The 72,089-nt window shown below is 36.1% G+C and overlaps 1 protein-coding gene across 1 annotated transcript; it reads left to right on the forward strand.

Moving 5' to 3' along the window:
* Nucleotides 1-20,776: 20,776 nt before the first annotated feature.
* Nucleotides 20,777-44,739, forward strand: LOC145557655 (uncharacterized). Its single transcript, XM_081618832.1, has 11 exons — nucleotides 20,777-21,151; nucleotides 22,087-22,356; nucleotides 22,450-22,593; nucleotides 22,690-22,866; nucleotides 29,927-30,004; nucleotides 36,260-36,313; nucleotides 36,509-36,586; nucleotides 42,442-42,500; nucleotides 42,543-42,724; nucleotides 42,791-43,090; nucleotides 43,202-44,739. Exons 1-11 carry the CDS (start codon nucleotides 20,777-20,779, stop codon nucleotides 44,737-44,739), a joined length of 3,255 nt encoding a protein of 1,084 aa, XP_081474958.1.
* The last annotated feature ends 27,350 nt before the right edge of the window (nucleotides 44,740-72,089 follow it).

The raw sequence follows: 72,089 nt of genomic DNA on the forward strand, positions 1-72,089 counted from the left end.
TTAATATTAAATTTTTTACCAAAATTCCCTCCAATTTACAATAATATTTGTGTAAATTTAAATTTTCCATGTAAATTTTGTTTTCCCATGTACTTTTATTACTTTCTCTCTCTACTTTTTTGCATATCTAATGTTAATTTACTTTTTCAATATACTTTTACTATTCTTATCTGTGTTTATTAATTCCCGTGAAAAATGCCCATAAGAGACTATCAATAAGGGACATAGAGAGTATATTTTATCAACTTTTTCTCTTACTTTAAATCTTACTCAAATTATTTTATCAATTCTCTCTATTTTATGGTCTCCACTATATATATATATATATATATATATATATATATATATATATATATATATATATATATATATATATATATATATATATATATATTTTATGGTCTTCATCTTACTTTTACTATAATAATATTTATTCACCAACTCAATTGATTTTGTCACACCTTTTGTGAGAAAGAGCGTAGAAAACTTTGATCTCACATAGTGGTGTGTCAAAATTAATTTTGGTGTACCAAAATCTTTTCCTCATATGGTGTCATGGTATACACTATGGAGTGAAAACATCTAAAGGCAATTAGCTAAAAAAAGTGCTCGGTCAGTCCTTCGTAAGTTCGTAATAAGGTAATATTTGATTAACAAAGGATGTAGAAATTCACATGAATTTAAAATTTGTCAGAATTAAATTGCTTACATTAAATTCATGGGATTTTTCTAAAGTTTTTAGTTTGCCAAGCTAAATTGCTTAAGAATAAACTTGCCAAAAAAATAAGGGTCAATATGATAATAAAATTAAATTAAGAAGCTAATTAAAATATTAAGCCTCATTTAAATCAAATGCTAGTAGCTAAGTATTGAGGCAAAAATTAGCTACAAAAGGGACTACCTTAAAATCTTTTGTAGCATACTTTAGAGTTGCTCAGGTATACTAACTTTATTTTGCATGGATTGGCATACTTTAATAGACACAAAGTTTACCATATGTTTTTAAAGAACAAAAAATTACCTAAAATTTATTTACAACATTTATCATAAATAGATATTATAACTTATTTGCAACAAATGTTTTCTTTCTTTTTTTTATTATTTTTTTAAATCTCTCTCCTTATCACTTTTTTTTTTTTTCTTTGGCCTCCATCTATCACTCACAAGCTAAGCAAATTTTGTAGGAGATTATAGGTACTACCAGGCCCGTATCTAGGGCAGGGCAGGTGGGGCAACCGCCCTGGGCCCAATGTTAAAAAGCCCAAATTTAGTTATACTTAAGGCCCCTAAAAAAACCAAAAAACTATAAGATGTCTGTTATCAAGAGAAGTCAAACGGTTATGGTTTTCTTCCCCCTAATTTTTCGCACCAATTATTCAGTTGCCAAACTATATTTAATTTACACCTCAAAAAAAAAAAAAAAAAAATCATTCAATCGATCCCCTTTTTTGCTAGTTCTGTTTCAAACATTCAATACATCTTCTAGTCTTTCCAAACCTGCATTAAATCCTTTCAAAATAAAATCTTAATTAACTCAAATTACTTAACTAATGATGAAAATTATCATAAACGATCATATATCTCTTCAATTTCAATGAGCCATTTTTTTTTTTTGAAAACGAGCATTTTTCGATTATGTATAATCCTCCTTTTATTTCCATAATTCACCCAAAAAAAAATTCTTCTTATATTTTCATACATATGTTTTCTGAATTTGGATTTGTTTGATTGGTTTCGTTCAATAATCTTGGGTAAAAGTTTTTCAGTTCCTTTGTGTTAGATTGTTAGATAATCCTTAGATTTCAATTGGTTTCATATGAAATTGTAAAGACCGTTTTCAATTGATGGGATGCACTTGTGTGAAGACATACTTTTGTAAAGTTATTAGTTGGTGAAAGAATAGGTAACAAATTAAGAGCATTTTTTTTTTTTAATGCTTCAGCTTTAAGTATATTATACGGAGTAAGCAGTAAGAACATTGGTTGTTTTAGTTAACTATTATTGACTTTACTTCTAAAAATGCTAGTAGAAATTGTTTAGTATGAACATTTAGACTTTTACTTCAATATATGTATATGAAATGTTTTATGTGATTGTTTATTTTATTTATTTATTTATTTTTCTTTTTTTGAGAAATTATGAGATTGTTTGTTAATCATAAGAAAAAGTACCATTTGTAGAGGTTTTTGTTTTTTTGCCCCTTGAAGTTTAATTATTTTAAATAATATGGAGTACTTGTTAGTTAGGGCCTCAATTTATATGTTCGCCCTAGGCCACCAAAATCTCAGAAACGGGCCTGGGTACTACGCAGCGGAAAAACATGAATCATATTCATACACTACCTAATCCCAAGATCTAATGCATAACACATAAAGAACATATAATCGTACCTTTGAAGCGTGATTCCACGTGCGATCGAGCAAGAACAATGGGAAATAAAAAAACCTCAAGTGTGATTCCTCTACTTGGTCCACGGGCACAGATTAAGACCTCCACTAATGCTAGTTAGTTGCAATTGAACCCTTCAATTGACCTTCAACGGAGAAGTGCGAGCAACGAACCACCACACGCGCCACCAAGGGTGGTCGACCGTGAGTCCTAACGGAAAGGAGAGGGAGCTGTGAATTAGAGAGGGAATTAGGGTTTTTGGGATTGGTTGCCTTGATGTCAAAATTCACTGTGTGTGAATTATGACTGCTCTCAAGCAACCCTAGGCATGGATCTTATTTATAGATTTCATCTCTAAATAAGAGCCCATGTCAAAAGCCCAAAACCTAATTCTCATCTAACTATGCTAGTCCAATCCATTTCATGATTAGTTAATTGCTCATGAGGCCCATTAATGGGCCTCTTACTTGCTTAACCCAATACCCTTGTTGTGTGACCTCATATGATCCATTCTAGTAGGCTTTGGACTATTTGACTAGCCCAAAGATCATTGATCATAGTCTAGCAACAGATAATGACGACCCAAAAGAACGAACTTATTATCTCCATAATAGTGATCCTTGATATATCTAGTAATTGCACTTATCGAAGACAGAACTCCTTCAAATTTCACCTAAATTTTGGTGAATGTAATATTATTGCGAATAAATATAAATGAAGCTATAATTATTAATAATTAATCATACAACATGTACAACAATAATACAATAATAATAAACATTTATATATCATAAATTTAGATGAAAAACACATATACTCCCTCCATTTTTTAAAATCTACCTTTACCAAATGCGGTCGTTTTTTTTTTTTTTTTTTTTTTTTTTTTTTTTTTTAAGTGTTACATTTTTATTTTTAGCAAATTTCCCCGGCACATTTTTATATTATATATCTCTCTTTTTATGGTTCTCACTAAAACCCAATACAATTTTTTCTATTACTTTTCTCTCTCTCTCACATCCCTTACCTTTCAATAAATATATATTTACTCTCCACTATCTTTTTTATAATTATAAAGTCAATTAATTCATTTAAAATTATGTACCGGACAAGGTGTAAGCGTGTAACACTTATAAATATAGAGGGGGTAACTTTATGATCAAAACAATACCCCTCCGTTCCTTTATTAGATTCCTATTTCTAGCATTTATTCCTCACATAATAGAGAGAAGTATAGGAATCTAATTAAGGGATGGAGAGAGTAACATTTTTGCAATTTTTGGCATAGCTCAAAATGATTTTTGATGCATTCTAATATTTTAAATTAGAATCTTTCACAATCTACGCTTGTGCTCTAATTATAGAGTTCATCACAAGACCTAAACTCAAATGAATTAAAAGTTCAAACCCCCCTTCCCAAGTATTTGAAACCGTAATCTTATCATATCTATATTATAATTGTAGAGTCGTTTTTCCTAACTTTAAACCACAGCTCTTCAAAACCCCAACCTTGCCCTCTCATTCACTCCCTCCTAAATAACTACTCCCTCCTTTTTATCTAACAACACAATTTTTAAATTTCTTAAAGAAACTACTAAATCAATATACACTTACAGTTTATTCTTCCTCAATCATCATCCCATACTCTCTTAAACTCCTACACTCTCACATCTCCAATAATATGTATTGTACGTTATTTTGCTTGGTAAGATTACTTGCAACATGAAATTATTTTAATCACACTGCAATAGAATTTTATCTCTTCTTTTCAAATTCTTTGTTCAACTATGATTTTGATTTGCTAATGCATTCCTTTTGCACATGATAATTATCTTTCTTATGGTCATAAATTTTAATTCTTTCCATATATACTCTATGCAGCCACCCACTGTTATAATTCGGTACGAAATATTAGGAAAAAAAAATATTTTACTCCATGACAGAGAAAGGGGGCTTGCCCAGTTGATCTTCATGATTAACATATTTTGTTAATCTAGTGCTTACTCATACCAGCCAGCTCATACTTGTGCTTCGTCAGCCGCTTAATCACCAAGAACGCAAGCCTAGATCCTAACTCCGTTTACTAACGGTAACAATAGTAGTGTTCAAGCTGCTTCCTCCATTGAAGCTACAATACCACAATCTTCATCATCTCCAAGCTGCAACTAATAAACCGACCACCGACACCATCAATACCACCATTTCCGGCGGCTTCGCCGCCGAATTAAACGAAAACCCTAAGAAGAAAAGGTGAAATTAAGGGCTTGATTAACCCCAAAGGTTAAAGGTGACCATTTTTCCTTGAAATGACTAACCTAGGGAGCTTTTTCAAGAAGCTCTAGGACATAATTCTTGCCGACGTTGGCGGATGAGAGATCGATTTAAGTACGAACACCACCACCCGTTGCCGGAGTCATAGCTAGTTGTCGCCCAGCACTAATTTCAGTTTCATTGTCACCGCTACACCCTCCATCACCGGAGCTACTACACACCCGCCATTGTTGGGACTTTGAGAGAGAGGAGAGAGAAGGAGGGTGGGGATTTGGGGCTTTGAACTTAGTTGTTAACGTCATTATATTGCATAGCTGGCAATATGAACAAGGCTTCGGCTTGCACATGCTGGAAGCTTAGTCATTCCAAGTTTATCCAATCAGCACAAGGAATTGACAAGAATATCCTCAACTAATGTAGGGGAAATACCATAAATACCCTTAGATTGACAAAAAACGTTAATCATGAAGATAAACTTGGAATTTCCCCAGAGAAAGAGTAACATTGTTTTTTTTTTTCCTAATTTAATTAGTGTTTTCTCGAATTGTAGGCCCAATCAAAAACCCGAAGTCGAATAGAAAGTGATCGGCAAATTTGCCGGCATCTAAAAATTGGTAATGCAATTTTTACGTCTTTGATTATGTTTAATTTGTGGGCACTTGAAATTGAAGAAAGCAAGTTATTTTGAATAATTGGACTTTGTATAATAAAGTTAGTGAATAATTGGTATGTTATTTTGAGTACATATACTGTTTTTCCAATTTTACACTCAATTTACAAAAACAATAATTACATTGAATTTTTTTTTATTTAAAATTAGTGGGTTTGTAGTGTTTCCGTGAGAAGTATGATGGGGTTTTCTCTACTAAATTTTCTTATGTTTAAAATTAGTGAGTTTGTATAGTAGTATTTTTGTGAGAAGTATATATGGTGGTTTTGTTCTCTTTCATGAGATATTGGATGTGAAAGTTTAAGAGACACATGAGTTACAATACTACGAGTACTACGTAGGGTTGTATCTACAATTTTAGTCTTGCTATATTACATATAAATCGGTATATTAGGGGAAGATTGAGGATTGTACAAAAAGCATATTGAGAATTTTGAGATTACATAATCATTATAAACATGTGACATCTGTTGTTTTGGATCTATAATTTAGTGTTAAATGTTTGTTGGTCATTTTAATCAAATGCTTTTTTTTCTTCGATTTTATTCCGTTTAGAGTATAGCAAGAAAGCAAGGTATTAGACTATTAGTATGCACATGCTAATTAAGCATGCAATACACGTATGTGCTTTATCAAACAATACTTTTGTTAATCATATATTCATATGATGTTATACTTTGGATACGAAGTATGTCGTAGTGTATATGTAATTGAATTTTGTTAATTTGTACTCTATTAGTTTGTGATTGATTTTGTTTTAGCTATCACTGGGAGGGAAGCATGACAACTACAAAAGGCATGTCAGCAACATAAGCTTAAGAAGTATAGAGGAGGATTTGAAGATTTAATCATCGTGGTCAAACCAACTAACAATTGAATTTTTTTTTTTTTGGGGGGGGGGGGGGTCATTATTATTGTATGATAGATTTATTTATAGTCGATACTTATTCATGTAAATGTAATAATTATGGCTTCCTACATTCTTATTAGTAATTTAAAAAGTAAAATTCATATTTAAAGTGGCTGATTTGTTATGTGTTTAGGATGCTAATTGTCCTTTTGTTTTATTCATTTTAACTAAGATTGTGTTTATATTTGTCAAAAAAAGTAATCTTGCACTTAGATCAACAGAGTAGGAAATACTGTTTGTCCATCTATGCTTATGATATTAATTCATTTTAACTAAAATTGTGTTTATATTATCAATTAGTACTCTTGCACTTCCGCACTTGGATTAAGAGAGTAGGGAATACTATTTGTTTTTATGCTTATGTCTTATGATATACAAAGTACCAAATCAATATAGTATATGCATATGATCATATGTCTCCAATCTTTGGTCGCTTTATATGATCATATGTATAGATTTCAAGACTATTATTGTAATAATGTTTCTTAAAATCTATACACTAGAAAAATTTCTTATTAGACAAATTTTATATGTGGCAGGGGTTACTTGAGGGGTTACTCGGTAAAGGGTTACTTGAGGGGTTACACGAGTTACTTGGTCAGGGGTTACCTGAGTTACTCGGTTATGGATGACTTGAGGGGTTAGGTTAGGGGTTACTTGAGGGGTTACTCGGTCAGTGGTTACTTGAGTTACTCGGTCAGAGGTAACTCGAGTTACTCGGTCAGAGGTAACTCGAGTTACTCGGTCAGAGATTACGTAAGTTACTCGGTCAGATATTACTCGAGTTACTCGATCAGGGGTTACTTAAGTTACTCGGTCAGAGTTTACTCGAGTTACTCGGTCAGGGGTTACTCGAATTATTCAATTCGGTGTTACTTGAGTTACTCTGTCAGGGTTACTCGAGTTACTCGGTCAGGGGTTACTTGAGGGTTACTCAGTTAGGGGTTACTTGAGAGATTACTCAGTCTGGGTCTCTGGGGTTACTTGAGGGGTTACTCGGTGAGGGGTTACTCGAGTTACTCAGTTAGGGGTTCGGTTATGGGTTATTCGGTCAGGAGTAACTCGAGTAACCCATGACCGAGTAACTCAAGTACCCCTACCACACGGTGTGGCCATCCACAAAGAAAAATCCCCCTTCTTCTTCTTCTTCTTCTTCTTCTTCTTATTATTATTATTATTATTATTATTATTATTATTATTATTATTTGGCTTACGGGGTTTAATTTGATGTCAACTAATTTTGTTCACCTAAAAGTTACATGTAATTTTATTATTAGTTATATCCCGTGCATTAGCACGGGCACATACATACTAGTATATATATTTTAAGAGTCGTTTTAACGAAAACGCTCCAAAACCCAAATACTTGCCTCATATTCACTCCCTCCCAAATACAAATCCCTCCAAAAACAACCATTACTTTCTAATTTAAATTTTAAAGACAATTACACTTTCTAAAAAAAACCACTAATTTACATATAATAACTGCCCACTACAAAGTACAAACTTCCCATAATTAGTCCATAACCGTCTACAATAGCACACTCTATACTTAACATGGTTATAAACGTATATTGTAAACTACCCACTAAACTCATGCTTCTCCATTTCGTAATATCTACTACAATAGCACACCTTTTCTCTTCTTAAATTTCCATAGTTAATTACGTCTTTTTCATTTGATAAATGAAATCATTAAGGCAATTTATTTATTTTTCCAAAAAAAAATTGATATTTTTTCAATCTGATAAAGTTGTATCAAAATCACAAAATTTGTTCCAAAAATCGAGGAAATCTTATTCAATTGATGCCAAGGTTTATGAAAATAATTCTGATGAAAATATTTGAAGGTTGAACCGTTGAAGTTTGATAATGAAGGTGAGAGAAAGTTATGATAGGTAGAGTTTAACGGTAGTAGTAGTCTTTGTCGGATTGTGATGAAAATTGAGTTTATCATGACGGATTAATTCATTATGGGCGTGTTCGGCGTTAGCTTTTGAGTAGCTTTTAGGTAGCTTTTATTGGTTGACCAAGTCAAACCACTACTTAACAAAAAATGTGAGTGTTTGGCAAATTAGTGGTTAGGGTAGCTTTTAGTGGTGGAGGTAACTTTTGTGAAAAGTTAGAAAGATTAGCTTTTGAAATTAGAGGTAGCTTTTCAGGTACCTGTTGAAAATTTAATCTATAGTTTTAAAAATAAAATATTGATTTTTATATGTAACAGCTAGTCAATCACTACTTTACCGAACACTCATATCTAAATTATTTATCTTCACAGCTAACAACTTGTTGACAACTAACAGCTACCTACACAGCTATAACAGCTACAGCTACCTTCACAACTATATTTTGCCGAATATGCGCTATGTATGTTGCTTTTTTTTTTTTCTTGATTTTTACTTCTAACTTTTTCTGCCCTCCATTATTAATTTATCATTATGAAAATATTTGTTTATAGGTAGTGAGTTTTTGTTTTTACTGAGAAGTATAGTGAGATTTTTTTTTCATTGAGAAGTTGCATTGTGAGAGACATATGTATTAGTAATATGAATAAGTGAATAACTTGTTGTAGCATATGGAAGTGTCGCCATGAATACGAAGTCCAGTACATAATTTGAGAACATTGAATTATTTGGACTATCAATTTTATTCTTCATTTTTAATGCATCTTATGGTGTTCTCATATTTGTTCAAGTGCTATTTTTATGTTTTCTTCAAAAAAAAGTGCTATTTTTATGTTACACGACATAAAATTTATTATTTGTTGGACAGATAATGCATAGGGATAAAAACGTAAGGAAAAATGAAGATTTTATTTGAGATGGTTAAATTATACAAGTAACTACTTTAAATTTTATTTGGTCAAATCAAATAAATGAAGTGAAATTACACTTTTTTTTTTTTAATTTCTCTTAGGGTTTATTTATTTACTAGGTGAGTCCCGTGTGATGCACGTTTAAACAATTAATTTTTTGCTTATTTATATATGTGATACGTATTTAAGAAAAAAACTTAATAAATCATATGACTTATTATTAGATAATCGAGCCATAACAACATATGTGATGTTAAATACGGTGTATTATAATCATATATTATACTATATACTTCATAATTTAAATAAAATTTAAGCTTTTTTTCTAAGATGTTAGCATATACTTCGTATAAATTTATTGGTTTGCCCTTCATTAAAAATAATTTGAAGAACTAATAAATAATGGAACTCCCCAAAACATACAATCACTGTAAATGTATAGAGTAGGAGGAACAGGAAAATGCGTAGTTAGTCAATTCAATCATTAAATTCTTTAGGAAATATGCATTAATCTATCAATTTTAAACCTTTATTTATCTTAAAAAAATGATGTCACCAAAAGTTTTAGAGGGAATTCTTTGTATGAGAAGTTGCCACTTGGACAGTGATGATGTCAGCGGTTATTACTTTAGTTAGATTTATAGATGTTAAAATTTTTTTGTTCAAGTTAAGCCTATGTAAATATAACTTTTTTTAAGTCCCGTTGTTACTTATAACCCTTGCATAGCACGGGTACATACTAGTATAAAATAATAAAAAAAAAAAATCTCATCCATGAATGAGAATAAAAAAAAACCTAGAGAATTATGAAAAGAATAATTGAGAAGATGACTTACACAAATGGGGAGGACAAAAGAATAAAAAATAAAAAAAAAATAATAAAAAAAAACCTTAAAATGAGTTAAAGAAAAGGGGTCAAAATCATCTAATTATTTTTTAAAAAAAATATTAAAATATATTTGTCCTGCACTACCATAGAAAACTAAAATCCTAAACGAATAGAGAGGAAAGAGAAGAGGGAGGAGAAAAATAAAATAAACTTTTAAATAAAGCTAAGAGAAATTAAATGAGTTAACCTATATTGAATTGGGTGTAGTAGCAAATTAGCCCCAACACTTTTATTGCAGGTGTAAAGTAACCCCATAACTTTTACTTGTAGCAAATTAACCCCACAACTTAATATAATTGTGCAATCAAAACCTATACATCAAATTTGAGCAAAATCACATTAAAATATATAAATTTCATAAAATATACTCCAATAAAAGACAAAATAAAGTTAAAAAAAATTAATTACATCCAAAATATTGTGCATATACATTATCATACATATTAAATACATACTATAAAATATAGAAATTATCGACACTGAAATATGACAAAGGGCGAAAAAATTAACGGAATTTAGCAAACCATCATACTTGATTAATCTCTTCAATTGCTCACATTTAATTGAAATGGTAAGAAATATAACGCATGTATAATACTCTTAATGCTTATTATTAATACAAAAAATTAGCATGTTTTGATGAATTTATTGTTAAATAATGATGCTCAGATGTACGTTGCACGATATGTTAAGTTTTGGGGTCCATTTGCTATAATTAAAAGTTAAGGGGGTAATTTGAACATAGAGTTAAAGTCTTGGTGCTAATTTGCTATATTTCCCGAATTTGATAGCACCCACCTTTAGTCATGATGGTTAAAATGCACCGCCGATATTTATTTACTCCCTCCGTTTTTTTTTCTTTTTTTCTTTTTTAATTTTTACAGTTTGACCGTCACATAATTTTAGGCAATTTAATTGACTTAAATAAAATAAGAGGTAAGTGGGGTAGTTAGAGTATTAAAAAATTGTAAAAGAAAGATAGTAGGGTTAATAGTTTATTGAAAAGTAATGAATGTGAGAGGAGAGATATAATAATAAAAAAAAAGTAGTAGTGGATTTGGGTGGAGACCATGAGAGTGAAAATTTTACCCCTAGACCCTCATGTAGGGTGTTCTACCTTCACCCCTTCACAACTACGTCGTTTTGTAGCTGATGTGGGTAGTAGTGTAGTCTCATGAATTGCCTTGATTATTTTTTTTCCTTTTTTTTTTTTTTTTTTTTTTTTTTTTTTTTTAATTTCTTCCTTTCTTATCATTCTAGCTATGTATATATGATATTAAACCCTATATTTTTTCTCTCCTCAATTGATCAACGTCAATTGATTTTTAATACCTACATTATCTCTGCTCAATTTATCTTCTTCAAATGATTTTTCATACTAATTTCCCAGTTTATTTTTTTACACTTTTGTAATCGTTGTTGATCATCAATGGCTATTTTTCTTCCTCTACCACTTCGATCGAGATTGCGAAAGTGTGTTTCATTCTGGAATTCGATTGATTGACTCGTTTGTTCATCATGTGAGTAATTATGATCATAATTTTTTAATTTTTGATTATTAATACTATGTTATGTCAATGCTCTGTTTATTTCAATGTAATTTTGTTACTCGATGTTTTTTGTGTACTGCTATTTATGTATTATATGTTTTTGTTGCTTCAATTCCATATTTTGATTTGATGATGATGACCATTTTTTGGATTGCTAATACTTTTCATTTATTTCATTAATATGTGTTTGAGAATTGCGTGTTTTTGTTTTGATACCTTTAATTTTTTTTTCTTTTTTGTTTTTGTTTTGATCATTTTTAGATTCTTAAATAATCATTTATATTTTATCATATCGACTTATTAATTTATTTATGTTCACTTTCAAAGCTATATATGATCATTTGTTTTTGCATTTTTGTTTATTTTAATAATATTATGTGTTAAAATTTTACAAATTGATCATGTGTAGTTTTGTTATTGAACATTTTATGTATTAATTATTGATCATTTTTGGATCCGTTTATGTTCATTTGTAATCTATACTATACATTTTGATTATGATGATGATCATTTGCAGCTTTGCTATTGAACATTTTATGTATTAATTATTGATCATTTTTGGAACCGTTTATGTTTATTTGTAATCTATACTATACATTTTTTATTATGATGATGATCATTTGCAGCTTTGTTATTGAACATTTTATGTATTTATGTTTTATCATTTCTGGTGATAGCACTCTTCAATCCAGCATATCTGTTGATCTAGATATTTCATCTCCTGTTAAGGTTTTGTTTTTCTTATCTGTTTATATAAGTATTTCTAACTGAACATTTATTGATTTTATGTTGGTCAATTAACATTTTTTTTTTGCAGGCGAGGGATTTAAATGTTGTTGAAGGTGTTTCTGTTGTTCAAGCTCGTTCTAGTGTTTCTGGTGTTGCTAGTATTAAAATTAATGCTCAAGTTAATCCAAGAGTTCCAATTCATACAAGTGCGTCTACAAAATCTCAAGCTGGTTCTTTTGTTCCACCCACAGTTCCTGGCATTGTTCAAACTTCATCTCAGGATTGTTCAAACTTCAATCCAGAAATGTTTAAATCCAATTCCAAAAATGTTCAATCAATAATTGTCTAAGTTATTCCTCCTATAGTTCCAAAAATTGATCAAGGTGCTCGTGTTAAAAATTCTTTAAGTGTTTCAAGAAATGTTAAATTTGGTTCTTGAAAGATTTTCTTCTAAGTATGACAAGTCGTTAGCCTTTTTTGATACAAATGTAGCTAAATATTTGGCTAATAAAGATAAATAAGTTAATATATTAGAACTTTAAAAATGTTGGTATAACTACTATTTTTCTAATGTTGATTTTTTTTAGTATGTTAAACACATAAGAATTTGTTTCTATAAGCAATTTTTTTTAGTTAATTGTTTTATTTTTAAATTCAACATATGTAAATGATTATCTATCAATTTCAAAATGAACAAAAGTAAAGAACCAACAACCAATCCATAAACATCAAAAATATATAAAAAAAATTTTCATTCAAAGATTAAAATGAAATATCAATTACAATATTTTTTTTTAACAAATAAAATCTATAAGCCTATTTCCTCCCAAAAAAATATCTATAAAACTATATATACGATATGAACATATACGCATTCATAAATGAACATATGACTCTACTCCATTGCAAAATTTCTTGCTTTTCTTCTGTTTAACCTAGATTCAGTGTTTTCTTCAAATAACATCAATTCTGTTATGTATTGCATCCTTAGCTCCTAATTTGATTCACCTGATGAACAAAATAAACTAACAAATGTCAATTATATACACTGTTTTATAAATGAACAATATATCTTACATTATTGAACATTTATCACACTTACATTGTTTGGTTTCAAATCACCAATCCAACTCTCATTAGGATTATTTGTGAAGGTTTCTATATGATTCAAAATGTATACTCTTTGTATAATCATCGTTGCTAAGTCATTTCATCTTCTCCAAAACAACTGCATAGTCTTCAATTCTATGTGCATCTACATATCAAATGTGTCACTTTAGATAGGACATCACTACAACATAGATTGTAGGATATTAGTTTTAATGCATAATATTTACATATATATATGTTTAAAAATGAACATTACTATATATATGTAAATGAACATTATGAATTTCATATATGATCAAAAGATTTCATAGTATGCATAAGTCAGTTTCTCAACTCACATGAATGAATATTTATGCATTTCATAAATGTGCATAACGTATCATAAAAATGAACATTTTTTATTATGGCATATAAAGTCAAATATAAACTCAAATAAATTCAAATATACAAATGAACATTTATAATTCAGTATATGTTCATATATTACCTCGGAGTTGTAGAAATGTTAACATCTATACCATAAGTTTTAATATCTTTTAAAAGTTCTTGATCTATAATAGGAGATTTTTACAATGACTATGTAGTAATATATAAATAAACATTTGTATTAATCATCTATTAACATGTGAATGATTGTATACTAATATATAAATGAACTTTTATCAATATGAAAATGAACATTTATAAAAAATAAAAAAAAATAATAAAAAAAAACACTAAGAACTAATTTAATTAATGCTTACTTTTCTCCAGATTTTTTTTGATGTTCTTCTCTGAAACTATTTCCTTCGTACTACAATAAATAAATGAAATACTTCATACTTAAAATTCAAAATGTACTTGTTCAAATTACTAGTTTTAAAACTAAAAATAGTAAAAATTACTAAAATTCAATGGTTCATACTCATTTTTCATGTTTTATGATTCGATGATGTTCCTGTAACATAATTGCAACAATAAATTATAAAAATTAGGGTTTATACTCTTTTTCGAACTAAATATGAACAAAATCACTTACTCCTTTGAATTTCGACCTTGATTTGTTGAACTATGTAGCAAATTGAACAAATTTTTTGGATAATTTGTCACAAAGTTTGTTGAAAATTTTGGATTAGAAAATGCAGAAAATGGGTGTAGAGAGAGAAAATGTAGAAAATGTAGAAAATGGGTGAGGAGAGAGAAAGTGAAAAAAGATCAATGGTGGTTTGATTTTTACTGTACAATTGCAGAAAGTGGGTATATGAGGGAGATTGTTAAATGCATCGTTTTAGAGGGGGATGTAGGTTGTGGTACCTACACTAGGGTCTAGTGTTCACTAATTACCATGAGAGGAGAGATAGATAATATTTTAATATAGCTTTTTGCCTAAAAAAAAGAAGTGTAACACTTATTAAAACACGGCCGAATTTGGTAAAAGTAGTAACACTTAAAAAAACACGGTGGGAATATATTTATTTAAAATAAAACTTTAAAGAAATAAGGAAATGAACATTTTTTTTCTTTCTTTCACCTTTGCATGATCATGTACTGAATCACATCTCACGCATCAAGAAGCGACATACAAGCCTCCACTGAGCAAACTCCTTCACTTTGGCAAGCCATATCCCATTTCTAATCGCCGCATATTTGTCCTACCCACGCTCCAAACTCAAGTAACCACTAATCTTAAATTTCCTAATTTTGATTTTCCAATTTGGGTATGTATTTGTGTGAATGTTCTTGCACTTATATTTTAGTTGGTTATTGAATTTGATTTTATTATCAATTTATAGAGTTTATAAATATCTTTAAAGGTGTTGTTTAGAAATTGATTATTTGTTGTACACAATTAGAGTTTTGTTTTTTGTATTATTTGTGTATTGAAAATTGACATTTAAAATAGGTTATGTAAGCTGAAATTGGCATCAAAATTATTTTTAACAGTGACTTAACTTACAATTTTAGTTATATTTTATGGTTCTATACTCTTCTGTTTCTTAGTACAAAACTAGCATGCAATTGAGGATTATTTTATTTAATTTAAAGAAAGTTTCGTATTTTACCATCCACAAATAACCCAATTGTTGATATTACCACCCAGATTTTTAAAATGCCTCCCAAAAAAGACAAAAAAAAAAATTTGGATTTCACCACAAATCCATTAAATTTAACATTAAAAAAAATCTTAGATATTATTGAGGATAATGGTCCAGCTCAGCAAGCTTAGTGTTTTGCCAGCTCATCATAATCAGTTATAACAAATTCTGTTATAACCTTGCCCAATCAGCTTAGCTTTATGACTACCAATTTACAGTTGTAACCTCCTGTAATAAATAGGCCTAGAGTAGTTAGTTATCAATTAATTTTCATTCATTCATTTTGCTGCTTCTCTCCTCCTTCTCTTTGCTCCGAATTCTCTATGTAAATTCTAGAGATTCTACCTCCATTAATGGAATTCTGCTTTTCTTGAAGCTTGAATAATACTTGATTGCTTGAGTTTTCACATGGTATCAGAGCAGAGGATCTGGAATTGTTGATTGTCTTCTGCGATTTCTAAGATCTTCCTCGATTGTTGTTGCTGGAGTTTGTTCGAGGTATTCACTCGTTTATCTTGCGATATTCTTTGAAGTTGTTCGAATTTTTTTTTTGGATATGTTCTGGTTGTGTTGGATTATTGTTGATTGATTGTTCTTCTGAGGTGATTGATTAGTTCTAGAGTTTTGTTGATTGATTGCGAGTTGCTATTCGAAGCTGTTAGTTGTTTTTTCTGCTTGATCTTTGATTCTTGATTGAAATTCTTGATTGAAGTTGAATTTTTTTAGGTTCATTGAAATTGAAATGGCTGCTGGAAATTTTATTGATCCTACCACTACTAGAAAATGGCTTAATACCGACGGAATTTTTACGACGGACCTATTTTTCCGTCGCAAACTTTAATTTCAGCGACGGAATTAAGTTTGTTGCTAAAATGCGTCGGAAAATGTGAATTGCGACGGAAATTCCCTCGCAAAATTTGCGACGGAATTTATTTCTGTCGGAAAATTAATTTTGCGACGGAAAATTCCGTAGCAAAATTAATTGCGACGGAATTTTTCGTCGGAAAATATTTACCGACAGAAATAAATTCCGTCGCAAATATTTGAACTAGATATTAGGTTGTAAACCAGAAAGAACCAAGGAAAAAAACACGGGGGAAGAGAGAGAAAGAAAGAAAGAAAGAAAGGGAGAAAGAGAGAGAAAGAAAGAGAAAGAGGAGAGGACGCGCCGCCGCCGCCGCCTCCGCCTGAGCGCGCCTCCGCCTGAGCGACCACCGGATCCCGCTGCCGCTGTTCTCCCCGACGGTAAGCCGCTGTTAGGTTTTTATATTTTTTTTAAAATTCGCAAAAGGCCGCACTAACCACCGGGGCTTGTGAACAGCCACCACCAGCTTGTAGTAGCCGCCGTCACACCTACCCGGCCGGCGGCATTCCAAGAATTCCGGCTGCAGCGCCGGTGAGGTATTTTTATAATTTTTTTTTATGTTTTAATTTTTATTTTTTTGATTTAACCCTAACACCCCTTTTGTTTCAGGTTCCTCCACCGTTCCGCCTCCTACCAGAACCACCACCACCTTCATCCTCCCGCTGGTAAATTATTGAACATAATTTGACCTTTTTTTTTCATTTTTTTTAAATAAAAATTGACATTTTACACCTTAAATAATGTTTAATTGTTATTATTTGTAGGATTTGTATCTTTGCCTTGCTTTGAATCTCAATAAAAAGTGCAGATCTATAGGTTCGTGACATTCTAATTTCTAAAATTGTTATTTTAGTTTATACTTGGCATGTTAGTGACTTAGATAAATGTTAGTTTGGTTTGCTTTGGTTTTATTATAATAAATAATAATGGTTGATATGTTAGTTAAGTTTAATTTGGTTTGGCATTTTTATAATAATGTAAGACATGACATGTAAATTTTGTTTGGTTTAGTATAATAATGTATGACATGATATGTTAGTTTAGGTTGATATTTTATTATAAAAATGTACCGCATGATATGTTAGTTTACATTGATTTAGTTTATTATAATAATGTATGTTAGTTTAGTTTAATTTATTATTATTTAATAATGTATGTTAGTTTTGTTTAGTTTAATATAATGTATGTTAGTTTAATTTAATGCATGTTAGTTAATTTAGTAAAAAATATTTGTTTTATATAATTTTAAATGTAATGATTACTATATAATTGTTTATATCAATTTAATTACGAATATTAGTTGTTTATATATGATTGTTTATATCAATTTAATTATGATTATGATATATTTGGTTTACTTATAATGATTGTGTTATGTAATTTGCTTGGCATATTTTTAAATGAGCGTGTTATATTTACTTGATATATTTATGAATGAATCATTTGCATCATCATTTGCCTAGATACCCGTTCAAGGCATACTCATTAGGAGTATGTCTTGGATAGTCCCCGGTTGGGACTGTCCTTGGACGTTTATTCTCACTTAGGTGGTGAATGTATGCCTTGTTATTGATTCTAGGGAATATCCTGGCTTATCATTTCTCTACAATGTTCTCTGGGTACATATGACGGGTTATCTAATAGCCTACATCGTGTACTTGGAGAACATAAGGGAAATGCTGCCGGATTTTCCATAGAATTGATAACCTGGCATACATTCTCTAGTGAGATTAAATGTCCAAGGATGGGTTAGGTTGGAGTGATAAGGACCTTTGGACATAATGTACAATCTTATTATCATATTTTTAACATTTAGATGGTTAATGAATATTCAATACGCGTTGTGACTAATGTGATTATACATATTCATGAGTTTGTGTAGAAGTTGTAATCATGAAACGAACAGAACGTAGCTGGATGTATGAAAGGAAGGTTGGGCATTCTATTAATCCGGAATTTGTGAAAGGGGTAGATGAATTCCTTAAATACGTGGAAGACCATCCCGAGAGTAGCAACCCGAATGAAGTTAGGTGTCATGTTTTAAATGTAAGAACAAACGACTTTGGGATGCGGAAACTGTTAAAATTCATTTGTACCGCAAGGGTTTCATACCTAATTACTATGAGTGGATGTGTCATGGGGAAGGCTTTTCGGGAGCTCCTGAAGGACCGTCAAATGAATACCGTGAAATGGTTTTCGATGCTTTTGGTCATAATGAAGATCAAGGGCATTCAGAAGAGGCAGAGGAGGAGCCTAATGCACAAGCTAAGCATTTCCTAGATTTGTTAAAGGCTTTCGAAAGACCATTATATGAAGGAAGTTCATTGTCTGTGTTAGAGATGGATGCTCGAATTACTAGTCTTAAGTGTGAGTATAATTTGCCCCATAGATGTGTTGACGGGTTTGCTTCTTTGGTCAATGAGGCGATTCCTAACAATAACAATATGCCCGACACATTCTATGAGGTGAAGAAGATTGTGAAGGGGTTGGAGTTGCCTCATGAAAAGATTCATGCATGCCCGAAAGGATGTATGCTGTTTTGGAAGGATGATGTTCAACTATCTACATGTAGGGTGTGTGGTAGCGACCAATACAAAAAGACTTCTAAAGGTAGTTTAGTGCCTTTGAATGTTTTAATTTATTTTCCGATCACATCGAGATTGCAAAGGCTCTATGCAACCAAGAACATATCAGAGGAAATGACATGGCATTCGAAAAATCCTCGAGTTCAAAAACTTAGTAAAATTGCTTCTTTTATGTGATTTCAAGTCATAAACTCTTATAAATATGTAAATATGGGATGGTTTGAGAAAGAATGAGTTCAAAAGTTAAGAAATAAAGAAAATAGGCATGTAAGAACCCATTTTGGCTTGAAATGGCTTGATTTTGAGGATATGGACCCATAAACTTAGTAAAATTGCTTCTTTTATGTGATTTCAAGTCATAAACTCTTATAAATATGAAAATATGGGATGGTTTGAGAAAGAATGAGTTCAAAAGTTAAGAAATAAAGAAAATAGGCATGTAAGAACCCATTTTGGCTTGAAATGACTTGATTTTGAGGATATGGTACCATAAACTTAGTAAAATTGCTTCTTTTATGTGATTTCAAGTCATAAACTCTTATAAATATGTAAATATGGGATGGTTTGAGAAAGAATGAGTTCAAAAGTTAAGAAATAAAGAGAATAGGCATGTAAGAACCCATTTTGGCTTGAAATGGCTTGATTTTGAGGATATGGACCCATAAACTTATAAGTTTTCTACTTTTATGTGATTTCAAGTCATAAAATCTTATAAATATGTAAATATGGGATGGTTTTAGAAATAATGAGTTCAAAAATTAAGAAATAAAGAAAATAGGCATGTAAGAACACATTTTGGCTTGAAATGACTTGATTGTGAGGATATGGAACCATAAACTTATAAGTTTTCTACTTTTATGTGATTTCCAGTCATAAACTCTTATAAATATGTAAATATGGGATGGTTTGAGAAATAATGAGTTCAAAAGTTAAGAAATAAAGAAAATAGGCATGTAAGAACCCATTTTGGCTTGAAATGGCTTGATTTTGAGGATATGGACCCATAAACTTATAAGTTTTCTACTTTTATGTGATTTCAAGTCATAAAATCTTATAAATATGTAAATATGGGATGGTTTGAGAAAGAATGAGTTCAAAAGTTAAGAAATAAAGAAAATAGGCATGTAAGAACCCATTTTGGCTTGAAATGACTTGATTTTAAGGATATGGAACCATAAACTTATAAGTTTTCTACTTTTATGTGATTTCAAGTCATAAACTCTTATAAATATGTAAATATGGGATGGTTTGAGAAAGAATGAGTTCAAAAGTTAAGAAATAAAGAAAATAGGCATGTAAGAACCCATTTTGGCTTGAAATGGCTTGATTTTGAGGATATGGACCCATAAACTTATAAGTTTTCTACTTTTATGTGATTTCAAGTCATAAACTCTTATAAATATGTAAATATGGGATGGTTTGAGAAAGAATGAGTTCAAAAGTTAAGAAATAAAGAAAATAGGCTTGTAAGAACCCATTTTGGCTTGAAATGGCTTCATTTTGAGGATATGGACCCAAAAACTTATAAATTTGCTACTTTTATGTGATTTCAAGTCATAAACTCTTATAAATATGTAAATATGGGATGGTTTGAGAAAGAATGAGTTCAAAAGTTAAGAAATAAAGAAAATAGGCATGTAAGAACCCATTTTGGCTTGAAATGGCTTCATTTTGAGGATATGGACCCAAAAACTTATAAATTTGCTACTTTTATGTGATTTCAAGTCTTCAATTATATGTTTATTTGCTTTACTTGTAACTTATGTTGTTGGTTAATTGTTTAAACTATATATTATTGTGTAATGTCTTTCTTATAGGAGAACTACCAGAAGAATGTTGAAGAAGTCACCACTCAAGGGATTAAAAAGAGTCCTAATGAGTTGTTTTGGGAGAGTGTGGGTGGTCGCAACAAGAAGGGTTGAATGTGGGGACTTGGCCAAAGTGCAGAGCTGTACTTTGGCAACCGGACGGGTCGAGGTTCTAGGTCTTCACAACAGTACACACCGTCTGTTGTTAGTCAGATGCAGGACCAGACGGACCATAGGGTGGAGGCTCTTCGTAGTGAGATTCGCAATGAACTCCAGAGTGAAATACGAAGTGAATTTCGGAGTGAAATGGAAGTTGAGATGCAATCTCAAATTCAAGCTGAAGTAGCCCAAATGGAAAGGAGAGCCGAGGAGAGGTGGAATGATTTCATGAGACGATTTGGCAACGACACCTGTTCCACCATTCAGCCTCAGCGACGAGACCCTAGGGATGACCCGGGTAGTGGAGGAGCAAGCCAGGGTACCCCTGAAGTTTTTTAGCCTAGCTTAGGTTTATGTAGTACAGACAAGTAGTTAATTAGAATTTATTTAGCATTTGATGATTTTCCCGCTTTTGTAGAATTACTATATATTATGTAGCTTTTAGATATGTTTAACTTCAGAATAGCTTTTGTGGAAATATATATATTTATATTTCCGAAATTGGTTTATGATTTTAATTTTCACAGGTATTAGCTGCAGGAACATAGGTTATTAATGCTGGACAACTAGAATTTTGGCTTTGTGAATTATATTATGCGACAGAAATAATAAATATTTAGTTTGTCGGAATTGATTTGCGACGGAAAAATGAAGAACATTCCGTCGCTGACACAATCCTTAACGACGGAAACTTCCCTCGCAAAAGTTGAAAGTTTACGAGGGATTTAAATTCCGTTGGAATATTGCGAGGGAATTTTCCGTCGCAATTAATATTTTAGCGAGGGAATTTTCCGTCGCAATTAATATTTTAGCAAGGGTATTTTCCGTCGCAATTAATATTTTAGCAAGGGAATTTTCCGTCGCAAATAATATTTCAGCAAGGGATTTTTCCGTCGCAAATAATATTTTAGCAAGGGAATTTTCCGTCGTAAAGTTCCGACGAAATGCAATTCCGTCGCAAATACTGAACTTTTGCGAGGGATTTTTCCGTCGTAAGTTATTATTCAACGACGGAATTTTCCGTCGTAAATCTGCGACGGATAACACTTGAAAGTCAGATTTTCTTGCGACGGATGCTATTCCGTCGGTATTTTCGTCGTAAAAGACATTTCCGACGGAATTTCCCTCGGAAATTCTTTTTTTTTCCTACGAAAGGTTTTGCGACGGACCGTTACGACGGAATTCCGTCGGAAATGCTATTTGCGACGGAATTTGGCTTTTTTGCAAGGGAAAATTTCCGTCGGTATTTAACCTTTTTCTTGTAGTGTACAACTGTGCTTGGTAGTGTGTTTTACATTCATCCGTCTGATAAATCTAATACAAAATTGGTGAATGATTTATTTGATGGGACTGGTTACAATAATTGGAAGAGAACGATGATGTTAGGTATTTCATCTAGAAACAAATTAGGTTTCATAGATGGATCTGTACCTCAGCCTGCTAGTACAGATCGTACTGCTCATGCTTGGCAGAGATGTATTGATTTAATAGTTGGTTGGCTATTGTTTTCCTTGGACAAGAAGATTGCCAAGAGAGTTTGGTTTTATAAGATTGTTAGTGAGATATGGAAAGACTTAGAGGAACGTTTCGGTCAAACATCAGTCACTCAGCTGTATTCTCTAAAGTAGGAGCTTATAGATATTAAGCAAGGGAGGGATGAATCTGTAACTGAGTTTTTCACCAGAATTAAGATACTCTGGGATGCAATTGATAGTGAGAACCCTTTACCTGTGTGTGCTTGTGGAAATCATGCTTGTGGTATAACACAGAAAGTACTTAAGAATCAACAAGATCAAAGACTTATGATGTTTTTGATGAAATTGGATGATAAGTTTGCTTTGGTCAGAACAAATATGCTTATGATGTAGCCTTTGCCTACTATTAGCATAGCACACAGATTGTGTATGAAAGAAGAGAGACACAAGGAAGTAAGTCAGAGTGGTGCAGGGATGAATTCAGAAGTCATGGCCTTTGCTGCTGACAGGAAAAGGTTCTATGATAGGCAAACAGACAAAGGGTACAAACAGTATTGTAGACACCCATTTGTGTCTCCCCAAAACCAAACTCAGTGATGAGTACCTTTCACGTCGAATCATAATCGAATGAAACGAAAGTGTGGAAAGGTCTAGTGTTGCGGAAAGTTTTAATTTCTTTTCTTTTCTCTCTGTTTTTGAAAACTTATTTTGAGAAAACAGCCAATCCAGTTTGGTTGGTCCATGATATGGGTCCAATAGTAGTGTAGTTGGATGGGGCTTGCAAAGACCTTTCCAACGATATATTATAAGCCCAATTCCGATGAATATTGAGGAAATTATGGCCAATTTACTAAACTGGGCCCGGTTTAAGCTTTATGTACGGCCCAATGATCTAGGGGAGGGCCTAATATGATTTATCATTCCTAATGCAATTAGGAATGGTTTTGGTCTTCTAGAATCTTCTAGAAGGTTCTTTTCATTCCTAATTCAATTAGCATTGATAAGTTGACTTTGTTGACTTTTCAGAGTTTTAATCAAAATCAAATAGCATTTTCGAAGAAATTATATTATTTTATCTTCCAGTACGGTAAATCTATCAGATTTTCGAAAACGCGTTGAAATCCAGTTTTGCGTCCAACCCCAGGCCTTGGCGCCAGACGCTAGCCATTGGCGCCTGGCGCTAGCCACTGGTGCCTGGCGCCAGCTAGCCAGGTTTGGCGCCAACCTTGTTTTGCGTGCGTCAGACTCTGTTTTGTTAAATTATCTTTTTTGGCTGATTTTCTCTATAAATATCGTATCCAAAACTCCGTTTTCATTCACCAATTCTCACGAATATTCACCTACAATTAGTTTTCATTCGCAATCATTAATTCTCTAATTCTCTCTTAATCATTCATCTCTTTCTTTCATCTTTTTCTTTTAAACTTTGTTTTCACATACAAAATTCCGCATTCGCAAGACTTAGAAACACCTAGCCATATTCGAAGTTGCCTTCGCCCTAGACGTGAAAGGTTTTAATTTCTGAGGGTTTGGTCCCAAATCTCTATTTCAATTATTTAATTTAATTGTTTTGTTTATTATTTTTTCCTTGAAGTTACTAACGTGTGTATTTTGTTATTAGAAAGAGGTACGAGGCATCAAAGTAAGTAATTTTATGGTTTTAATTGATATTATGATGTAGAATTCATGTTTACATTGTTATTATAATATTCCTAGTATCATGTCTAGGGTAATTTTAATATGAAATATGATTGTTGTGATGCTTCCTATGCTCTTCCTGATATTTATGATTGTTAGTATCATGCTAGGGTTAAAGATTTGATGTTTCGTTGCTTAGTGACATGCTAGGGTTTGTTATTAATCTTGTTAGTGTCATGCCTAGGATCTTGCTATGTTTATTATGCTTTGATATTAACATGATCATGATTATAATTATTTTATTTATGATTATGAATATTATTATTACTATGATGATTAATATTGATTATTTATTGTGTTGCTTGATTATTTATTCTTTATTGCTTGATCACCTTTTATGCATGTTTAAAGGGAATTTGGTACTTGTAATGACGTTTAATAAGATAGTTAATAATCTTGTTAGGTTAACTTTGATTATAATTTCAAGTGATCGCCAATAATAGGTTTATTTGTGAATTAAATTCAACCAACATAGATTAAACGAGTTTAGGGTTAATCCTATTGATTGCATGTTAGTCAGAAAGCGCACATGAATACGATCAAAATAAAGTAGAGGCCTATTATTAGGGCAGGTTCAATCTCTTTTAGGTTGGATTTGTACCTTCATCCCCGAACCCTTATTTGGTTCTAGAACTTATGGAGTTGACGATCTCTTGGATCGTTAAGGGGTGTAACCTTCATCCTATGAACGGTTTACAAGTTCCTAAAAAAAACTTGTTGGCGACTCTTTTGCTCTATCTTCTTCCCTTTTGGACGCCACATTACTTTAGTGTATGATCACAGTGGGGTTAGTTCAAGCTAGTGGGATTAAAGCTTGAAATTATTCCCTACAGTTTTTGGCGACTCCACTGGGGAGGATTTCTATTTTAATTCCTGAATTGGTTTCGGCAATGATTTAGAATGAGTGGATGAGACTCGAAAAGTTCTAAGTATTTCATGTGCGTAATTTTGATTAACATTATTGTCATATGCATAAAAAGGTTCTCATTGGAAAGACCATCCGTAATGAGTAAAAAAACATAGGATTTTACACGTAGGAAATTTTAGAAATGTCTTTCACAACTAGGACTGAAATAACACCACGCGAAACTAGAAGATTTTATCGAGCGTAGAAAGCTGCTGAGGCATGTGGGAAGTAGCGTCAGGGGCCAGAGCTTGGCGCCACACTTTTTGCCGTAGCGCCAGACGCCAGTATTGGCGCCAGGCGCTACAGTTAAAAGTTGGCGCCAGTCTCTGATTGCTGGCGCCAATTTCCCCCAATACCGAGCCAGAAATATGCGTTCTAATTTCGACCGTTTTTTTGTATTGTTTGCTCGATCCTACTTCCTGATTGAATTTTTTCTCACTTTTCTGAAACCCATATGTGTTCTACATATGGACATAACCCTCTAGGAATTCATGCTCCATCTACCCGATTGAACGCTCCGTGCAACAAAGGGTACATCCGAGATGTTGAATTCACCAAACCATGGAAGCGAGTTTTTTCTAAAACTCGCGGTGTCCCATCCACTCGCGCCAACCCTTCACGGTTAGGCTTCCGTGCGGTGCATCCGGACAATTAACCATGGACCCTCTATTGACTAAACCATACCCCGAACTTTAGAGAACTAGAGCCATGGTTAGGTTGCGAACGCATTGCATCATATTGTGCCTACTTGACTAATTGTGCATTATTTGTTGTGCATATATATTTTATGTTTCTCTTAACCGTTTGTTGATTTGTGTTGAGATTAAATAAATTAATGACTTAAAGAACTTTGCCTAATTAATTAATTAATTAATTAATTAATTAATCTGAGTCAATAAAGTCTAATTTTTCAATTGGAATTGACCTAGTACGACTTTAGGCATACCCCAGCTGACTAATAATACCGAAAACAGTCCCAGACCGAAGCTCCACTATTGGCACCAAAGTCTGAGCTGTAGCGCCACATTATGGTGTGTAGCGCCAGACATCAACTAAATTGTCTAGCGCCAAGCTCCACAGTGTGACGCCAGTCCTTTCGCTTGGCCAACAGTTCGGATTATTTGTCGAGTCATCATCTAAAGTTTAATTAATCAGTCTTCTGTTTAATTTGGTTAATTTTGCTGACAATAATGCTTAATTGAATCAATGATCGAGTTTAGGCACTAAGTCCCATGGTCTTACACAAAAGTCTCAACATGTCACCTACACTCACTAGTCTTAGCACACACTTTGAGTACACATCACCATGGCCATGTCTTAGGTTCATGCATGAGTCGGTCTTTTCCGTCGTTTAAGTTGGGGGTACATTCTATTCCTAATTCTTCATATTTCTCCATCTAAATCTTCTTTCACATTCTTCCATCTTTCTTCACTTCCTCCATCAATCGCATGTTGAATAAAGTCTGAGTCAAATAATTAACAAAAGTATCCTCAAATTCCTTTCCCACAGTACTTGGTCGAGGAGAGAAGGGCGATTAATCAAGGACAACCGCTTTATTCAAGTCTCGCTTTTTGATAAACCGATTCGTCAAAAGAGGAAGGCTAAGAAGATAATGGCAACTCAAGAAGAAGTCAATGATCTTAAGAATCAACTGGCTACTGTGACTGAGACACTGAAACTTCTCGCACTTAGGGTCGATGACCCCGTGAAGCAACAACAGATGAACCTCATGCAAGAGAGTCTAAGCAAGCTATCTAGTGACTATAAATTTCAGAGCATGAGTTCGCAAGGGGTCTCGCTGGACAAAGAACTTCTTCCGCATAAGTTCAACGCCACTGACATCCCTTAATTCAAGGCAACTGATAATCCTTACTTCCATCTAAGAGATTTTGAAACTATAATGAGCATTAAGGGTATCGATAAGAAGGTTTTCCCCTCTCTGTTCCCACTATCTCTCGAAACCGTTTGTCAACAATGGTTCTTTTCTCTCGAGAAAGAAAAAACCTCTTCTTGGGAGTCGATAACAAACGCTTTCATAGATAGATATAAGTGCAACATCCAAGACGAGACAGACCACAGACAACTTGAGATGTTAAAACAAAAGGAAAATGAAGGGTTCACTTCTTTCTTCAATAAATGGAGGGAAACTTCTGCTAATATGGTCAAGGCTCCTACCGAAAAAGAATCTGTGAGGATGTTTATCAAGAATCTCCAAGGGAAGTATTCAAAGCACTTAAAGTACCAACACAACTTGAATACTTTCAAAGCTGTCTATAATATAGGCATTGACATTGAAGATGACCTTCTGAAAGATAATAGTGCGAGAGGAAAGAAGAGCGACCATCCTTCTTCTTCCTCTAATGAGGTACATGCTACAAACACCTCTAAACCACGAATCCAAAGATCAAAAAGGGTGTTCACTCCACTTGGTATAAGTTATGAAACGGCTTTCGAGAAGCTACATCACAAAGGACTAGTCATGCCCATAGGGCCCATCAAAGATCCGGTTCCAGAAGCTAGGCCACCTAAGTGGGACCCTAATAAGCACTGCAAATATCATCAAGGAAAGGGTCACGACACTGAAGAGTGTTGGAAACTCAAAGAAGCTGTTCAAGATCTGATCGATAACAATGAAACTTCCGAGATTCTAGCCATCGAAGATGACCAAGCATCCTTTGATCCATCACTTCTTATCACACCTGTAGGAGAGCCTATGATCGAGACAGCTTATATGACCTCTCTCGATGAAGTGGCCATAATTGAGGAGGATGAAAGTCTTTTCTTAGGTAATACCAAGGAAGACTCGTCAAGTCTAAAAGAGGAAATTCGAAAACTGCAAGATGTCATTGCCATGGTCTTGCATGTGGTAGAAGGATTAGCAAATCGGGTGATGGCCATCGAACAAAATTCTCGCCAAGAGTTTAATGAAGAACTCAATGCTCCTAAGCCACAGGAAAAACGGACCATTGTAGAATACACACTAATAGGAATGACTTACAATGAAGCTTTTGACTGTCTTCACGATTAAGGTCTCATTCACTCCATTGGTCCCAGTCAAGACCCTCCATCTGAAAAACGTTCTCCCAATTGGGATCCAAATTCCTATTGTCGATACCATAAAGGTCGCGGTCACACTACTGAAAAGTGTCTCGCCCTCAAGGATCGTGTTCAAGACTTCATTGATTCAAATCTCCTTCATGTTCCTCCGCGCGACAAGAAGCCCAAGATTAGTAACAATCGTAACAGTGGCTGTAAAGGGAAGAAGAACGACTATCCTTCTTCTTTCGAAAACACCTACTCTAGTAATAGTGTTGGTACTTTCGACCTTAGTGAGATCCTAGCCATGGGTAATCTGATCGAGGGATTAGGTAATGTCGTTAGTCTACTAACCCTAATCAAATTAACAATTTAAAATACCTAAACTACCCTAATACGAGTATAGGGGTAAGTAAAGGGTCGAACCCAAAAGGACTAAGTGTATCAATTTGTGCTAACTAGACTACTAGGAAAGCTTGTGAGGTAAAGAAAGGTTCAACTAAACACTACTAAGAGCAAATAACTAAAACTAGGGAAAGTGGAATCCAATTACATCAATGCATTCAACAACATCAAACAATTAGATGAAAATGACCTCAATTAGGATGATTTACACATTTAACTCACTCTCGCGCAATTAAACATGTTAATAATCCTACTAAACTAATTCACTCTCGTGCAACTAGCCTAGCAAAGATATGGAGGAATTTAGGGCTCTCAAACAACTCACTTTCGCACAATTCATTGAAAACACAATTAAAAGCATAGAATCAATTATCTAGAAAGATTCTAATCCATAAAAGCATCATCCATACACAATAATCAAGAAACAATTTCATACTAACCACAATCAATCATTAAATTAATTAACATAACCTTCATCCATTTCCCTAGAACAAAACCTAAACTAACATGGTGAACAAAAACAAGGAAAACAAGGAAAAATAATAATAAAAGCAAGAATCAACAACTAAACTAATTAATCTACTCAAATAAACAAATAAATAAGCAAAAACAATAATAAATGAAAGCAATAAATGTGAGAGAAAGTTAGGAAGACTCATTGAATTTATGAGAGGAAAAATCCACAAATTTGCTTCTTCAAAATCCCAAAAACTCTATGAAAAATCCAATCTTTCTCTCTCTAAACTACTCCTAAACTAGAGAGAGAAACTCCTAATCTAACCCTAAGAGAGAGAAAATAAAAGAGCTAAACTAATCTAATCTAATCTAGGGTAAATTAATTGTTAAGTGAAAGTTGAGAGAAAATAACCCCAAAAGGGTATTTATATACAAGGCTAAATAAAATAAAATAAATAAAAGAAAACAAAATAAAGAAAATAAAATAAAACAAAAGAAAGAAAAAGGGAAAAAGAAAAAGGGAATAAAAATAAAATGAAATTAAAAGAAAATAAAAAAAAAACCCCAAAATCCCCAATTCCCTCAGCAACCCGATTTCCTCCTGTTCGAAATTTTGGCTGCTTCAATATTGGGATGCAATCCCCTGCTTCACGCCACACCACACCCCATCATCAATCATCACACAACCATCATCACCACCATCGCAAGCATCCATTATCATCTAGCATCAAATCGTGGCCCTCCGATTTTCATAAAAATCACGTGAAAAGCTCGTGATTAACCCACAATTGCGCGCCCGCACAGACATCGCACAGAGGTCGCGCAAAGATTCTGCCTCGACTCTGATTTTGGACTCAATTGTGTGCGCTTTCTGACAGGGCTGCGCGGCCGCGAATTGGGGCTTGAGATGGTATGAGTTGCGCGGCTATGAGGTAAGTAACTTGGTGGTGATTTGGGTGGTTATTGTTGGTTTAATTGGTTGTTGTGGGGGCTGGTTAGAAGTGGTAATTGCTGGCGGTTTGGTGGTGTTGGTTGGGAGGTGACGGTGGTGCAGGGGTGGTTTAATTGGTGCGAATTGGTGAAGTGGTGAATTGGTTGATGATTGTTGTTGTTACGAGTGAAAACAGGGGAATGGCGTGGTTCAGGTGGTTGCGGTTTTGAGAGGGCTGAGAGGTGGTGTTGAAGGTGCGATTGGTGGTGGTTTGGTGAGTGTGTGACGGGGGTTAAAATGGTGGCAGAGGTGGTGGTTGCAGGTGGTTTGCGTGGGTGATGATTAGGGCAGCAGGCTGCTGTTGCTGTTGGTGTTGTTGATGGTTGTTGTCGCTGCTGTTGCTGTTGGTGATGGAGATGGTGTTAGTGGGCAGCTTTGCTGTGAGGGCTGGTGGTGTTGAGGAGCCGGGAGCAGGGGAGTTGTGTGGTGGAGGTTAAGGGATGGTGTGGTGATGGTTAAGCTGGCAGCAGGGGTTGGCTCAAATCATGTGCCTCGGATCTCGGACTTTGAACTCGAACATGACTTTGAAACCCGGAACACCTACAACCAAAAACACGAGGGTGAAATGGAAAATAAAATAAAATAAATAAAATAAAGAAAAATAAAGTAAAATAAAATAAGATAAATAAAGTAAAATAAAATAAAAAAAATAAAATGCTAAAACTAAAGAAATAATAAAATTAAATGAAATAAAATAAAATAAAATAAAATAAAACACGAAAATAAACTAAAAACTATAGAAAATTACAAAAATACTCAAAATAAAGATAAAAGACGAGAATAATAAAATAATAGAAATAAAGGATATAAAAGGTGAAATTATTGGAAAATAAGTCGGAATACGACTCAATAAACACCCTAAAAGTGACATAAAAGTCACTTATCAAACTCCCCCAAGCTTACCTTTTGCTCGTCCTCGAGCAAATTAACATGAAACACGGGAGAAGGTGAATGATTTATTCAAGCAAAGCTAGAACACTAAAGGAGACAAGAATGTACACTAACTCACTTTCGTAGGAATCACGGTCACTTTTAGCAACTAATGACAAGCCCTTTAAACCCCTAGATCGCCCTAGAGGACGAGTGTGCTCTCGTGAGGGTGTCCTAAGAGTTTAACCCACAACTCTAAATAAAAACCAAGGCACGACAATAATTAAAAAAAAAAGAAAAGAAAAAGAAACATAAAAAAAAAAAAAAAGAAAACACAATTTCATATTTGGACAAGAGATAGGAACAAACACCAATGAATGCGAACCTTTCTAAATAGACAAATGTATGCACGTTCTAAGATGTCAATGGTTGATTGAAACATAACATATGCTAAGCATAGAGAACTAATGAGGACTCAATCCACCCTAGCCCCAACCAATCGGGCCGCGTTCTCTCCACTAGCTTCAAATCAACCCTTAAGCTAGCTTCTCATGATTCCACGAAGGAATCGGAAAAAGATAAAGAAATGAAAAACTTTGAGAAGGTTATCCCGACATCTCAACTATGCATACTCTCTCCATAGGTTTGAAGTCTATCTCCCTCCACCGTTCTTTGACTTAACCCCACTAAAGTCTAAGGGTCTTTTATTGGGTTGTAACGTAAGGCTAAGGGTTAAGGCGGGGTAAAAATTTAAAAATTTTGGTGATATTTCCTAAGTGAAGCAAAAGAGTGGCCTACTCTCAAAAACAAACTCAAGAAATCGCAAAATATCAAACAAAAATACCAATAATGCCATCTCCCACAAGCTTACTCAACACTAACACACAATATATACAAAAAAAATGAAGGAACGCTCCCCCCCCCCAAGCTTGAACGAAGCATTGTCCTCAATGCTTAAACAAGGGAAGAAAACGAAACCAAACTAAAATATATTATTTGTGTTTATTTGTTTCTTTTTATTTTTTTTATTTTTTTATTTTTTATTTTTTTTTATGTGTCCTTGCCTTTTTCTAACCATGGACGGCTTTTTCTTGAAACTTCATTTGATATTCTTGAATTGCATCTTTCTTCTCGAACTTTTTGCATATTCTTTTCAAGCTCAACTTTCAAATACCGTACTTAAACCAATTCACAAAGTTTTCTTGCTCATGATCAACACTCTCAAAACTCAAACCTCACATGCCTATGCTTCACTAACTAAAAGGGTTGGTAAACATTGGCCATTGGGTTTGTAATGCGGTTTAAACAAGAGCGGGAAACATTAGGCTCAAATTGGTTAATAAGTAGGTTGATGCAAAATAGAAAATCAAATTTGTAACAAAATAAAAAGAAGATAAAGAAAAATGAGAAAAGGTGCCCTTTTCCTCCCCTAGAGAGGCTCGGTCACGATCTTGGGAGCTAGAGGTCAAAAAAAGGATTAAGACATGCATAGTCAAGGATCCTAAATAGCCGCTCAACAAGGTGATGAAGGCTAGAACAAATGAAGCTCACAAGGGATTATAACCAAACAAATACCAACCAAGGGTTTCAAATCCACTATAGAGAGCAACTCCATCTTACCACATTCCCGTGAACTAAGGCTTCATGGACCCCTAAAATTTCTTAAACTGGCTACCTTAGCATATAGTATCCTAGAGTCAACCAATGACACTCTCAAACCGTGCATACATTTACCACTTAGGAAGAAAAACATTCAAGGATTCAAGTCCCAAAACAAAATGTCCAAAATAAGAACAAACAAAACACATTTTGCCAAAATTACCTTGAAAATAAACAAAAATCTTTTTGGAATTTTCAAAATATAAGAAAAGACATGAAAATGCATATACTCAAGTGCATGGCATAGATGAATCAACATCCCACCAAACATGATAGGATACCCTCCCCCAAGCTTGAATGAGACAATATACTCAAACATAAACCAAATAATCCATGGGAGGAGAAAAGAAAGAAATCAATCCAACAAACCAACACAAGTCCAACGAGTCACCAACCATTAGAGAAAGATCTAGGAAAGATATTACCGGATATTGGTGGGTGTAATTACCCGCAAATGAACCAATTTAACCTTTCAAAGCCGATTTCCTCTTGAATTGAATCTCGATTTCCTTATGCTAGCAAAAATAGGCGTCAAACTTCCTTGGTTCTTGATCCAAACCAATGCATAAGAGTATATCAAGCCATGTACCTAGCAAAAGGCACACAAACATTTCCATGAGAGAAAATCTAATCTAAAAAGGAAAGAAAATGAAAGCAATAAAAACCTCGGGTTACTTCCCGAGAAAGGCTTGTTTAACGTCCAAGCGAGACCGCTCTAGTAAATAATATTGCAACGAACGCAAGAGCTTATCAAATGCACTACTACACATCTCATATGATAACAAGTAGGCAAATGAAGGGAGGAGGACGTGCAACAAGATTATTGCACGTAAATGAGGAGGAAGATGCCAAAAGAAAGAAGAAAAAACTAAAGAGAAATCAAGAAAATAAGAAGAGAAAGAAGAAGAAAAATAAGGAAAAGAATAAAAAGGCAAAACCTCCTCAAAATCTTTTTGGGTGGCACAATCACCCATTTCCTCAATAATAGGAGGATGAAAAGGAAAAGTCTCATCAAACAAGAGAGGGTCCTCAATAGGCTTTTTGACAAAAGAAGGGAGGAACATGGGATAGTAGGAGATGTGGTCAAATTTCCTTGAGAAAGGGACATGAGGAAGGGGAGGAGAAACAATGGTCTCACAAAGCCTCACATCATCAACGAGGGCATGAAAATCAATCATAGAATCCTCAAAAGAACACTCATGACTCACATCTCCCTCAAACAAAAACTCTCCAATAGAAACAACCTCATCCTCCTCTCTATCACAACGATGAACAACAACTCCCTCAAGATCCTCAAAGCCTAGAGTCTCTAAACCATGCATGAAAGGATAAAGGTTTCTCTCAAATTCATCCCTTTCCCATGAAGCAATGCCAATGAACTCTTTCAAGAGGCTATAATGATTTGTTACACCTTCAATGAACACACTAGTTATAACCTCAAATGAGTCCAAAGACTCATGGATAGAAGGGTCACAAACATGCAAGGTAGACTCATCAAGATGGGGAAGGGGGTTGGAAACCTCAAAATCGATATTTTCTTCATTAGAAACTCTTCCACCATCACTCAAGGGACTCTCAATCTCTCTTGATTGCTCAAACTCATCATCATCATCCTCATGATATCCCTCATTCAAAATTGAAGATGGCTCACTCACATCCTCACCAAGGGAAGCTCTCAAAGGGGGTAAATAAGGGGAAGGATGGCATTCAAGCTCAAATGGGGAATGAAAAGGATCAAAATCCTCAAAAATCCCCTCATCACAAGAAAACCTCCCCTCAACTTCACACCCTTGGCCCACATCATTCTCAAAAACACTCTCACACTCCAAATGAGGTGCCTCACATCCATTTACATTAACCAAAGCACTCATCACTTGGGCAAGCCTCACTTCTCTCAATTTTTGTTCCTCTTGAAGCTCTTGGAGTTGTTGGGTGAGATATTGCATTTGAGAAAGAATTTGGGCTCAATGTTATTGGGTTGAGGTTCATGATCAAAGTCAAATTGCACATTATCAAAATTAGCACAAACCTCATCAAAATGAGCATAAGGGGGAAAGGTGTCAATTTGCATACTTGGATTATCACTAGGCACATAAGAAGTATCAAGAGAATTCATGCAAAAATTAAAAGAATCTTGGCATTGAGAATCAAAGTAAGAAACATGAGATTCTCTATCTAAAGAATCCTTAGCAAGCCATGTGAAGAAATCCCACGCATCATGCATAGACAAATGACAAAATCTACCATTATTCATGTCCTCAACCATTCCCCTAGTATACTCATTCATGCCCCAATAAGCTATACCACAAGCATCACTAAGAGAACACCCATGGTAACTAAGAAAACCATCAAGTCTTTCAAAGTAAGCATAGAAGGGTTCACCATCAAATTGAGGAAAAGATAAGCATGCCATTTTTATACAAAGAACAAAGAAAAGCAAACAAAATTCAAATTATATACAAGAACCTAGCTAATCTAATCAACAAAAACTAATGAACGCCTTAGTCCCCGGCAACGGCGCCAAAATTTGATCGAGGGATTAGGTAATGTCGTTAGTCTACTAACCCTAATCAAATTAACAATTTAAAATACCTAAACTACCCTAATACGAGTATAGGGGTAAGTAAAGGGTCGAACCCAAAAGGACTAAGTGTATCAATTTGTGCTAACTAGACTACTAGGAAAGCTTGTGAGGTAAAGAAAGGTTCAACTAAACACTACTAAGAGCAAATAACTAAAACTAGGGAAAGTGGAATCCAATTACATCAATGCATTCAACAACATCAAACAATTAGATGAAAATGACCTCAATTAGGACGATTTACACATTTAACTCACTCTCGCGCAATTAAACATGTTAATAATCCTACTAAACTAATTCACTCTCGTGCAACTAGCCTAGCAAAGATATGGAGGAATTTAGGGCTCTCAAACAACTCACTTTCGCACAATTGATTGAAAACACAATTAAAAGCATAGAATCAATTAGCTAGAAAGATTCTAATCCATAAAAGCATCATCCATACACAATAATCAAGAAACAATTTCATACTAACCACAATCAATCATTAAATTAATTAACATAACCTTCATCCATTTCCCTAGAACAAAACCTAAACTAACATGGTGAACAAAAACAATGAAAACAAGGTAAAATAATAATAAAAGCAAGAATCAACAACTAAACTAATTAATTTACTCAAATAAACAAATAAATAAGCAAAAACAATAATAAATGAAAGCAATAAATGTGAGAGAAAGTTAGGAAGACTCATTGAATTTATGAGAGGAAAAATCCACAAATTTGCTTCTTCAAAATCCCAAAAACTCCATGAAAAATCCAATCTTTCTCTCTCTAAACTACTCCTAAACTAGAGAGAGAAACTCCTAATCTAACCCTAAGAGAGAGAAAATAAAAGAGCTAAACTAATCTAGGGTAAATTAATTGTTAAGTGAAAGTTGAGAGAAAATAACCCCAAAAGGGTATTTATATACAAGGCTAAATAAAATAAAATAAATAAAAGAAAACAAAATAAAGAAAATAAAATAAAACAAAAGAAAGAAAAAGGGAAAAAGAAAAAGGGAATAAAAATAAAATGAAATTAAAAGAAAATAAAAAAAAAACCCCAAAATCCCCAATTCCCTCAGCAACCCGATTTCCTCCTGTTCGAAATTTTGGCTGCTTCAATATTGGGATGCAATCCCCTGCTTCACGCCACACCACACCCCATCATCAATCATCACGCAACCATCATCACCACCATCGCAAGCATCCATTATCATCTAGCATCAAATCGTGGCCCTCCGATTTTAAAAAAAATCACGTGAAAAGCTCGTGATTAACCCACAATTGCGCGCCCGCACAGACATCGCACAGAGGTCGCGCAAAGCTTCTGCCTCGACTCTGATTTTGGACTCAATTGTGTGCGCTTTCTGACAGGGCTGCGCGGCCGCGAATTGGGGCTATAGATGGTATGAGTTGCGCGGCTATGAGGTAAGTAACTTGGTGGTGATTTGGGTGGTTATTGTTGGTTTAATTGGTTGTTGTGGGGGATGGTTAGAAGTGGTAATTGCTGGCGGTTTGGTGGTGTTGGTTGGGAGGTGACGGTGGTGCAGGGGTGGTTTAATTGGTGCGAATTGGTGAAGTGGTGAATTGGTTGATGATTGTTGTTGTTGCGAGTGAAAACAGGGGAAGGGCGTGGTTCAGGTGGTTGCGGTTTTGAGAGGGCTGAGAGGTGGTGTTGAAGGTGCGATTGGTGGTGGTTTGGTGAGTGTGTGACGGGGGTTAAAATGGTGGCAGAGGTGGTGGTTGCAGGTGGTTTGCGTGGGTGATGATTAGGGCAGCAGGCTGCTGTTGCTGTTGGTGTTGTTGATGGTTGTTGTCGCTGCTGTTGCTGTTGGTGATGGAGATGGTGTGAGTGGGCAGCTTTGCTGTGAGGGCTGGTGGTGTTGAGGAGCTAGGAGCAGGGGAGTTGTGTGGTGGAGGTTAAGGGATGGTGTGGTGATGGTTAAGCTGGCAGCAGGGGTTGGCTCAAATCATGTTCCTCGGATCTCGGACTTTGAACTCGAACATGACTTTGAAACCCGGAACACCTATAACCAAAAACACGAGGGTGAAATGGAAAATAAAATAAAATAAATAAAATAAAGAAAAATAAAGTAAAATAAAATAAGATAAATAAAGTAAAATAAAATAAAAAAAATAAAATGCTAAAACTAAAGAAATAATAAAATTAAATGAAATAAAATAAAATAAAATAAAATAAAACACGAAAATAAACTAAAAACTATAGAAAATTACAAAAATACTCAAAATAAAGATAAAAGACGAGAATAATAAAATAATAGAAATAAAGGATATAAAAGGTGAAATTATTGGAAAATAAGTCGGAATACGACTCAATAAACACCCTAAAAGTGACATAAAAGTCACTTATCATAATCGAAAGCAACCGAAAAGGGAATTTACCCCTATTGGAACTAGCTACAATGATGCTTTCAATCGACTCCATGCCAAGGGAATCATTACTCCCATAGGACCTATTAAAGATCCCCCACTTAAGAAAAGATTGCCTGGTTGGAATCCAGACGAACACTGCAAGTACCACCAAGGTAGGGGTCATACTACTGAGAGCTGTTGGAAGCTAAAGGAGGCCATCCAGCATTTGATTGATAACAACAAGCTTCCCATACCTCCAGTTAACAAGAAGAGCGAGTGATGATAAGGGAAGCAACACAAGACAAGAGACGAGCTTCAACGACAAGATTTTATGACCTCTTTTTCTATTTCTTTTTCATTTTACCCCTTCCCCAATAAGTCTAGCATAGGCACCTTTTATTTTCTAGATTTTTCCTTTTTCCCTTTTTAATAAAATGAGCATTTATTTCCTTGCATATGATCATTTCATTACATTACATTCAAAAAAAAAAAAAAAAAAAAACCATGTCGAATTAAGCACAAGGTATACTAATGATTTGAGGCACCCCTTTTAGCCACATCATATCTCCTTTCGCCCTTCAATTATACAATCCTTTCTTCATAAACCACTTTGAGCTTCGTCTAACGATAGACCTTTCTTTTTTCAACCTACATCTACCTAACCTTGGGATGGGATGGTGTGTAACTTATGCAATTTTAAGAAGGCTTGAGTAATTCAAAAGATAGCAAAAATAGCAAAAAAATAAATAAAAGTGTACAAAAGGGTAAGTGTTCCAATGTCTTTGATGTGAAAATATCTTCGATAAGAACACGTCTCAGATTGCGTCTCTTATCGAGTGCTCGGTACCGGGCCTGAGAAACATGAATGCCAAGTGAGTGATAGACCGCATGATCGGGATTGCCCACACTTATTAAAATAAAATAGATGCTAAAGCAAAAGATGAAAGAGAGCTAAAAATAAAAAGAGTAGAAAACCTCAAGCATAAAAATACAAATATTCAAAAGCAAGGTTGCACACCTTGGGGGCTTATCTAGGGTCTTGAGCCTTTATCCCCTTCTTCTTCAAACCTTTAGCCTAACCACGTTACAACCCTTAAAAAGACCTTTTTTGAGGTATACACACTTGTGCGAGGTTCGGCTAGAGCTACGTTCGGCCTGATTCCTAACGGATACATAGGCAACCTCACATCGAGGTGCGACCGTAATAAACATGCATTCATATTCACATTCACACACTTACACCATGATCATATCAAGGGATCTCCAATGCTCATCCCTATTCACTTAGAGCTAGACTTGGGGGCTTGATCCCTACATCATTAGCTTACCTAGCCTAAGAGTCACCACCATTTGACTCTTTTCAATAATATATTTTTTCACACACTTAGCTCTTGCGGCCTAACTTTAGTGTAACTATCACACACATCACGCAAACATGACCAAATATATTTCCCTTAGGAACCCTTTGTCACGAAATCTTAACATAACGATGAAGCATGCCTTGTCACATCACTCATCACTCATAATTGTCATTACATAGAAGTATGAAGTGCTTAGCCTCCGTGCCTAAGTTACCCAAATACTTTCATCATGGAGTCAACCATTGAGATAGCCTAGGATGGATTAATCCTTGCACCTTGAGAGATAGTATCGAATGACATTTGACTAAGCTCATTCAACATGCATCTTCAAACTTTCGATTCTTTTTCGCGTCTTTCCTTTTCGGGAGAAAGTCGGTACCCTCCACAAAAATGACGGAAAATTTTTGCTTTTTTACATTTTCAAGTCGCATAATCAACACTATGCACACACGTGTCATGAGTCTAACACATGTGTCATTTCACTTTGAGTCGAGTCAGCCTCGAGTCAGTCAATTAGCGAGTCAAGTTTATACCTTGAGTCGTGTCAAGTCGATGAGTCAAGCAACATTAAACCTTAGGTCAACCCTAAGATAATTTTAAGCCTTAGGTCAACCCTAAGATAATTAAAGAAATTGGCAAAGTTCTATAGTAAAAAATAAATACAAGTGCAGCAGAACAGGGAAGACCCTACTCCAGCGCCTGGCGCCAGAAATATTTCAGCAACGACAGAGCTCGAAGCCTCTCTGAAAGGTGATTTCGACTTCATACAACAATTTCGGGTTCCTTGGTACGCCAGTTAGCCCCTATAAGCAATTTGACATGATTAAGTAGTCAGTTTGATTACAATTGCATTAAGTGATCGACCTGATGAAAGATCGTCTCACTTAGCTTAAAGCGCTTAATCACGGAGACACCGACATACTAGTTTTAGCGGAATAATGTTCAGGCGAGCTTTAGAGATCGACAAACGTTGGTCTTCGGAAATTTTTTCTTCAAGACATTATCGCAACAAACGTTCAAGTACTGAAGCTCTATTGTTCAGAGACGCGTGAACATTTCCATCAAGCTCTTTTGCTCCAGAGACGCGTGGGCATATCATTCAAAAGCTCTTTTGTTCAGAGGCGTGTGGACAATCCTTTCCAAGCTCTTTTGTTCAGAGACGCGTGGACATTTCCTACAAGCTCTTTTGCTCAGAGACGCGTGGGCATCCTATTATCAAGCTCTTCGTTCAGAGACGCGTGGACACATCATTCAGAAGATCATATCAAAAAGAAGCTCTTTGTTCAGAGACGAGTGAACATCGAAACAGCAAGGTGGCGTTCCCTGGATTATGGAGAGTTGTCACAAACAGCTGAAGATTGTTTCAAGAGAAGCAATATTCGATAGTATTCCCTTGGACGCGGAATATTATCAATGCGGATGAGGATTGTTTCGAGAGAAATAATCTTCGATAATGTTCCCTAGGATGTGGAATATTATCATTGCGGAGGAGGATAGTTTCAGGCAAAGCAATCTTCTAATTTGGAAGCAGTTACGGGCGTAGCGGTTTTCAAGCGGGATGGCATTCTCTAGCTTACAGGAGGTCATCAAAACAGTAAAGCAGCAACAATCGGTTACTTTCAGAGACGTGTGCTCGGTAGTGCAAGATACGCGTTTCTTAACTCTTTTATCTGTTTAACTAATGCTAGTTTTGCAGGTATCGGCGTTACAAGAGTGATTTAGGATCGCGGAACGTTCTGAATCATTCTCCGTCCCTATCGATACTTTGGCTTTCGTTTTTCGAAACTTGCGTTTCTCCAAACTCAGTCGAAGTGGGGGCTTCTGTAGACACCCATTTGTGTCTCCCCAAAACCAAACCCAGTGATGAGTACCTTTCACGTCGAATCATAATCGAATGAAACGAAAGTGTGGAAAGGTCTAGTGTTGCGAAAAGTTTTAATTTCTTTTCTTTTCTCTCTGTTTTTGAAAACTTATTTTAAGAAAACAGCCAATCCAGTTTGGTTGGTCCATGATATGGGTCCAATAGTAGTGTAGTTGGATGGGTCTTGCAAAGACCTTTCCAACGATATATTATAAGCCCAATTCTGATGAATATTGAGGAAATTATTGCCAATTTACTAAACTGGGCCCGGTTTGAGCTTTATGTACGGCCCAATGATCTAGGGGAGGGCCTAATATGATTTATCATTCCTAATGCAATTAGGAATGGTTTTGGTCTTCTAGAATCTTCTAGAAGGTTCTTTTCATTCCTAATTCAATTAGCATTGATAAGTTGACTTTGTTGACTTTTCAGAGTTTTAATCAAAATCAAATAGCATTTTCGAAGAAATTATATTATTTTATCTTCCAGTACAGTAAATCTATCAGATTTTCAAAAACGCGTTGAAATCCAGTTTGGCGTCCAACCCCAGGCCTTGGCGCCTGGAACCAGGCTTGGCGCCGCCACTGGTGCCTGGCGCCAGCTAGCCAGGTTTGGCGCCAACCATGTTTTGCGTGCGTCAGACTCTGTTTTGTTAAATTATCTTTTTTGGCTGATTTTCTCTATAAATATCGTATCCAAAACTCCGTTTTCATTCACCAATTCTCACGAATATTCACCTACAATCAGTTTTCATTCGCAATCATTAATTCTCTAATTCTCTCTTAATCATTCATCTCTTTCTTTCATCTTTTTCTTTTAAACTTTGTTTTCACATACAAAATTCCGCATTCGCAAGACGTAGAAACACCTAGCCATATTCGAAGTTGCCTTCGCCCTAGACGTGAAAGGTTTTAATTTCTGAGGGTTTGGTCCCAAATCTCTATTTCAATTATTTAATTTAATTGTTTTGTTTATTATTTTTTCCTTGAAGTTACTAACGTGTGTATTTTGTTATTAGAAAGAGGTACGAGGCATCAAAGTAAGTAATTTTATGGTTTTAATTGATATTATGATGTAGAATTCATGTTTACATTGTTATTATAATATTCCTAGTATCATGTCTAGGGTAATTTTAATATTAATATGATTGTTGTGATGCTTCCTATGCTCTTCCTGATATTTATGATTGTTAGTATCATGCTAGGGTTAAAGATTTGATTTTTTGTTGCTTAGTGACATGCTAGGGTTTGTTATTAATCTTGTTAGTGTCATGCCTAGGATCTTGCTATGTTTATTATGCTTTGATATTAACATGATCATGATTATAATTATTTTATTTATGATTATGAATATTATTATTATTATGATGATTAATATTGATTATTTATTGTGTTGCTTGATTATTTATTCTTTATTGCTTGATCACCTTTTATGCATGTTTAAAGGGAATTTGGTACTTGTAATGACGCTTAATAAGATAGTTAATAATCTTGTTAGGTTAACTTTGATTATAATTTCAAGTGATCGCCAATAATAGGTTTATTTGTGAGTTAAATTCAACCAACATATATTAAACGAGTTTAGGGTTAATCCTATTGATTGCATGTTAGTCAGAAAGCGCACATGAATACGATCAGAATAAAGTAGAGGCCTATTATTAGGGCAGGTTCAATCTCTTTTAGGTTGGATTTGTACCTTCATCCCCGAACCCTTATTTGGTTCTAGACCTTATGGAGTTGACGATCTCTTGGATCGTTAAGGGGTGTAACCTTCATCCTATGAACGGTTTACAAGTTCCTAAGAAAAACTTGTTGGCGACTCTTTTGCTCTATCTTCTTCCCTTTTGGACGCCACCGTACTTTAGTGTATGATCACAGTGGGGTTAGTTTAAGCTAGTGGGATTAAAGCTTGAAATCATTCCCTACAAGTATTATAATTCTTATAACACACATGGGATGCAGACTAATAGGAATCATACTTACAGTGGGAAGGTGCAAGCAGGAAAGATACTCTCAAACTGGTACTGTGATCACTGCAAAATGCTAGGACATGGGATATAAAGGTGTTTTAAGCTCCGTGGTTTTCCTCCAGGATGGACTGGAAATGCTGCTAAAGCTAGGACTGCAAATCTAGCCAAAAATGATGGAGAGGAGAGTGTTGATGATAATTGTGTAGATGAAAAGAATTATGAGATGCAGGTTCAGATGACAACAGAGCTGTATAACCAATACTTTTCTTTTATGGGCAAGCAAGGAGGGTCAGGAAATGATCAAGATGAGACTCATAATGCTTGATATGCCTTCTTTGCAGGTAAAATCTTTCTTATGGCTAGTTTTAGCACTAAATGGGTGATAGACAGTGGTGCAACAGATTATATTTGTCATGATCTGAGATTTTTTGAATCATACACTTTAATGAGTGGTTTGGATAATACAATTACTATACCTGATGGAACAAGGATTAAGATCTTGCATATAGGAACAGTCAAATTGAGTAATGATATTCTGTTACAAGATGTGTTACATGTGCCTGGGTTTCACTTCAATTTGATTTCTGTGCATAAGCTTTGCAAAGACATGGATTGTGCTGTGAATTTTTCAGCTAATACTTGTACTATTCAGGGGCCTCATTTGACCCAGCCACTAGTTCTCGGTGAAGTCAGAGATGGTCTTTACTGCACTTAAGCTCAACAAGATTCTAATAGTGTTGGTAACCTTGAAGACATCTTTAATAAGTATGCTGCATATGTTTCTTCTTCTAATGATAGTTTGAAGAATAAGGACAAGGAGGAGTCCAAACTTTGGCACTTGAGATTTGGTAATTTACCCTTTCATAGGTTACAGTTTGTTAAAGAAAATTTGAAGAGCAATTGCTTAGATGATTGTATTTGTCAAGTTTGTCCTGCTACCAGGCAAACAAGACTTCCTTTTGCAGTCAGTAGTATTAAGTCTAGGAAACCTTTTGAGTTGCTTCATATAGATGCGTGGGGTCCATATAAAACCTCTACTTATAATGGTTTCATTATGTTCCTTACTATTGTGGATGATTTTTCAAGGAATACATGGGTACATTTGATTAAGAATAAATCTGATGTTTTTCATATTATGCAAGATTTTGTTGCTTATGCTGAAGCTCAATTAGATACTTTGGTGCTTTGTGTAAGGTCTGATAATGCAAGGGAGTTAACCGAGGGAGAACTCTTGCAGTTTTACAATAAGAAAGGGATTCTAGTACAAAAGAGTTGTACTGAAACCCCTCAGCAAAATGGGGTAGTAGAGAGGAAATACAGGCACCTTCTGGAGACTGTCAGAGCCCTGTATTTCCAGTCAAAGGTTCCAGTTCAATATTGGGGAGAATGCTTACTATGTGCAGCTCACTTGGTTAACAGGATGCCCCTGCAAGTTTTGAGAAATGTGTCTCCTTATGAGCTACTTTTTGGGGTTAAACCCCACATTGATCACTTGAGAGTCTTTGGTTGCCTATGTTTTACATCTACTATAAAGCAAAACAGAACAAAGTTTGATCCCAGGGCACAAACATGTGTTTTTCTTGGCTATCCTGCAAATAAAAAAGCCTACAAGGTGTTGAACTTGCATACTAAGAAAGTTCAAATAACCAGAGATGTTATATTCCATGAAAAACATTTCCCATATCACTTTTCTGAATCCCCAACTACCCCATCTTCTTCTACCTTTAAAATTTATCTTCCTGCAAATACTGCTTATCATTATTCTTTCGATTTTCCTGATATGTTCAGTTTATACAATTCTGAGCAAAACAAACAGTCCCAGTCTCATCTACAGTCAGATCATCACAATGAAACCCTGCCTCAAACACATACCTTTACTGATAATCCAACACAACCTGTGCCTTTTACCCAACTTATTCCTATACAACCTGTTTATGTTCCAGTTGACCACATTGAAGTTCTAGACCTTTCTGATACTTCTCTTTTTCTAGCTCTCAAAACCTCTTCTAGACTTACTAAGCCTCCATCCTATTTGGGTGCTTATGATTGTTCTACTTCAAGAAAAGGCTTTAGAAAGCACTGGTGTAATCTGGTATATTCCAATGACTTACCTTCAGATCACAATTGTCTAATTGCTTCTTTTTCTTCTATGACAGAACCAAGTTCATATAAACAAGATTCTATGGATCCTAATTGGCAGTTGGCAATGCATACTGAGCTTGAAGCATTGAAGAAGAATAATACTTGGGACATTGTTGATCTTCTCAAAGGCAAGAAACGAAGGCTGTAAGTGGGTATAAAAGATAAAACTCAAGGTGTTCTCTAGAGAGGTATAAAGCAATACTTGTTTCCAAGGGTTATACACAGAAAGAAGGTATATATTATCTAGAAACCTTCTCTCCAGTGGTCAAAATGTCCACTGTGAGAAGTATTCTAGCTATTATTGCTGCAAGTAAGAAGTGGCATGTGTTCCAGCTAGATGTGAATAATGCTTTTCTCCATGGAGACTTTCATGAAGAAGTTTACATGAAGCTTCCAGAAGGGATCACAAGCTCAGGGAACAAAGTCTGTAGACTCAGAAAATCCTTATATGGCCTTAAACTGGCTTCAAGGCAGTGGTTTGCAAAATTAGTGACTGAGCTGGTTTCTAAGGGTTTTGTTCAGTCCAAAAATGATTATTCTATGTTCATCAAGAAGTCAGGGGTTCATATTACAATAGTTGCTGTATATGTAGATGACATGATAGTTACAGGCACAGATTCAGCCTCAATCTTAGATTTAAAGTTGCATCTTGACACAACCTTCAGCATCAAGGATCTTGGTCAGCTTAGTTTTTTCCTTGGAATTGAGATTAGTCACACTACAGATGGTATTACTATGACACAACAAAAGTTCACAAAGGAACTCTTGGAATCAGTCTCTTTACAGTTGGATAGAAAGGTTGTTACTCCTCTTCCTAAGAAACTGAAATTGAGTTCCACTAAAGGTGATCTGTTTCATGATCCTTTCCTATACAGGTGTCTTGTAGGAAAACCTAATTTCCTTACAAACACAAGACCTGATCTGTCTTATACAGTTCAGACTTTGAGTCAGAATATGCAGACTCCCAGGGTACCTCATTATCAAGCTTTGTTGCATACTCTAAAGTACGTGGCTTCTACTTTAGGGCAGGGTATTCTTCTTAAGGGTGCTGATGAACTCAAGTTACAAGATTTTTCTGACATGGGGTGCCTTTCCAGAGTCCAGGAAGTCCATCTCAGGCTACATTTTGATGTTGGGAGACTCTCCTATCAGTTGAAAAAGCAAGGAGCAACCAACTATTTCTACTTCATCATCTGAGGCAGATTATAGGGCAATGGCTTCAGCTGCTTCAGAGGTTACATAGGTAGTAAGGTTACTAGAAGAATTGGGAATTGATGACCTACAACCTGTCACTCTACATTGTGATAATCAAAGTGCTCTCCACATTGCCCGAAATCCATTCTTCCATGAGAGGACAAAACATATAGAAATCGACTGCCACTTTACCAGAGATAAAGTGCTTGAAGGCCTTATTCAACCGAGCTACTTGCCTACATAAAGTTAGTTAGCTGATGTTTTCTCCAAAATCCTGCCTTCATCTCAGTTTGCAGACTTGCTTTCCAAGCTTGGAATGGTTCAAACCACCCCAAGCTTTAGGGGGGGGGGTATTGAGGATAATGGTCCAGCTTAGCAAGATTAGTGTTTTGCCAGCTCAGCATAATCAGTTATAACAAATTCTGTTATAACCTTACCCAATCAGCTTAGCTTTATGACTACCAATTTACAGTTGTAGCCTCATGTAATAAATAGGCCTAGAGTAGTTAGTTAGCAATTAATTTCCATTCATTCATTTTGTTGCTTCTCTCCTCCTTCTCTTTGCTCCAAATTCTCTCTGTAAATTCTGGAGATTCTACCTCCATTAATGGAGTTTTGCTTTGCTTGAAGCTTGAATAATACTTGCTTGCTTGAGTTTTCACAGATATTCGTGCCAAAAACATGATCTTTGGAGGTTTTGGGGTCATTTTTATCCTTTGGGTTCGGTTTGAACTTAAATGTTGCAAAAAAATAAAAAGTACCTCATAATGCATGTGTTACGTAAATCAAGGCATTTTTTAGTTTGCAAAACAAGACATTTTCAATCATTTTTCATAAATTTTAACCTCAAATCGGTTTCACAGGACAAAAATGACCCCTTAAACCTCTACAGAATACGTTTTAGCACGAAAATCGAAGAAATTTTTAAATTAAAATTTTATATTTAACATTTTTTAACTTAAACTGTTAAATGATACTGATGGTGAAATCTAAACTTTTTGTCTTTTTTGGATGGTGTTTTAAATTTTTTTTTTTTCGGTGGTAATATCAATATGTAGTGGTTTATTTATGGGTGGTGAAATACAAATTTCCTAATTTATATTTCAATTTCAATTAAAAAAAAAAAGTAAAAATAACTGATATATTTCAAGTTTATTTAGTTTTAAAAAGCTTGTCTACATTAAATTCTCCTCCTCTATACACTGACCCACCTTCTCCAAAAAAAATCCACGTCCTTATAAAAAAGGTTAATTAAATCCCTCTTCACCAGTAGAAGGTGAGCATCATATAATCAAGAAAGTACGTGAACAAAAAAAGGTTAATTTTCCTTGATACATTTTCTTCATTTTGAAGAATACATCATCGTCGACGTATATATTGAACCTTTGTTTTTCCACTCTGTATAATGTGTTCAGGATGGAGACCTATTTTGATTGAACGCTTTCTCTAGACTAGTATATAATTAATCTTCTTTAATTTCCTCTCTCTGGATCTCCAAAATCCTTATGAGGAGCCCTAATATCTTTGGAGAAGAAGGTTGCGACAAAATTGACCAAACCCTATCTTTTTATTCCTAATTTAAGACATAATTTGACTGTGAACTAATCATCTTTTTTGTATTGGGTTTCGACCCCATTTGGCTTACAAGCAATGCATTTGTAGGATTTAACAAAACCCAAAGGCGTTAAAATGTGAATCACATAATACATACCTTTGACACGTGATTTCCACAACTGATTGACTATCAATTAGGGAGATAATTGAGCCCCAAGCGTTGCTCCTCTTCTTAGTCCACGGGATAGGATTGAACCTCCACTACTACTACTAGGTAGTTGAGCACGAACACTTCGAACCACCTTCTACGGAGAAGGGAGGAGGAAATCGACCACGAACACCACCACCGTGCGCCACCTTACACTAGGGGATCGTACGATTGTAAGGACTTGATGGAGGGAGTGAGGAGAGATATTGCGTGAGGCCAGGGTTTGGTTACTTGCTAGTCTATTCTTAATTGATTGCTAAAGTGTACTATGTAAAACCCTAGGCAAGACCTCTATTTATACATCATATGTATAATTAGAGTCCAAACCAAGCCCAAATTAAACTATTCCCTCTTCAAACCCATATGGCCGGCCACTCTATGAGGCCCAACATTGGGCTTCTTTCTTTTGTTCAATCCATCACCCTTTTGTGTCTTTATAGGATTCATTTAATTGGGCTTTGAACTATTTGACTATCCCAGCAAAGATCATTGATCACGTCTAGCAACAGATAATGACGACCTAAAAGAACGAACTTGATTATCTCCGTAATTTGATCCATTATTTTATTTTTATTTTTATAAGTGTGGCCCGATCATGCGGTCTATCACTCACTTGGCTTTCATGTTTCTCAGGCACGGTACCGAGCACTCGATAAGAGACGTAATTTGAGACGTGTTTATATCGAAGACATGTTTATGTCAAAGACATTGGAACACTTGCCCTTTGTACACTTTCATTTATTTTTATTATTTTTTATTTTTTGCTATCTTAATATTTTGAAGTCACTCAAGCTTTTTATGAAATTGAAAATTGCATAAGTTGCACACCATCCCATCCCAAGGTTAGGATGATATGGGTTGAAAAATGAAAGTTCTATCGTTAGACAAGGCTCAAAGTGGTTTATCAAAAAAAGATTGCATATTGAAGGGTGAAAGGTGATATGATGTGGCTACAAGGGGTACCTCAAATCATTGGTATACCTCGTGCTTAATTCGACATGTATTTTTTTTTCTTTAATGCAAAGCAATGCAATGATCATATGCAAGAAAATAAATGCTCATTTTATTAAAAGGAAAAAAAAAGAATCTACAAAATTAATCTAATGGAAAAGAAAGGTGCCTATTCTAGACTTATTAGGGAAAGGGTAAATAAAGAATAGAAAAAAGAGGTCACAAAATCTTGTTGTTGAAGTTCGCCTCTTGTCTTTTGTCGTTTGCTTTATCATCACTCGCTCTTCTTGTTAACTGGAGGCATGGGAAGCTTGTTATATTCAATCAAATATTTGATAGCCTCCTTTAGCTTCCAACAGCTCTCAGTAGCATGACCCCTACATTGATGGTACTTGCAGTGTTCATCCGGATTCCAACTAGGCAATCTCTTTTCAGGTGCGGGATCTTGAATAGGTCAAATGGGAGTAATGAGTCCCTTAGCATGGAGTCGATCGAAGGCAGTATCGTAACTCATCCCAATGGGGGTGAAGTCTTTCCTTAGTTGCTTCTTAGATCCTTGGTTATCCATGGCTAAAACTTCAGTGAAATCAAAGGAACTAACATTGTTACTAGAGTGGGCGTTTTTGGATTGTCATTCTTCTTTCCTTTCCAGCCATTGTGTTTACTATTGTTAGTAGCTTTTTGCTTTGCGAGATTGTCTTCGATCTCGATACCTATGTCATAGACGGCTTTGAAAGTATTCAAGTTGTGTTGATATTTTAAATGCTTTGAATACTTTTCTTGTAAGCTCTTGATAAAAATCCTCACAGATTCTTTTTCGGAGGGCACCTCAATCATCTTAGTGGAAGTTTCCCTTTACTTATTGAAGAAAGAAGTAAAGCCTTCATTCTCTTTTTGTCTTAGCATCTCAAGTTGTCTATAATCGGTTTCGACTTGAATATTACACTTGTATCTATCAATGAAAACGTTTACTATCGATTCCCAGGTAGAGGTTTTCTCTTTGTCAAGGGAGAAGAACCATTGTTGACAAACGATTTCAAGAGATAAGGAAAACAAGGAATGAAAGACTTTCTTATCAATCCCTTTAATGTTAATTATAGTTTCAAAGGCTCTTAAGTGAAGATAAAGATTATCTGTTGCCTTGAATTTAGGGATGTTGTTGGCATTGAACTTATGCGGAAGAAGCTCCTTGTCCACCAAGACCCCTTGTGAACTGATGCCTTGAAATTTGTAGTCACTAGACAACTTGCTCAAGATTTCTTGCATGAGGTCCATTTGTTGTTACTTCACTAGGTCATCGAATTTGAGGGTTAAAGCCTTCAATGCCTCAGTCACGGTAGTCAATTGATTCCTAAGTTCGTTGACTTCTTCTTGAGTTGCCATTATCTTCTTAGCTTTCCTCTTTTGACGAATCGGTTTATCAAAAAGTAAGACTTGAATAAAGGTGTTGTCCTTGATTAATCGCCCTTCTTTCCTTGACTAAGTACTGTAAAAAGGGAAATTAGGGATATTCATTGTTAATTATTTGACTCAACTCTATTCAACATGCATAGATGGAAGAAGGTAGGAAGAATGAAGGTTATGATGTGAAGAAAGATGATGTAGATGGAGGGATATGAAGAATTAGGAATGGAATGTACCCCCAACTCAGATGACGGAAAAAACCGACTCATGCATGAACCTAAGACATAGTCGTGGTGATATATACTCTAAGTGTGTGCTAAGACTAGTGAGTGTAATGATTGTAGGTGACATATTAAGACTCTTGTGTAAGACCATGTGGCTAGACTATGTGACTAGACTAAATTAAGGGCTTAATGAGGTATTATTATTAATAAAAATAATCGAGCTGATTAGCAAACTGTTCAGTTAGACACAAAGTGATGACTCTAGCAATATATCAAACTATCGCCAAAACGACAGGACTAGTGCCTATCTTTGCAGTGTAGCGCCAGACGACAGAACTGTCGCCAGGCGCTACACTCCACAGAGCGGCGCTGCAGTCCAAATCTAGGCGCCATTGCTGGAACATTGATCTGGAACTGCTTTCGGTATTATTACTCTACAGGGTATGCCTAAAGTCGTGTTAGGTCAATTCTGATGAAATTATTATACTTTAATTTCTCAAAATTAATTAATTAATTAATTAAGAAAAATCCTTTTAGCAATTAAGCAGTTTATTTAGTCTTAACACAAGTCAAACAAACGGTTAGGAAAAATCACATAGACTATGCACAACAAATAATGCACAATTAGTCAAGTAGGCACAATATGATACAATGAGTTTGCCACCTAACCATGGCTATAGTTCTCTAAAGTTCGGGATATGGGTTAGTCAAAGAGGGTCCATGGTTGATTGTCCGGATGCACCGCGTGGAAGCTTAACCGTTAAGGGTTGGCGCGAGTGGATATGACACCGCGAGTTAAGGAAAACTCGCTTCCATGGTTTGGTGAATTCAACATTCTCAAATGTACCCTTTGTTGCGCAGAGCGTTCATTCAGGTAAATGGAGCATGAATTCTCAGAGGGTTATGTCCATATGTAGAACACATATGGGTTTCAGAAAAGTGAGAAAAACTCAATCAGGAAGTAGGGTCGAGCAAACAGTGCTAAAACTGGTCAAAAATTAGAACGCATATTTCTGTCTTGGTATTGAAAGAACTTGGCGCCAGCAAACAGAGGCCGGCGCCAACGATTTGGCTTTGGCGCCTGGCGACGGAAGCTGTCGCCTGGCGCCAGAGCTAAATCAGTGGTGCTTGACTCTGTTTTCTGACGCTAGTTCCTACATGCCTCAGCAGCTTTCTATGCTCGATAAAATTTTCCAGTTTCGCGCAGTATTATTTCGATCCTAGTTGTGAAAGATATTCCTCAAATTTCCTACGTGTAAAAATCCTATGTTGTTAACTCATTACAGATGGTCTTTCCAATGAGATCTTTTTTATGCATATGACAATAATGTTAATCAAAATTACACACATGAAATACTTAGAACTTTTCGAGTCTCATCCACTCATTCTAAATCATTGCCGAAATAAATTTCAGGAATTAAAATAGAAATCCTCCCCAGTGGAGTTGCCAAAAAACTATAGGGAATATTTCAAGCATTACCCCAAACTTGAACCCCACTTTGATCATACACTAAAGAACGGTGGCGTCCAAAGGGAAGGAAGCTAGAGCAAAAGAGTCGCCAACAAGTTTTAGGAACTTGTAAACCTTTCACGAGGTGAAGGTTACACCCTTTAACGATCCAGGAGATCGTCAACTCCAATAGGTCTGGAACCATGACTGATAGTTCGGGGATGAAGGTACAAATCCAACCTAAAAGAGATTGAACCTGCCCTAATAATAGGCCTTTACTATATTCCGATCGTATTCATGTGCGCTTTCTGACTAACATGCAATTAATAGGATTAACCCTAAACCTGTTTATCTATGTTGGTTGAATATTAATGTACAAATAAAACTATTATTGGCGATCACTTGAATTATAATCAAATTAACCCTAAACAAGATTATTAATTATCTTATTAAGCGTGATTACAAGTACTAATTCCCTTTAAACATACATAAAAGGTGTGATCAAGCAATAACAATAATATCAAGCAACATAATAATCACAATAATAATAATAATAATAATAATAATAATAATAATAATAATAATAATAATAATAATAATAATAATCAAAATAATAATAATAATAATAATTATAATCACAATAATAATTAAAATAATCATCATAAATTACAGCAATTATAATCATAATTAAAATAACCATATCAACGCTAAAGCATAATAATAGCAAGATCCTAGGCATGATACTAATAAGATTAATAAAAAACCCTAGCATGTCACTAAACATCAAAGATCAAATCTTTAACCCTAACATTATACTAACATGCTATTAGGAAAGAAAATAGGAAGCATCACAAGAATCATAATAAGTATATTTGATATTAGAAATCATAGTTATTGCCCTAAACATGATACTAGGAATCATAATAACAACCTAGACATGATTTCTATATCATAATATCAATAAATCAATTAAAGCACTACTTGGATGCCTCGTATCTCTTTCTAATAACAAAATACACACGTTAGTAACTTCAAGGAAAATATAAAACAATTAAATTAAATAATAATTGAAATAGAGATTTGGGACTAAACCCTCAGAAATTAAAACCTTTCACGTCTAGGGCGAAGACAACTTTGAACAATGCTAGGTGTGTCTAGTGCTAATGTATGAGAAATTGTGTTTGTAAAAAGGTTGGCTAGAAAGAGAGAGAGAATCAAGAAATTCTTGATGAGAGTTGATGAAAGAGTGAATTAGATGAGAAGGATGATTTTTTGATGAGAATTGATGATTGAAAACGGAATATCAAGAGGCTATTTATAGAGAAAATCAGCCGGACGGATAGAAAAACACATCAGAGTTTCAACGAGAATAAAACATATTAGCGCCAGACGCTGGACATTAGCGCCAGGCGCTAATGCTTGTCGTCAGACGCTAATAATCAGTTTCACGCGTTTTCTTAATTTTGATAAAATTTATCTGTACAGAAGGGAAAAATTGTATTTTCCTTAAAAACACTTTTTATTCTGACTAAAAATCTAAAAAAGTCAACTAAAGTCAATTTATCAATGCTAATTAAATTAGGAATGAAAAGAACCTTCTAGAAGAATCTAGAAGACTAAAATCATAACTAATTTCATTAGGAATGATAAATCAACATTAGGCCCTCCTCTAGATCATTGGGCCGCACTTAAAGATCAAACCGGGCCCAGTTTAGTAATTTGGCCATAACTTCCTCATTATTCATCGGAATTGGGTTTATAATATGTAGTTGGAAAGCTCTTTTCAAACCCAACCCAACTACACCATTATTGGACCCTTTCTATGGACCAAACAAAACAGGATTGGCTATTTTTCTTATAATAGGTTTTCAAAAACAGAGAGAAAGAAAAGAATTAAAAGCTATCCGCAACACTAGACTTTCCACACTTTCACTTCATTCAATTATGATTTGACGTGAAAGGTACTCATCACTGGGTTTGGTTTTGGGGAGCGCAAATGGGTGTCTATAGTAACGATACTTTCACTTCTCACTTTCCATCTCTTAGAGATCTGGTTGATGATTAGTGACGGGTCTCCATAGATTTCGAGCTTCTTAATTCCCAAGGCCACATCTGTTTCTAATCCCATGATGCACACTTCTTATTTTGTAGCATTGTTAGTGACATCGAAATTGAGCTTCATGGAAATTGGAATTTGTTCTTCGTTGGGTGATACGAGCAAGACTACTACACCATAACCCTTTTGGTTTGAAGCTCCATCGAAATAGAGCGTCCAAATATCATCTTCGGTCATGAGTAGATCTTCGTCAGGAAAATCATACTCTTCCTCTTATTTCTTAACTTCTTCTAGTGGGAAATCTGCTAAGACGTCAGAAACTATAAAACCTTTGATGGCCTTTTATGGTACGATTTTCAAGTCAAAGTGAGCAAGGTTGACTATCCACCTTGATAATCTGCCATTGAGTGTTGCCTTCTAGAACAACTACTTGAGAGGATCCATCTTTGATACGACATGCACTGTATGAGTGAGCATGTAATGTCTTATGTGTGGCCCATACGAGTGCGAGACATAACTTTTTAAGTGGCGTGTATCGAGTTTCATAACCTTGAAGCATCTTACTTAAGTAGTAGATTGAATTCTCTTTGCTTTTTATCTCTTGTGCTACCATTGCTCCCATCGTTTCTCTTGTGACCGTAAGGTAGAGTCGAAGAGGGAAGTTAGGTATTGCTGGCGCTAGCACGGGTGGATTTGTCATGTACTCTTTGATCTTGTCAAAAGCTTTTTGGCAATCGTCATCCCATGTGACTGGAACATTCTTCTTAAGTTTCTTAAATATAGGTTCACATATCGTAGTGAGTTTGGATATAAACCTACTTATATATTGCAACCTTCCTATAAAACCTCGAATCTCTTTCTCAGTATTGGGTGGTGGCATGGCCATGATTGCCTTGAATTTTTTGGGATCTATTTCAATCCCTCGAGAACTGATCACATATCCATGGAGTTTGCCTGATGTAACTTCTAATGCACACTTTGCTAAGTTTAGCTAGTCCCATGTTGAATTTGCGGAGTCTTTCAAAAAATTTGCGAAGTGCAATGATGTGGCATGGTTGATCCTTTGACTTGAGAATCATATCCTCAACATAGACTTCCACCTCTTTATTCATCATATCATGTAACCGTTTCTTTAATACGACATGCACTGTATGAGCATAGCCGTCCATGAAGGAGAGGAGTGCATGGTTTGTTGTATTGTGGACTAGAATATCAATGTGAGGTAGAGGAAAACCATCCTTTGTGCTTGCCTTGTTGAGATCCCTGTAATCAGCAAACATTTTGACCCTTCCATCTTTCGTTAGATTTGGAACCACATTAGCTATCCACTTTGGATACTTAGACACTTTAATGAAACCGACAACCAGTTGTTTTTTAATTTCTTCCATGATTTTGAGAGCCACATCCGGTTTCATGCGCCGTAGCTTTTGATTGACAGGCTTCATACCTAGAATGAGTGATGAGCTATATCCCCGTCAATACCTGACATATTTTGATAGGAACAAGAAAATACATCAACAAATTCACTTAGAAAGTTAATTAGCTCTTTGCATTCCTCTTGACTTAGTGTTAATCCAATTTCAACCTCTTTGAGAGTCGTATCATTGGAAATATAAACTGTTTATGTATCTTTAATAATTGCCGTTTTATTTTCATGTTCTTCCATAACTTTTATTATTTCTTTGTCATTTTTATCATTAGCAAAGCAATATTCATCAGGGTTAGGGGAGTGACACGCATCGTAAGCAAAGGTGTTCATCTTATTAAATTCTTCAAACATTACATCAACAAGGGCGAGGCCAACTGCGACCTCACCGGAATTATTAGAGATAGATGGGGGAGACTCAACAAGTGACTCAACACTAGGAGGAACTACAAAAATAGACTCAATAGTAGAAAGAGGGCTGACCTTATATCCTATAGGCTCATCAACAGACTCAAACTCGGACTTGGACTCAGACGATTCAGATTCATCAAACATAGGGCCTTCGCGAGCAGTCACTTCAAGCTTTTCTCCACTTGGCGTAGTTATCTTCACTATTTTGCGTCGGCCCTTTACGACACCATCAGCTAGGGCAATCAGCTCAGAAGGGGTCAAAGTCTTTGCTTGAAATAATAGCTTGAATGAGCACAGAGTTATCATCATCGATGCATTTAGGTTCGTTCTTTTCTAGCCTTAAAAAAAAATTAATATTCATATCATTGTCGTCTGGACTAGTTGGTTCCCAAGCCGTTAAAAACACATCACCTTCGTCGATAAAATAACAATCCATGAACAACTTGAACCCCGACACACGTTTCCCATTGTAGACAAGTTCAGGAAATTCGTAGCACGGGAAGTCCTCCCCTTCTTTGATGTATTGGCCATTGAGAGTGAAGGGATAAGGATTCAGAGGCATCTCTTTGTTTGTATTACGAGTTTTATAGCGAGGAACCATCTTAATCATAGATTACTTCATATCTTCTTTTGTTGGCTTGAATACCAAGCCAAATGTGTCCTTTTTGGGTGCACCAGAATAGCCCCAAAATTCAGCCATTTTCTCTTAAATACAAGGGTCATTCCAGGGAAATGCCCTTTCTTCTTCATATAATTGCACTGGCGTTGACATTTCAATAGGCATCGAAGTCGAGATGACACTTCTCCTCTTCTTCGATCATGAGAACGTCTTCCAGAGAGAAACCCCAGAGATCCTCGTCTTCCTCATCATACTTGACATGGACAATGGGAGTGTCAATAACTTGGATATGCATAGGTGAGGCATCAATGGTGATTGGAACTCCTCCAACTATAGCTTTGACCTTTTAGTGCAGCGATGATGGGATTGCCTTTAGCTCATGAAGTCAAGGGCGCCCTAACAAGAGATTAAAAGAAGCCTTAATGTCCACCACTTGAAACTTGGTGCGACGTTCGATGGCCCTAGTAGTGAGATTCAATGTGGTAGTACCCACGGCTTGACGGCGAGTATTATCATAAGCACGAACCTCTTGAGTAAAGGGAATCAATTCTTCATCTTTAATTTTATGCCCAACTTCTTTGTAGTGCGCATCAGGCGTACATTGATTGTTGAGCTATTATCAACTAGGCTCATAGAAACATTCATTTTCCTACACACCACAATAAGGTGTAAGGCCTTGTTATGTTGATCCCCTTCCGAGGGAAGATCCTTATCAGAAAAGGAAATCAAATTTTTGGTTTTTGGTAATTCAGTAGTAAGAAAACTGACTAGCCCTTGAGGAGTCATATCACTATCAACTCCTATCTTCACTAGATAATTCATCCCAACCTTTCCATGCTCGTGGGAGATAGCTAGAAGCTTCCATATACTCATTTCCACTTTAGTCTTTTGCAGTTGTTTGATCACATCATTGCTTAAAGGATCAATGGGATCAACTATAAGTTATGCTTGCGACGGAGGTGGAGGTGGATTAGGTTGTTGTAACCTTCCATTCTGGTGAGAACCTTGACCTCAAGGTCCCTCCATACATATTCGCTATCTTCATGGTTAATAGCACTAAGAGATGAACAAGATATGTCTTTGAGATAGACGTCTTCATTGTCACTATCCCAAATTCCATTCATTTCTTCATGGTTTGAAACAAAAACAACTTCTGGTAGAGGTTCATCCACAGAGGATGAGTAGTGACGGATAAAAGGAGACTTCATCTCTTGTGATAGCCAAAGCATCAGAAAGAGGACCTGTTTGAGTATTAGACTTTTTGGCCCCTGGAGGGACATGAAGCTAATTAGCATCAATAAAGTCTTGGATTGAATCTTTTAACTTCCAGTGTTGCTCTAGAGTATGACCCTTTCCTTGGTGAAACTTGCAATGAGCATTGGGGTCATAGCTACATTTCTGTTCTCAGGTCTAGGCTCCGAAAACGGCCCAATAAGCATGATCAATCCTTGACTATGAAGGCGATCAAAAGTAGTATCATAGCTCATTCCCAAAGGTTATAAACCCTCATATTCCTTTGAAATTTCTGAGTAGGAGCATTGAGAGCCAACACATCATTGAGGTTGATGTTGTTGGTAGCATTGTTGGGATTGGAAGACGAAGAAGAAGGACTATCGTTCTTCTTGTTTTTTCAAGTGTTATAGTTATTATTTCTACCTGCAACCTTTATCAACTCGTCCTTAATGTTAATCCTAATATCGTACATGGATTTGGAAGTGTTCAAAGGCAGAAACTTCATATGTTTCTTGTACTTATGAGTCAGATTCATAATAAAGAGGCAAACCATCTTCTTCTCCTTGGGAGGATCCACTAAGAGTGTAGCCGTTTCTTTCCACCTGCTCAGATATGTAGTGAAGCCTTCATTCTTCTTCTGTTTGAGAAGAACTCTTAGCTTGGATGTTAAACTTGTAACGACTCATGAAGCTGTTAGTAACATCCTTATAAGTCGTAGTGTGCTTGGAATCCAGAGAATAAAACCACTGTTGACAAGATTTCTCCAAGGAAAGAGGGAACACAGTAGGGAATAGTTCTACATCTAATACTTTGAGAGCCATAGTTGTAGAAAAAGCCTTCAAGTGAAACATATGGTTATTAGTAGGCTTGAACTTTTGGATGTTAGCATTAGAAAACTTCTCAAGAAGCTTGTACTTCACAGTCAGAGAAGTGGCAGATTGCTCCACATAGGTGAAGCTCTCAGAAATTGTACTCACTTGTTCTTTGATCTTTTCCATTGCAGCCACAGTGACATTAGTCTATTCCATGGTGGAGCCCTTAGTAGTGAGCGTTTGCACCATGGTAGTGAGCGCCTCAATGGACTTGTTGATGTTATCGGCGTCTTTCTTAGTAGCAATTGGAATGAACTCAAAATAAATTAGAGACGAAGGTGGATTCTGTGGAGATGATTGTGGAGGTTTCCTTGTACGCCTCTTAGGTTTAATAGGTTGTTGAGGTAATGATTCAAACCGTAACAATCTAACATTGCTTCTCGACCAAGCGCTGCGATATTAAAAACAAACGCACCTTTAATGACTACACTCAACCTTGACCCATCCGGAAAAAGAAAAGGGCAAGAAATTTTTAAATTTTTTTTATAGAAAATAAAAGTATGTATGGGAGGATACCACCCGACTTACTCCCTAAAAAAATGGAAAACACAAGACCCACATAATGTACGGTCATAAACAAAATGGTGCACGACTCAAGAAAAAGTGTGTGAACTTGACATGACTTGTGAGTGATTAAGTGAGGTTATGGACGCGTGTTATAACCGTACAACTAGACATGGCACTAAACTGGACATACGAACCACATTAGTACGCACAAAACAAAAAAACGACTGACATGGCACTTTTCCTGGGCACCGTGTCACGGTGCTAACTGTCATGACACGGTGCTAACTATCGTGACAGGGTGTTGTATACCGTCAGACGGTACAAAGCGCCGTGCCACGATAGTGCACACCGTGGCGCGGCATATCTGCCATGACACGGTGCACAGTTTCAGGTCTAGTTTTGTGATTTTTCCAGATTTTTTCGATTTAAGTCTTGTAGGGGATATTTCAAGCCATCCCACACTTGAGCCCCACTGTGATCATACACTTAAGCATGGTGGCGTCCAAAGGGAAGGAATATAGAGAAAAAGAGTCGCTAACAAGTTTTAGGAACTTGTAAACTGTTCACAGAGTGAAGGTTACACCCCTTAACGATCTAGGAGATCGTTAACTCCAATAAGTCTGGAACCAATACTGGAAGTTCAGGGATGAAGGTACAATCCAACATAAAAGAGATTGAACCCGCCCTAATAAAAGGCCTCTACTTTATTATTCTAGTATTCATGTGCGCTTTCGGACTAACATACAATCAATAGGTTAACCCTAAACCTGTTTATCTATGTTGGTTGAATATTAATGCACAAATAAATATATTATCGGCGATCACTTGAATTATAATCATATTATTCCTAAACAAGATTATTATTTATCTTATTAAGCGTGATTACAAGTACAAATTCCCTTTAAACATGCATAAAAGGCGTGATCAAGCAATAATCAAGCAACATAAATCATAATTAAAATAATCATGTTAAAGCATAATAATAATAGCAAGATCCTAGGCATGATACAAACAAGATTGATAACAAACCCTAGCATGTCACTAAACATCAAAGATTAAAACTTTAGCCCTAACATGATACTAACATGATATTAAGAAAGAAAATAGGAAGCATCATTAAAAACATACTGATATTAGAAATATTAATCATCCCTTAACATGATACTAGGAAGCAATAAAATAATCCTAATATGATACTAGGAATCAAAATAACATAAACATGATTTCTATATCAAAAGATAAAATAAACAATTAAAGTACTTACTTTGATGCCTCGTATCTCTTTCTAATAATAAAATACACGCGTTAGTAACTTCAAGGAAAATAAAAAATCAAAACATTTAAACTAAATAATTGAAATAGGGATTTGGGACTAAGCCCTTACAAATATCAAACCTTTCACGTCTAGGGCGAAGGCAACTTTGAAATTGGCTAGGTGTTTCTAAAGCTAATGTATGAGGAATTTTGTAAAAGGGAATGTTTAGGAAAATAAAAGAGAGAGAGAGAAAGCCTCTAGCTTTTAGAGAGAGAAAGAATTAGATAATTCTGGGTGTTGATGATTTAAAAACAGGGAGAAACGACCCCTATTTATAAGAAAAATAGCACGGGATCAAAGAAAATCATATTCGGAATAAAACTCCTTTCGTCGCAAACGGCAGGAGCAAGCGCCAGACAACGGACCTCATCGCCAGGCGACGAAAGCCAGCGCCTGGCGACGACTCCGTCATCTCGCGTTGGTCCAAAAGTCAACGCGCTTTACCACGCGTAATTACCTTGAACGCCGGTTGTAGGAAATTATGCGTTCGAGCAGTTTTTGAAATCAGATTTAATATATTTTTTTTCTAAATAAAGCATTCTTTTTAAAATAATAGTTAATAGGCCCTCCTCTAGATCATCGGGCCACCTTTAAAAATCATTGGGCCTAATCTAATTTAATTCATAACTTCCTCATAAGTCATCGAAATTGGGCCTATAATACATCATTAGAAAGCTCTTTTTCGAGCCCAATCCAACTACACTATTATTGGACCAAACCAAATTGGACTGACTATTTTTCATAGATAAGAGTAAAAAAAAAAAAAATATTTTAAGAAAATAGAAAGATAAATATTTTAATAAACACATCCTCATAATTAGACTTTCCACACTTCCACCTCGTTCGTTAATCAAATGACGTGAAAGGTATTCATCACCGGGTTTGGTTTTGGTGAGACACATTTGGGTGTCTACAGAAGCCCCCACTTTGACTGAGTTTGGAGAAACTTATGTTTTGAAAAAAAAGTCAAAATAGCGATAGGGGCATAGAATGATTCAGAACGTTTTGCAATCCAAAATCATTCTTGTAACGCCGATACCTGCAAACTAGTGTTAGTTAAAATAAATAAGAGAGCTAAGAAACGCGTATCTTGCACCGTCGAGCACACGTCTTGTAGGTAACCGATTTGTTGCTGCATTTGTTGTTCTGACAACCTTCCACAAGCCAGGGAACGCCATCTTGCTGCTTTGTTGATGATATTTGCTGAATTTTCCGCGGTGCCAGTATGTCGGTGCTTTTTTCTGCTTGTGAACCATTATGTTGGTGCATTTGCTATTTATGAACCATTATATCGGTGCCTTTGCGCTGAGCCAATGTTTTGGCGCTTTAAGCTAAGTGAGACGATCTTTCATCAAGTCGATCACTTAATGTGATTTTAATCAAACTGATTACTTAATCATGTTAAATTGCTTATAGGGGCTAACTGGCACACCAAGGAACCCGAAAATTGCCACATAAGGTCCACACAATTATTTATGAGGTCCACCTGTTTTGTCGCCACACCAGCACAAACTGGAAGGCATCGTCGTTGCATTTTTGCTCCATCGCCTGGCGACGAATACCAGCGCTTGGCAACGAAATCGTCATCTGGCGACGGAATCGGGTTTTCGAAATAAAACCCCTTTCTTCCCCATTTGTCGTGAGCGCTGCTGCTGCTATTCGTTTTTGTTAGAGACTTCAAATCAATTGTTCTCGCTCGTTGTAAATCAAAGCTTGTTTCATCTATTTTCTGGATCCATGTAAGTTTTTCTCAAACTTAGTCCAATTTTAACTGAATTAAGATGTTTTCCTTGCGCGAGTATTAAAAAATTTCGAGCCCAATTTTGCCTAGTTTGCTTTGTTTATCAAACTTTATGATTTTAAATTGCTGTGTGATGTTTGTATATCATGTTTAGAGTTTTTGAAACTTGTTTCACCGAATATGGTGAAGAAACGAGCAATTTGCCATTATTGTCCCTCTTGAGTTCGTGAGAACAATGTAACCCGTTCTTTGTGTTTTGGCTTGCCATTTTTATCAAAATTTGTCACAATATTTATCATAATATTTCAAGAAATTGTTTGATTGCTAAAATTTGCCATTTATGCTTGAATTAAAATTGTGCTCTATTTTAGTACTACGTACTCTGTTTTTTCGAACATAGTACCATGTGGATATGCGAACCTTAGATACTATAACACCTTAATTTTATGGTATTTTTCATAATATATCATGGCTAGACAACGAGGCTTGGGTTCTCGTTCTCGTTCCAAGGAGACTCGTCGGGAGGACGACCCCGTAGGCACCTCCTCTTCTCTAGGGGAGTTTCCAGAGTGGAATGGGCACACTCTGTATTTCGCGTCGTTGCTCCACATCTCAGAGCACGTTCTTCGAGGGATTCATAGCGGGAGGATCTGTAGCCATGGTTCGGGAAACACGACTATTGGCTCTCTATACGACACCTATTTTCGTGACGACGTTGGTTTATGTCATCTGTGGGAGTCATGTGGTTATACTTCATTGCTGCGAGCCACCCATGCTATGTACTATTTCAGACATAGAAACCTTGTAGTCCAAGAGTTGGTGGAGTTCTTTTGGGACACCACAAACACTTTTCACTTTCCTTGGGGTGAGCTGACTTTTACCCCTACCGACTGCAGTCTCATTACAAGATTGGAATTCACTTCTGTCCCTCTCCCTTTCGTTAGCGACATTAGTGTCTTCTCTCCAGAGGTGCTAGAGTTGTTGGGCCCTATTACTATCCGGGCTCGTGCTGAGGCTGACCTGACACAGCTCAGCACTAGATGCATCCGTCGGAATGCACTTGCAGAGGCATTTCAAGATCCTGCGACCACCCAGAGCAGCGGGTGAGCATATTTGCTTTGATCCTTTTGTCAGGGACCTTTTCTCCTTACAGAGGTAGTCGAGTACTGCTCTCTACTACCTTCCTGCTGTTCGCGACCTTGCCTTAGTCGGGTCGTAAGATTGGGCTAGCTTAGCCTATGCTGACTTCCTGGTTGGACTGCGACATTCTAGCCGTCACAGCTCCTTCGAGGGAGACGTTGCACTTTCTAGCTTTTGGAGAGTCGTAGAGGTACACTTCATTCCTTCTAAATCCAGACTTATTTTAGAATCTGTTGACACATTTTTGTTGCTTTCGTAGATCTATCTCTACGAGTACTTTCCATCTCTTGCGCCGGCGAGACCTTCACCTCCCGAGCTCCCTATCGCTGCTAGTTAGGGAGGTCGTCACAATGCGGAGGTCACTTCTAGGCGCATTCGAGATTTGATCCTCTCGGTTTGTTTTCCTTTTTTTAGAGGCTTTCTCTTTTATACCTTTAATAGGATTTTGTCTTATGAGTTTGCATTTTGTAGGAGCCGGCCGTAGAGTTTCGGCCATGGGCCGATTTTGACATCCCTGAGCTTGTTGCGTAATACACCGCTCAGCGTCGCTATTTCCATGGGACGTATGAGGCTGCGATGTATCTTGCCGAGAGAGTGGCTATTCAGCACTCCTTTGAGGCCTTTGCTGTTCTAGCTCGCCCACCTCGGCACATATTTGATAAGTCGAGGTTGCGGACTTTGGCGAGTAGGGCGCTAGAGGGCACGTCTTGGATGATGCACGCTCGTACGGAGCTGTGTTATACTGAGGCTTTGCTGCCGCTTTTGGCTCCACCAGCTGTTTTGCAAGAGGGAGGAGAGGAGGTATCCTTTATTTTGCACATTTGTCTTTTTTGTAGCCCCCAAGTAGATGTTAACTACTCAGTTTATCTTGTAGGATGCGCACGCGGAGTTTGTCGCTCCACCTGTGTCCATCACTTATCAGGGGGTGTATGGCCCTGTTGAGGAGATGATTCCTCTAACTCCTCTGGATCGTCACTTTATTGAGAAGGGATGGGCTGGTCCTACGCTGTCGATTCCGACTAGTGGCGATCCTGGGACTGGTGAGGGGCACACTCCGCGATCCACTTTGTTTTTCGATGCTTTGGGAGTGCCTCCTCATTTGCGTCCACTGACACCTTAGCTGTACATGTGCTTTTTATTTGACTGATAGGACTTTGCTAATTTATATGACTTCTTTATTAGACTCATTGTATAGATTAGACATATTGTATATACGACTTTATTATGTTTATTTTATCTTTGCATTTTATTTTTTATTTTATTTGCATGTGAGTGTGAAAAAAATTGTGACTAATTTTTGCGCAAAAAATTTCCGTCATTTTTATTATTAATGGAGGGTATCCGACTTTCTCCCCCAAAAAGAAAAAATAAAAAATAAAATTTTGACTAACACAAGCCTAAAATTAATTAAGCTTATATTAATCGAAAACATATTTGAAAGAAGTCAAAACATAAAGTCAATGCACAAAAATCGAGTCGTAATCGAAAAAATCATATGTTTTTCATAGCGCGAATAAACTATGTTGATCTGACTTGCTTTCGCACAGCGCTGGTGTCGTCGCCAGACGTTGCTTTCGTCACTAGGCGACGAGCCTCGTCGCCAGCCGCTGTGCCTGTCGTTTGGCGACGAACTGTTTTTCTCCGAATCCTTTCGGGAAACAAATTGCATTAGTTTTGTCAATAAATAGCTCCCAAATCTGTCGAATTCTGTATATTTCGAACAGATAAAATAGTTTTAGCTTTAATTCTATTTAAGCAATCATATCTAAGAGCTTTAGTGATTTTACTTGTGAGTGGTGTCGTTCTTTGACAGCTAAGGAGAGAAAGGAGCTTGATTTTTTCATATGGGAGGTACTTACGGTATTAAGGGGGTATATATAGATATAGATTTTATTCAGACCGCCTTAGAATATTGGGATCCAGACACAAATTGCTTTAGACTAGGTTATGATGAAAATAGTCCTTTACCGGAAGAATTTGGTGCCATTCTAGGCTTTCCTTCCATGGATCTTGCGGTAATTCCTAATATAAGTGAGTATTATTATAAAGATTTTGAGCGCTTCTTTAACCTGAAAGACAGAGATCTAACAAATACTGTAGATGATAGCGTAGTTAATCTAAAAGAATTTGCACGCCACTATTTTGATAGGCCATATTCTGACTCTTTTCATGTTTATAGAAGTAGGGCTTTTCTCTTTTGCATGCTTAGCCAATATCTGCTCACTAGTGGTAATAATCGTGAGGGTCAAGCAATATTAGTGTCTGTGATGGAGCAAATTGAATCAGGGAGAAATCCAATGCCATTAATTGCTGGAGAAACAATGCTTAGTTTGGATAAATTAAAAAAAAAAATCCAAAAGCATCTTTTCGAGGCTCTCCAATTTTATTACAGGTAGAAAAATAATATTTTTAATTACAGAATTCAAAAACATATATTTTTGTATAGTAATACAAATTATTAACATTGAAATTTTGCAGATGTGGCTAATGGAGGGACTAGAATTAATTAGTCCTCCTGACAATATTGAAAAATACACTCCAAACTACTTTGTAACGCAAAAGAAGCACTTCTCTATAAAGATGGGTCGCCGTGAGTCGATCAAAATATTCACTTCTCGTGATTTTGCTATCAAATGGATCATCCCATGGTGGAAAATTGAGAAGATGGTTGGTGTCAACAAGCAACCCTTCTACCGTCTTCCAAGCTTAACCAAGATGAATTTTTATTATCCCTGCTGGGTAAAAAGACAGTACGGTCTCATTCAAACAATTCCTTCTGGAGATCTTCGTCGTCCTTATGAATTCCCTGTTTCACAAGAAGTAGAGAGGTTTGACACTTATTGGAGTGCTAGGCCTTTATGGGAAGTGGTTACCCAAAAGACTCCACCTTTTTTGCCCATGGATGTGAAGAATTGGCTTCTTAATAAGCCTAAAAAGGACAAGAAGAAAGATCAAAGTAGAACCAATGTGAATAATCGTCTAGTTGACAAGGTACCTCCTGTTAAGGAACGCTTAGGTGAAAGAGTTGAGTTCAAAATACCTATGATGCCTAAGAGGAAGGACACTACCAAAGTCAAAGAGAAAAGAAAAGCTGAATCTACAGAAAAGAAAGTTTGGGTGAAAAAGAAACATGGTGTCCTAGCTAAAGAAGAAACTATTTACTCCAAGATTGAATGTAGGTCCTCTAAAGGATGCCTACTGGCTAAAGTAATGGACGACGAGGAAGGCGCTGACAAGAATTGGAAAAGAGCAAAGAAAGAGAAAAAAGATTGAAGCATTGCTTAACTTCCAATTTATTAGACAACTTTAATTTTTAAGTCAATTTATTTTATTAAGATTTTATTTAAATTCCATCAATAATGTAATTTTTACTTTATTTTATTAATGCAATTTTCAGCTTTTAAAATTAAATTAACATTTACATTACACTTTTTATTAAAGCAATGAAAACACTTAATTATTTTTCTGAAAATATTCGAGTACGGAAGTCGAAAATTTCAGAAATACACCAAAATTTGCCCAGTTTAATGTGAAAGAATTGGTGTCGAATTTTGATCCCGTCTCCAAACGTTGGTCTCCGTCGTCTGGCGCTGACTTCATCGCCATACGCTGCTGCTCGTCGCACGGCGTTGGCTTCGTTGCCAGGCGATGATTTGTACTGGGAACACTCGTACATATTTGTGCTAATATCTTCAAACTGACTTGCTTGAATGCGAGGTTTATAAAAATTAAAGTGGCTGCACCCTATAAGGGTCGCCTACGTATCCTTTCCTAAGGATTCAGGCCAAACGTAGCTCTCTTGAGTGTCCTACTCAAGTAATCATGGGTAGTAATTCTTAAGTTGGTCAAGATTTGTCATGTTTGAAAACTCATTGCCATCCATATAAGTTAATTTTGCAGCTCCTCCTGATAGGATAGTTTTGACAATGTATGTGTAGACACCTAAAAATGTCTCCCCAAAACCAAACCCGATGATGAACAACCTTTCACCGCCACTATTAGTCGGGTTCAGTATTTAATCCCGAGAGTGCTTAAAAAATCGTATTTGATTAAATTCGTATTTTTGAACAGTCCATGGATTAGCCTTGATGTTTGGTAAAAGTATAGTTTTAATTTCAGCCCAAACTTATTATTTAATGTTAGCCCAAACCATTTTTATTTTTATTGTTTTATTATTTATTTTGGCCCAAACCTTTTATTTATTTTTATTTAATTATTTTCTTATTTTAGCCCAAATAATAATAAGTCAGAAAAAGCCCGAAATTATCAATCGGCACTTAAAATGCCGAATGAAATTAGGGTTAAAAATGTATTTAGACGGAAAAACAGGCTGGAATTTCCCGCGCCACGGCAGGTACCTACCGTGTCACGGGAATCCTTCCCGTCTGACGGTGGGATTTCCCATGACACGGGAAGTCTGCTGTGACACGGGACATTCCGTGTCTTTACCGCGTAAACCCTTAACGCGTTTTCTATCCCGTTTTCTGAAAATTTCCTGCGTCACACCAAAAATGTACCGTGATACGGGAAAGTGTACCATCTGACGGTGGGTCTTCCCGTGTCACAGTACAGTTTGCCGTGTCACGGGATACTTTTTTAGGGTTTTTATCATTTTAGGGTTCCGTTAGCTCCCTCATCACATTTTCCCTATAAATACCCCCTCATTTCTGATGTACGGGGCACCGAGTAATTCTCTGATTTAATTTTCTCTCTTCTATGCTTTAGCCTAAACACTAGCCAACCCTTTTCTACTTTAAAATTCCTTCTTCAAGTACTCAAAGGAGTCCATACTTCACTCGTGGTTTCATCCTTAAGCCAAGGCGTGAAAGGTAGAACTGTTTGAGGGTTTGGCCCTAAATCAACCTTACTTTATTTAATTTAATTTAATTATTGTTTTATTATTTCCTTGAAGTTACTAACTCGTTTATTATTTTGTAGTTGCAAACAAACAGAATCAAAGTAAGGATCATGCTTCTTTTATTCCTATTATTTTTCTAACGATTTTATGTTGCTGGAATTGTGATTAAATTGGTTTTGATGTTAATGTTTATTCTATTGTATTTTTTATGATCACCATATTGCATGTTAAAGGGAATATGTTATTGAAAATCACGCCTAATAAGATAATTTGGACAACCGGTTTAGGATCCCTTTTAATCTTATTATTAATTGCAGTGATCACCAATATTTTAGAATAATGTGTGCATTAATATTCAACCAATTTAGTTAAATAATAGTTTGGAGCGAATTGAATATTTAGTTTGTATGCCTTTGAGATCACAGGAATGCTTTTCAATATAAGAATCGAGTAGAGGCCAATACGGGCAAATGTGACTCCATGACTCACTTCGTACCATCATCCCCGATCCTCCTTTCGTGGTTCCGAACCATATGGAGTTAGTAATCTCATGGATTATGAATGGGGTGTAACCTTCACGGGTTAATCGTTGTTGCCTATCGTTGTCCCTTATCGTGGTTGCCTTATAATGATCCGTGAACGGTTTACAAGTTCCTTAAAAACTTGTTGGCGGCTCCCTACTTTATTTGTCCCTAATCGTATTATGTCAATTCCCACTTCCTATGAGTGCCAAGCATATTCACAATATGCTCTTAACGTAGGCGCACTTCGAGCGACGCCTACAATTTGGCGACTCCACTGGGGAGGATTCTTAATTATTTATCGATTTGAGTGATCGGTATTTAATTAAGATGAGTGGATGAGACTTGAAATATTCTTGAAAAAATATTCCTGTGATTAATTTGGCATTTTTGCATCTGCATAGACGTTTTAACGTCGCATTCAGGTCTTTCCCGTAGGAAAAATTGGATAACTTTTGTTGCGCGCGAAGGAAAATAGGGCACCAGTCAGATCTTCTACCTGTCGTGCCACGGCAGAATCTGCCGTGTCACGGTACAGTGCACCGTCTGACGGTGCACAGTACCGTGACACGAGAATTTTTGACGTGTCACGGCAGTCCTAAAATCAGTCCGGTGGCTTATTTTCTTTCCTCACAGTCGACTTCCTTCGATTTTTCTGAAAAAACGTATGTGTTCTACATGCGTCTTAGCCCCGGGGGATTTAAGCTCTATCGACCCAAAAACGCTCATGGAAATAAGGGTTCATCCGAGTTATTAAATCCACCCAAACCATGGAGTCGAGTTCGATTTCATCACGAACTCGCGGAGCCGCCCGTTGGCATACACCCTCAAGGGAGGCTGCCTTGCTAACGCGTCCAAACACTTAACCATGGTACCTTTTTGACACCCAAAGCTTGACCAATAGTTGAACATAGATTTTGACTCTAGGTTGCGAACTATTTTTTATCATCATGCCTAAATGCTATGTGGTTGTTTGGTGCTAACCTTCATGTGTTTGCTATTTTGTTTAGCCCATGACCGAGGGTTTTTATTCTCACATAGTAATTAGTACGGACCTAAAATCGGTTAAAATCTGGAAAAATCACAAAACTGACCTGGAACTGCGCACCGTGTCACGACATGTTCTGTTGCGCCACGGTGAAAAGTGTCGTGACACGGGGCTGTCTACCGTCTGACGGTAGACTGCACCGTGTCACGACAGTCTGCACCGTGACACGGTGCCCAGGAAAGGTGTCCTGTCAGTCTTTTTTCGATATTTGTGCGTACATATGTGAATGCTGTGTCCAGTTTGGTGTCATGTCTAGCTATACGGTCAAAACACGCGTCTATAACCTCACTTAATCACTCACATATCGTGTTCACACACTTTTTTTTCTTTAAGTCGTGCACCACTTTTTGACCGTATTTTAGGGAAGTCTTGTTTTTGTGTCGTTTTTTTTTCGGAGTAAGTCGGATGGTATCCTCTCATATGTTTTTTTTTTAAAAAAAAAATAAATAAAAGTAGAATTTCAAAACTATAGTTTTTTTTAATAAAAAAACATTTCTTCTTTTTTCTTTTTAATCCGGATGGGTTAAGGTTAAGTTTGGTCATTAAAGGTGTGTTTGTTTCGGTGTCACAGCACTTGGTCAAGAAGCAGGGGTAGATTGTTACGGTTCGAGTCCATACCTCAACAACCTCTTATACCAAAGAGGCGTACAAGGAAACCACCTCAGTCATCTCCACAAGATCCATCTCCAGTCTACTTTCAACCAATGGCCACTAAGGAAGACATCGAGAACCTCAACAGGACAATTGAAAGATTGTCTGACATGATATAGACACTCACCACTAGAGTCAGCACGGTAGAACAAGACAATCAAAACAATGTCACTACTGCTGCAATGGACAAGATTAAGGAACAGATGAACAAGATTTCTGAAGAGTTCACTTATGTGGAACAGCCTGTCACATCTTCGTCCATAAGAGACAAGCTTCCTGAGAAGTTTTCCACTGCTGACATTCCCAAATTCAAGCCTACTGATAATCCGCTTTTCAATTTGAAGGCTTTTTCTGCAACTATGGCTCTTAAGGGAGTAGATGTGACACTCTTCCCTACAGTGTTCCCTCTTTCCTTAGAGCATGCCTGTCAACAGTGGTTCTATTCTTTGGAATCCAAACATGTCGCAACTTGGGAGGATGTTGCTGAAAGCTTTATGAATCGTTACAAGTGTAACATCCAGGCCAAGACTTCTGCACGTGAACTTTCTATTCTCAAACAGAAAGAGAATGAAGGCTTCACCACTTACTTCAGCAAGTGGAGGGAAACAGCTGCGCTCCTGGTGGATCCTCCCAAGAAGAAAGAAATGGTTCGCTTGTTCATTGCCAATCTGACTCATAAGTACAAGCAACACTTGAAGTTTCTGCCTCTGAGTACCTTTGAAGCTGTATACGATATTGGAATCAATATCGAGGATGAACTAATGAAGTCTGTTGGTAGCAACAATAATAACAGCACTTGGAAAAACAAGAAGAACGACACTCCTTCTTCTTCGTCTTCTAAGCCCAATAATGCTACCAACAATATCAATATCAATGATGTGCTGGCCCTTAATGCTCCTCCTAAAAGATTCCAAAGGCAAAGGAGGGTTTACACACCTTTGGGAATGACTTATGATGCTGCTTATGATCGTTTGCATGGTCAATGATTGATTATGCCAATCGGACCATTTCCAGAACCTCGGCCAGAGAATAGGACCGCTAGCTATGACCCCAATGCTTATTGCAAATTTCATCAAGGCAAGGGTCATAACACTGAGAAGTGTTGGAGGTTGAAGGATGCAATCCAAGACCTGATCGACGCTAATCAACTCCCTGTCCCTCTAGGGGGCAAGAAGCCTAACATTCAAACAGGTCCTCTTTCTGATGCTTTGGCTATCATGGGAGATGAAGTCTCCTTTGATCCGTCGATACTCATTCAACCTGTGAATGAACCTCTGCCGGAAGTTGTGTTTATCTCAAGTACTGAAGAAGTGAATGGGATTTGAGATAGTGATGATGAAGACGTCTATCTCAAGGATATAGCCTGTTCGTCTCTTGGCACAAGTGAAGAAGTTTGGGGGGACTTTGAGGTCAAGGTTCTCACTAGAAGTGGACGGTTGCAACAACCTAATCCACCTCCACCTCCACAACAATCACATCCGATAGTTGATCCCATCGACCCTGTGAACAGCGATGTGATCAAACAACTGCAAAAGACAAAGGTGGAGATGAATGTATGGAATCTTTTGGCCACTTCCCACGAGCATCGAAAGGCTATGATGAATGCTCTGGTGAAGATAGGAGTTGATGATGACATGACTCCTCAAGGACTGGTCAACTTTCTCACTACTGAATTGCCAAGTACTAGCAATCTGATTTCGTTTTCTGATAAGGATCTGCCCCCGGAAGGGGACCAACATAATAAGGCCTTACACCTCACTGTGGTGTGTAGGCAGATGAATGTTCCTATGAGCCTGGTTGATAATGGATTTGCAATCAATGTGTGCCCACTCCGTACTGCAAAGAAGTTGGGCATAAAAAAGGAAGAACTGACTCCCTCCACTCAAGGGATTCGCGCTTATGATAATACTCGTCGTCAAGCCGTGGGTACTATCATACTGAATATAACTACTGGCGCCATTGAACGTCGCACCAAATTTCAGGTGGTGGACATTAAGGCCTCTTTCAATCTGTTGTTAGGACGCCCTTGGCTTCATGAGCTAAAGGCGATTCCATCATCGCTGCACCAGAAAGTGAAAGCCATAGTTGAAGGGGTTCCGATTACTATTGATGCTT

Source organism: Chenopodium album, chromosome 9, assembly GCF_948465745.1.
Source record: "Chenopodium album chromosome 9, dcCheAlbu1.1, whole genome shotgun sequence".
Classification (NCBI taxonomy): Eukaryota; Viridiplantae; Streptophyta; class Magnoliopsida; order Caryophyllales; family Amaranthaceae; genus Chenopodium; species Chenopodium album.

Bases quoted from the DNA above. Each gene is read 5' to 3' on its own strand.
- LOC145557655 (XM_081618832.1), top strand. From the start codon at position 20,777: ATGTGGGGACTTGGCCAAAGTGCAGAGCTGTACTTTGGCAACCGGACG. The intron at 22,867-29,926 runs GTGTCTCCCCAA...GAGTGAAAACAG, and splicing joins AGTATTGTAGACACCCATTT to GGGAATGGCGTGGTTCAGGT. The intron at 43,091-43,201 runs GTACTATTCAGG...GTAACCTTGAAG, and splicing joins GAATTTTTCAGCTAATACTT to ACATCTTTAATAAGTATGCT.